General features: G+C 43.0%; 2 protein-coding genes across 3 annotated transcripts; both read right to left on the minus strand.

Annotated features, from left to right (window-relative positions):
- Positions 1-16,418: 16,418 nt before the first annotated feature.
- Positions 16,419-19,012, minus strand: ACTA1 (actin alpha 1, skeletal muscle). Its single transcript, XM_055811324.1, has 7 exons — positions 18,700-19,012; positions 18,483-18,623; positions 18,009-18,333; positions 17,705-17,866; positions 17,289-17,480; positions 16,984-17,165; positions 16,419-16,834 (listed from the first exon to the last, which is right to left on the minus strand). Exons 2-7 carry the CDS (start codon positions 18,609-18,611, stop codon positions 16,691-16,693), a joined length of 1,134 nt encoding a protein of 377 aa, XP_055667299.1. The 5' UTR covers positions 18,612-18,623; positions 18,700-19,012; the 3' UTR covers positions 16,419-16,690.
- A 3,778-nt stretch (positions 19,013-22,790) lies between these two features.
- On the minus strand, positions 22,791-60,494 carry NUP133 (nucleoporin 133). Of its 2 annotated transcripts, XM_055811322.1 has the most exons (27): positions 60,254-60,387; positions 59,230-59,293; positions 57,393-57,511; positions 56,501-56,604; positions 55,084-55,191; positions 53,205-53,336; positions 50,756-50,926; positions 50,001-50,156; positions 49,838-49,908; positions 49,121-49,268; positions 48,094-48,241; positions 47,218-47,375; positions 45,980-46,071; positions 43,486-43,649; positions 40,500-40,594; positions 40,143-40,367; positions 39,075-39,197; positions 38,546-38,645; positions 37,328-37,570; positions 35,975-36,108; positions 34,212-34,370; positions 32,134-32,269; positions 30,189-30,307; positions 28,607-28,687; positions 26,631-26,695; positions 24,160-24,248; positions 22,791-23,148 (listed from the first exon to the last, which is right to left on the minus strand). In XM_055811322.1, the coding sequence occupies exons 2-27, from the start codon at positions 59,265-59,267 to the stop codon at positions 23,012-23,014; spliced, it is 3,315 nt and encodes a 1,104-aa protein (XP_055667297.1). In that variant the 5' UTR covers positions 59,268-59,293; positions 60,254-60,387; the 3' UTR covers positions 22,791-23,011. The 2 variants fall into 2 exon arrangements, with proteins under 2 accessions (XP_055667297.1, XP_055667295.1); XM_055811320.1 differs by lacking the exon at positions 59,230-59,293 and having other exon boundaries at positions 60,254-60,494.
- Positions 60,495-64,099: the final 3,605 nt, after the last annotated feature.

A 64,099-nucleotide genomic window follows, 5' to 3' on the forward strand; every position in this document is an offset into this window, starting at 1 on the left:
GGGCCCAGGAGCAGGGAGAGACATCTGCTGCTGAGTGCCTTCTGGCTGCTGCAGCTCTGAGTCCTGCACTGGGCACCCAGCAAGGCTGGTGCTTCACCACGTGGTGCAAACACAGCTCAGCTCCCAGCTTAAAAACTGTTACCATAGGCAAAGAACAAGGTCCTTACTGGTGTCTGTCCTTTACTCCCCTTTCTTTTCTTCCTGGCTTCCACTCCTTAAGGTTGCGCAGCATTGCTGACAGGTCAAGGGGGTCCTAAGCAAGGGAACAGATCTTAAACCCAGCACTAGCAGGGTGCTTGTCAAGGCATTGCTCACTGCAGCACATTTGCAAGCTGTCTACTCAGTCTAAGAAAAATCCGAGTTTACATGCCAGCCAAGACAGAGGCAGGAGAATTGGAAGAGATTCCCTGCCTGCTTTCTTTTTATCTCCGGCTTGAGCAGCTCTAGCGACCAGCAGCCGGCTGACAAGCCTGGGTTGCTGCCTGGCTGCCACCCATCCCATAGCTGAGGTGAGGAACCAGCTCTCAGCTGTGCAGCAATCCATGGGCAGTGCAGGGGACTCCGCTCTCTGCTGCACACTTGAGCGTTTTCCATGATGGAGGTGAGCATGGCCCCTTATGAGCAGCAAAGCATGGGCGCTGGTGGAGGTGGCTGTGTGCTGGCAGCAGTGCTCACCCCGCACTGCCCCACCACAACCCTTCTTCCCAAGTGGCCAGTGAGTGGGGTGTAAATCGAGATTTCAGCTGCTCCCTGAAAATCCACATGTATTTGCTTGCCATCTCCAACCTAGGGCTCTTCTAAAGGCTTGGGGCCACCGCAGGAGCCTGCAGCCACCTCTCCTTCTCCATGCTCAAAGGGGATAGTTCAAAGAAACCCAGTCTGGAAATGTCTGGGCTCTGAATGTCTGTCAGAACTAACTTGTGTTATTTCTGAAGTTCCCCTGAAAGAAAGGATAAGCAGGGATCAAGGCAGTTCTGCATGCGGAGGGATCTCACTTCGATAAAAAAAGTCATCGAGGCAGAACTGGATCATGCTCCAAGTGGCAGATCCCAACATGTTCACTTGCAACGTGCAAGACATTAAGTTTGTGGTCTCATCCACCTGTAGGATGCCACCTCCATGAGCCAAGGCAGGAGGCAGTCTGTGTGCACCCATCTGGGGAGAGGCAGACAGTGGAGAAGCATCTGAGCCCACATACTTTCCTCCAACCTTACCTCAAGCTCATAATGCTGCACAAAGCTGTTCTCCCCTTACACTCCCTTCCCTCTGGAGCTCCGGGACAGCAATCCAGCCACTGGTCAGGTTTACTTTTGCTGTTGTTCCTGTTCATATTCCTTTTTCAATCCCAGGCACATCTTCCTCTCTTCTTGCCCCTGGACCACAGCACAGCACCCACAAGAGGCTGGTACAGCATTTGCCACAGGCACGGGGTTATAAATCTCCTGCATGGGCTGGCCACCGCCGAGTGCCAGTATGACACTGGGAGAACACAATTCTTTTTCTGAGAAATGGAGGTGCCTGTGCTGTAACCTGCTCCCCATCTCACAGCAGTAAGGGAGCGCTGCTGAAATGATGAGCTCCGAAAGATCAGTGCTTCAGACGATGGCAGCGTCAGCCTCTAGGTGATGGGGACAGAATCTGTTCCTACAGCTTCGGGCTGTTTTTTTTCAGCACGCCTCACTGTCCCCCACGTACAAACCTGGCACCTGCCTGTCATGTGGCCCAGTGCTGGTCCTGAATCTAACACCAGCCCATACAGTGGCAGGTCTCAGTTTCCTGAGCAGTAAACTGATGGGCAATAATAAATGCATTGGGGAAATTAATATAATGCTTGAAAAAACTTCACAGAATTTGCAATGAGAGGGCTAAGGAACAAGCGCAGCTCATATGCATATTCCTGAATCTGATTTTAAACGCCAGAAATTAGTGACAGCTCAGTGTTGACTCCTGGCTGATTTCACTGTTAGTCTGTGAAATCTTTGTAGCCTCATCTCGTTGTTCCTTCCCCCAGAAACAGGGGGTCTTCAACACAGAATAAACATCATCCCAATGTAAGCTCCATTTACAGACCTCAGTGGCATGGCTGTGTGCTTTGAGATCATCCGCTGAAGATTGCCACAGCCATCTACCTTTTCTCCAAAGTAGCTCCAGCACCAGTTCAGAAAAGCCTGGGTATTAAAAGCTCTTCCCCCGCACACCTAGAAAAGCATCCCCAAAGGACTTCCCGGCTCCAGCTGAGGATGAGATGTAGAGGAGGAGGATGCAATGGGGGGGGGGAGGGGTGCATGAGGAAGGCTCTGCAGGGAGCTCCCCAAGAGGGGTTTCCTTGCCCTCAGTGGTACCCAGCAGTGTGCAAGAGTCCCGGCCTCTCGACGGGGCAGTGCCGTGCCCTGCCAAGGTTCAGTCCCAAATAAAGCCAGTTGCATCAGGAGCTTGGCTCTGAACAGGGACAGGTTCAGCTGCTGAGCCGAGCTTCTAAATTGCTTCCAAAATTGCACACAGGCAGCAGAAAGAAACTGGGAAACGGTGTTTGGGAAGGGGAAGGCAGGCTTAGGAACCACCAGCAGTAGGCTGCGGTTGCTTCCCTCTCTGCTGGCACCTTGGCTTGTCCTCACTTTTACCGGTCCAGGAAGAGCACTGGCTTGGAGGATGAGCAGCCGGGCCCCATCCTCCCTGCCTCTCACCCAGAAGCCACAGCCTTCACTGCCTCTTTAAGTCAGGGTAGGGGGGACCTCGTGGGGAGCCTTCCTATGGGGAATGTGATGGGAGAATGCAGTCCAGACTCAGGGAACAGCATCCCTAATATGGTCTCAGCTGCGCTGACTGGCTGGGGGCTCCCAGGGGAGGAATAGAGCCCCCTATAAAAGCACCCAGGTCCTCCCACAAAGGCAAACCTCCCCGGGCTTTAGGAGAGCTAGAGAGAGGCTTGCTTGATATGGGAATTCTGTCTGCCTTTTGGAGATTATCCAAGCTTTCTTGGGTTTCACACAGTGCAAGGTGGTGGCCTGGGCTGTGCGTGACCCGGTGGATGCCAACAGAGAAAGCCCCTTTTCAAGTAGCACGTGGCTCCTGCCAGCATCACTCTGCAGAAGAAACCTGCTGGCACTCCCCTGCCATGGGTACCTCCCTGCCATGGGCACCCTGCCTTGCTCCCTGCTCCTGGCCACTGCAGCGGCAGCACACACCTCCAAGGGTGCAGACCAGTGCCACCACAGCAGCCCCCACCTTGTTGCTCCCCTCCGTGGCAGGACCCGCAGCAGCTCTGCTTTGGTTTTCCTTCTTCTATATCTGCCCAAGTGCCCATTCGTCTGCTACACCGATCACCTCATGCCATCCGCATCCTAAACAGCCTCCTTGGCTCCCAGAGCTGCATGTGGGAACCCCCACCCTGCAGTGCCAGCTACGGCTGGACCCTGCCCGTGCCAGTGCCGCAGTGTGCCCAGCACACACCGTTTCTCCCCTGCCTTACCGGTGGCAGGGAGGTAGCAGCCCCGGGGAACCAACCCTGGCAGCTCTGATGAGTCTGGGGAAGGCACCAGGCCCAGGATGGATCACCTGTGAGCTGGGGTGACTGGTGCACCCAGGTTCAGCCCCAGCTTTTCCCTATAGCGTGCACATGGCAGACGCTTGGAGGAATGCATGTGCTAGGTACCTGCTGGGATGTCGATCCCAAAAGTAGCACCAGTACCCCCCACATGGCCAACATGAACAAGTGGCAGAAAGGATGGTGCTCTTCTAACAAGTCTTCCCTGCCCCGGCTCATTAAAAAAAAAAAAAAAAAAAAAAAAAAAGGAAGAAAAAAGAAAGAAGGAAAACACTACTCCTTCAGAGAGCACCACAAACGTGTGGGCAGTCATGCTGTGGTGCCCGCTTAGAACAGGGCGGTGGGGGCTGAATGCAGCCCCGTGGAAACAGCGCCCGGGAGGGGGGCTAGCGCAGGCAGCCACCGCTGTGACAAACACAGAAAAGGGCCTTGAACAGAATGTCACTGTCATGAAGGCATTCTCTCAGGTCTCACAGAAGAGCTAGGATGGAAATGCATTAAAAGCATCTGCGGCAGGGGGGTGGGGTGGGAGGAGAGAGAGGTCTATTTTTAACCCCTTGGAAGTCTGCAGATGTGCGAAGCCCATGTGTGTGGGTCTCTGCAGCTAGCGAGAGGCGTGCGCTCAGCCGTTCTGCTATCCGACTGGGAAAGCCAGTGTAGTCAGGGTTCATTTAGCCCCCCGTGAGGAGGAAGATTAAAGTCTTACCGTGCCCCTTCGGCTCGGTAGCAGCCCCAGCCAGCAGCCTGCGCACACGCCTACATGCTGAGCACAACCAAGTGGAAACCAGCTTCGCAGTTTTCTTTTTGGAAAAAGCCACATGGGGTCTGGGTTTGTAACCTCGGCATCACCAGGCTCTGCCGGTGGGAGGGATGTGGCAGCAGTGCTGCTGCAAGGCCAGGCATCCTGGGGAGGGTGAGACACGTGCCAGTGACCCACCGGTAGCCGTGACCAGCAGGACAGCACTGTGGCAGAGGCTCAGCCCATCTGCCAGCACCACTGCGAAGCTGGCGGGCTGGACACCAGCCATCCTGGACTGTGATCTGCCATTGCCCTGCGCCCCACCGCCCCTTCTGCATGGGCGGCAGGCAACATGCACCTGCCAACCCAGGCCTCCTCCGTTTCTGTAATTAAACCACCAGCCTACCTTGGTGGTGGGGTAGGGGGTTTCTGCAGCCCCTCATGCTGTCCAGCACTTTGTAGAATCTCCCATCATGCCTTAAGGGCTTCCTCGTTGCTTCCTGGGAGAAAAGCTAGCTGTTCATCAAAACACAGTACTGATTTACAGTGCAGAACAGCAAACACTGCGGCCATTTCCCCAGGTCTCTCCGGATTAAAATTTTAATACATTTGTCTCCAGGCACCTCTTTGTCTGCTCTAGTGCTCTCCATCCTAAAATACCCCAGCAAAGCAAGCCTCCTCACAAGGATAGTCACCAAAATGGCCAGCCGCTCTCCAACAGCAGCTACAGACCTTGTGCTGTCCTTAGAAAAAGGATACCTCAAATCTGCCGTCACATGGCTTGGCCCTGGGATTTTGGTTCTCAGAGGACAGGGAGCAAGCGCAACCCATGCCCAGCAGAAGAAGCCCCAACTTGAAACACTGCATCTCCCCCAGGCACCAGAATTTATCACGAGAATGGTTTTGACAAATGGATACCCTTGAAAAAAACCTGTGCACCACTTGTGACAGCTTCCCTAGAGAGTGCTGACATCTGTGTATATTGTTTATAATGAATTATCTACTCGGCACAGGAAACCTGCTGGCTCTGGAGAGCGGTGTTAGGTGACTTTCATCTCCCCAGCTTGCTCGTGTGAATCCAGCCTGAGCCGCCAGTGAACCAGACCTCTCCCTGCACAGCCCACCGTGGTGCCCTGAGCCCTCAGTGGCACCAAGGCAGCTGGGGCTGGGACCCCCTTCTCCCCGCCACCCCACGCAAAATGAGCCATTGGTCTTCAGAAACACTGCTGTACGTGTCAGCTAGGCTGCAGGTGGAGCGTTGCGTGCCGGTTTCCCCTCTGAGGGGGCCAAGGGCGCTGTGGGGTGCTGGTTTCAGGACAGCAAAGGAGCTGGCTGTGCAGCTTGCAGACTCCTGCCCCAGCACTGACACTCACTCGCTGCCCCGACAAGAAAGAAACGATTCCTGCTGCACCCGCTGCTCACCCTGGATCAGGGGTGATGGACAACGTGAGGGAATTTGAGGGATACGGAACTAAAAAAGCTGTGCTGAGCCGAGCTCATCAGAAAAGCTCAGTACCAGTTCATGCCTGCTGAGAGGCAACACAAGAGTTATCGACGAGCAAACCTGAGCTCTGCATTTTGGTAGCAGTGACTGATGAGGCAGATGGCTTTACTCCTGAGGGAGAGGAGACTGGGAGATTGGGATGCTGGGTTGTGCTCCTGGCACTCCCACAACGTTGTGGGCATCCCTGCTGTCCCCACGCTCCGGCTTGCCCACCCGTGCAAAGGCAGAGCAGCATCTTCCTGTGGCTGTGAAATGCCAACTAATTTATTGCTGTACCACTGTCCGAACAGCCCTGCGTGACAGCTTTGGTACACTGTCCCCATGCTGCTCAGGCTGACCGCCTGCCCCGAGACCTCTGCGGAGGGAGGGGCTCAGCAAAGTCAAATAAATGCTATGGCATCCCAGCCTTGCGGAGCTGGGCAGGAAAGAAATTGCTTGCCTATGCCGTCCTTCAGAGTCAGACAATTTCCACCAGAAAGCGGTTAGGAGGCACACAGAAAGAGGCAAGCAGGAGCAAAACCAGTACCTTCAGTCACTGAAGTCTCAGAAATGGGCACCTCTGCAACCCCACCGATTAGCTTTCCAAGGAATATTATGAACGTGCTGGACATGCCTACCTCGATATTCATAATTTTACAGCTATCCCCTAAGGCTCCAAGGAAGACAGAGAAGTAGATCTCCTGTAGAAATAGCCCTCCGTCCCTCCTCTATCAAACTTCTCCATCGAGAGGAGCAAGGCCACATGAACCGGAGATTCTCCCTGGACGTTGCTCAGGGGACAAGCCTGGCCAAGAGATACAAGTAGAAAGAGGCTTCATTAAATATAGAAAATAATGAGCAATCTAATTTCCCAAGATACAGCAGCTGTGCCGGCACAGGGCTCCATGGCCAGCAGAGGCAGAAGGACACCGTGCCTGGCTACTTCAGCGTCACCAGACAGTGAAATAGAAAGGCCTCAGCCAATCTGGTTTCTTGAAGCGGACTTCTGATTACCTGGGGGTTTGCACAGTCATTCTAGACACCTTTGCCTGTCCCATTGAGCCTGAATACTGATTTACATGTAAGGAACTTTGTGTATGTCTGTGTATGCCACCAAACTGTGTTTTATGAAAGATCTTTGGGGCTACGGGCTGCTCCTGAAGCACCACCAACTGCACCACCCCGCCTTCTGTGAAGGCAGACATGACCCTTCGGCCCCAAGGTAGCTCCAAAGATGAGGATGAACGCGTGTCCCAGTCATTTGCAGACGACCACCACAGAAAAACGGCTGACAGGGAAAAAGATGATCGTGCATTCACCCAAACCACCCTTTAAAACCACTTTACATGTCTTTGTCCCTCTTTGCCTGTTGTCTGTGGGGAGGAGATGGGCAAAACAGGTCAGGACTCTTCCTTCTGCCTTTGGTGGCACTGCTGCTGGGCTCCCCAGTACAATTTCCACCGTGTACCCCATGTCCCTTTGCCTCCTCACCCCTGCCCTCCGCCTGCTCGATGGGGAGCTGTGCACCGCTCTGCACGAGTCACAGATCTGGGCATTTGAAGGAAACACCAAGCAGGACTCCCTGCGTGACCCAGCAGCTGTGCACGAGGGGTCTGGCTGGGTCCTTGTTGAGGTGGGGGGGGCCCATCTCTGCCCCACTCAAGGCAGTAGCAGCGGGGGCACAAGGAGCTTTTTCCTCCTTGTTGCAGGGAGCAACACAAGGGCAGAGACCATGTGCCGGAGGTGGAAACCGATGCAGTGTCCGGGAGGGCTTCGGCAGCCCAGCATCTGGTAACACCCCCTTTTCCCTGGCTTCAGCTGGAGCCCCGGGAAGGAGGACGCAGCTCTAGAGATGTGTCTGCTTGCCCTCCTGCGTGTCTAATCCCTGTCAGCACCGAGGCACCCCATGGCGGGCAGCCGGTCGGTGGGCAGCGACCCGGAAAGAGCTCTCGTGTGTGGCGTGGCCCTGGGCAGATGCCAGCGGGGACCCCCACTGAGACTCTGCTCCTCACCACCAGCAGGGGTATGGACCGGCTCCAGCAGCTCCACGGCCTCCCTCCAGGCACTGTGCATGGGGAGCGAACCGCCAGCGTGACTGCAGGTGGGTTGGTGGGCATGCTTCCCTGGGGAAACCTCACCCTGCTCCTCCACGCGGCCCAAAACACAGCTCGGCTCAGGCAAGCCCTCGCTCTGCTCACCGTTCCCCACCCTGTGCCCAGCAGACTGAAGTTGACCGCTGCCTCCCGGACTTTTTCACGGTGAAAAAGCCAAATGGCACATTAGCTCTGCTCTTCAGAAGGCGGCAGGCACGCGGAGATTTGCTGTGCCCTTTCTGACTTCCCTTACTCTTCTAAATTATTCCCTGCGTCCCATAATACGCCATCAGAATCCCCTCCGCAATTTGGAAGGCTTATTTAGCAAGTCAGATATAGCAAGGCATGACTTTATAAATAGAGTGGGGCATGGTTGGGGACTGTGCAACGTGACTCACAAGTCAAACTGGCAGTGAAGAACTTATCAGACATTTGCTTTAAATATTCATTTAGCAATACCAAACCCTGCTCACAGTTACTCTTACCATATAAAAATATTGTTCCCATATGCAGTTAGTGTATTTATGGTACTTTCTCCAAAATGACTCAGAAGCCACTTACCGCCTTGCTGGTCAGAGGTAAACCAGGGTTGGAAAGGAAAATACCTCCTCGGAGCTTAAGCCTGCCCTCACTTCCAGCTCTGCAGCTCAGCACTCTTTCCCAGCACAAAGCTGATGGGAAGACGGTTGGTTATATCATAAAACATTTTCTCCGTAAATGCTTCTTTTTCCACCCATGTATCTTATTTGTCAAAGCCACTACTCCTACAGAATACCCGTGGTCTAGACTTGGGACTTACTGCTTTTCAGTTTTCTTCTAAACCCTCATTTTCTCAACTGGTCCTTAATTCAGACTGATTCTTCCATAGAAAATGGAGAAAAATAGATAGGAATTATGAAATCAGCAATAAAGTCTGTACAGAACAGGCAATAAAGGCATACATCTTACGCGTTTCAGGAAAATAATTTTTTTTTTTAATCTTTTTCTTCCAGCTGATCATTTCATGGCCTTAAGCCATGCCAGGTTCTGGATGTACAACAATAAAATTAATGATTTCCTCTTCCTACCTTCGGCTTCCTCATCTGATTGCTTTTATTGCTGTGGCTTTGTTTCTTAATCTGGGACCTGATCATGCAAGCACTTAAACACTAACCAAACCCGTTGTCCTCTCAGCGGCAAGAGGATTACTCACATGAATCAAGTCCAGCACATTTGCAAATCATTAAATCAAGGGTTGGTCTAACCCAGCAGAGGGCATCTGAGACTGGTTAAATGGGCTGAAACTTTGCTGCAGTGCTGAAACAGGCCAAATCTGACCTGCAGAAATAATAAAAATTAATACTCAGTGTAATGTCAGTACAAGACCCCTGGGAGCCTCCTCCACCATTCCTGCGCTGCAGATCATCCCAGATGCCTTCTCCTTACGTGGTCGCAGCTCCACGTCCACAGCTCCCATCCTGTCCTTGCCCAGACCCCCCTGCCCAGGCATGAGCCCTCCCCATGCCGTCTGCTGACCCTGCAATATTTTCCGTGTTATTCTTTGCTCTCCCCTTTTTATTTTTAAACAATGATGCACGTGCAGCAGGTGTGCTCCCCGGGCTGCCCGGAGTCCTGCTGCAGCCTTTGCCACGGGAAGCTGCAGCTGATGGAGACACCAAGCACCTCCAGTCCGGGCAGAGCTACACCTGGTTTCTGGATCCCAGTCAAGATGTGACAGGAGTTACGTCAGTTAATTCTCCACACAGGAACATAGGCAGCAGACACTAAGAAAAAATAAAGCGAAGTGTCAGCAGAGGTTAAGCACCTCAAGCATTAAATGACACCCTTTTTAACTTGGACTGTGGATTTTAGCACCAAGTTCCACTTAATGCCATATTTTCCTGCCTAAGCAGGTCAATCTTTATCAACCTGTTTGGCATTTAACCCCTCACACGTGAACGAGGGCATTGTAACTCCTTGACCACGCAGCCCGGGGCGGGCTGGCTTCAGCGGGCTAACAAAAATAAAGGGAAGAGGGAGTAAATCTCAGAGTAGTAGGTCTGAAATCAATTGCCATGTTTTTTCCTAAAACATTTATCCCAAGAGAGATTTCTCATATTCTCTCCAAGTTGACCCGATTGAATACTGCAGTCGTCCTAAATTTGCCACTTTTGTTAGGTCTGAAGAACAATCTCATCCCACAGGGCTCTTGCAGGCCAAGCACGGAGGCATCACACCTAAAGCAGGGACAGAAGCTGCTGGTGTTTTGGGTTCTGGTGTGGACAGTTTGGGGGGGAAAGCTGCAGGTCCGGGCTGCCAGCAAGTCAATGGACTCTCCAGAGGCACCACCGGAGATCTCTGGCATCGCTGGCAGCTACTGCAGCCTCCGGCTTGTGGCCACAGCTGGAAAAGGTTCAGATTTCAAGACTTTCTCTGGTATTTGTGCCAGGAAACTGGGCTGCATGACTTTCAGAGCTAATTTTAGGATTGCAAGTATTTCACATTCCCCAAACACCTTCTATGACAACATCTCAAACCCCTTCATGAACATTAGCTATTCCTCCTTATCTTCCTTCGAGACAGAAAACAGAAAAGCTGCTTTGCTGGCAACAAACAGAACCACAAGTGTTGACTTGCTCATGATCGCAGAGGAAAGCCATGATGAGGTTGGTATGGGAAAGGAGAAAAGGGAAAGAAAACCAACCTCCCAATGTAAACTGCTCAGTTCCTGCAGTCACAGAGACACGGCATACCACCTGCAGCAGTGCTGCTGGGATCATGTAGGAGCACCACCATCACTGCTTCAAAATGGTTGTGGTTAGGGAGCTTTGGTAGCTCTCTGTTGGGTTTTTTTTGGGGGGGGATAAAGGTTTCCAGGACAAAAAAAAAAAAACTTTTGGAGGAAATATCCTGTTCTACAGCCTTTTGAAAATTGCCTCAATCCTCACACAACCACTCTGAATAACTCATGGCAAGAAAGCGGATGGCCTCAGCACCTGGACCACACTTCATTTTCAGCATGGGATGCTGTGCAGAGCACGCAGAGCTCCCTGCTGCACCCTTTGGCTGCACCCCACAAGCGATAGCCCAGTGACAGCGTTGTCCATCACCAGCACACTCAAACCGGTTTAGACCCTCATGTCTCTGTTATTGTAACCATTCTTTGTGATTATGGTTGCTAAAGGGAGTAAAAAAAAATTTCTTACAGAAGCAGGTACAGCTGCTCTGGGAAATCTTGTTGCCTTCTTTTGGGTTGATCTGCTTCAGACCTCCCCCGACTTGTGTGGCCTCCCACCCCATTCCTCCCCTCCCTCTGCAGACAGGCATCTCCCTGCAGCCACAGGGAGGTTTGGGAAGGGCAGGACTGTCCTGTCATTGCCTGCTCCCCCAGCACGGCTGGCAGCGCTGTGGGTCCTGCACCGTGCCAGTGACCAGCCCTTCCTGCGCTCTCTGGGCATCCCCTTCCCAGTGCTGACCTGGCCAACGCAACACCAGCAGCCTCAGCTCAGCACCGGCCACCGCTACTGGCAATGTAAACTCATTTTAGTTCGCACTCAGATAGATCAGGTCTGTGTCTGAGGGACCAGTAGGTGTGAGATGGAAGGGCCACTGTCTCCCGTAACCAGAGCAGAGGTGCCTGTGGGAGCACCCTTGTCCCTGCCTGCGTGTGCCAGGCACCGGGGCAGCTCTTCCCCTGGGAAAAGGAAAGACCTGCATCCATAGGGAGGTCCATTACACCCCTGGACCTGAACCCCTACTCACAGCGCTCCTGCTTTGGTGAAAGAGGACAACCTAACGAGCAGAGCTATGAGGCACAACCTCCTTGGCAAACAAGGCAGGTCCACACACCTGGGTGAGCTGGGGTCAAGGCCTGATGCCTGTAGCCAGTGGCTTGAGGCTGCTCATCTCTGAGCACATTTGGGAGCCCCTCTATAAGGTAGTCCTCCCCCTTTTCCCTCCAGCAGTGAGGTTTCTCAGCTTTAAAGCCTTGTTTTCCCTGGAAGGGAGAGAAGCTGCTGGAAGCCAAGTAGCGAGGGCACGGAGGGGCAGGGAGAGCATGTTTAGAGGGTATTGCGGATGGGAGGGATGTGCCAAGGAAGAGCGCTGCTTCCAGGGATCTATATATATGCAGGTCCCCGAGGTGGGGTTACCGAGAGGCTCATTCCCAGGCTGCCTGCGGCACTCCCTGAACAGCGGCGGCCAGAGCTGCCTCTGCACCACACGCTTTATTTTCAGAGCATGGCCTTGGGCGGCTGATTCCAGATGGGGTTCGGCTGTGGTCCCTGCAGGCACAAGAGGACAAGTTGCCCAGGGTGGCTGCAGCGCTGGAGGTTTGCACGCTGCTGGCCCCAGTTCTGCACTGGGCACTGTAGCTTCAAGGCTGACAGGATGCCCTGGGGGAGGGGGAAGAGGAGACCCCCTGGGCAGTAAAAGGTTTCTCCATCATCTGCTCATCTCCGTAACACATAGCGCATGTCCCCAGCGGGAGCCAGCAGCGCTCCCGGCTTTCCTGGCTGCACAGCAATCATCAGAAGCTGCTTTATTTTTCAGGCCCTAAGCAACTGAAAAACAGCCTTTGCCAGCTGCAATTGCAATCGGTTCCCCAGGCTTCAAGCTGGACCCTTTTGGTCCCCTCAAAGGCTGTTCTCCCCCTGAGGGACTGAAGAGGATCCCCAAAGCTGCCAGCAGTTCCCAGGAAAGAGCGTGAGGCCGGGGGATGCTCCGAAGGGCCCTGTCGCTAAAGCTGGCCACCTTGCCCGGCGTCTGTCCACGTGGGAGCCCTCCACACCAGCACTGCCTGCAGTTACCCATCAGCTGATCAACAGGCTACAGTCACCCTCATGTGCTCCTTTCTCCAGCCCCCAAAGGTGCACCATGGAAATCTATACATCTGAGCAGCTCTTTTAATCATCTTTTAAGGAAAAATACCTGTTCGGTTCAAAAAGAAAGAAAGAAACCCTAACAGGTAATGTCCCACTTGATTAATTTTTTTCTGTGGATTAATGAAAGAGAAACAGCAAAATTTATTTCTATAAAATAAAAGCACTGAAGTTTTGAAGGGCTGTGCTTTGAATGGCTTTGTTTTCCTGATTCACTTCCAAAAATAAAGGTTGCCACAGAATTTGTTGTTTAGGAGTTTCCTGTGAAAACTAATGGTAATTGTCAAGTGGCCTCTATTTTGTCATTTTACTAAATCACATTGAACAAATATTACTGGCCAAATGTCCATGGGAGATTCCCAGTCAGCCAGGTACACAGTGGTGCTGCAGTGGTGTCGGCACGGAGAGGGTGTTCGGGGCCTCTCAGCAAAGCCAAACCCAGTCAAAGTGCTTTTTGTTTCTGTGGTTTTGGAGCCCAAGGGGAGAAATGTGTCAGGGTGCCAGCTCCCTTTCCCAAACGGGGAGCAGAGCCATGACATTCTGTGGGAGGTAGCCCATGCTGGACCACATTCTGCTCCCTGTGCAATGCAGATTATCACGTTAGCAAAATCTCTATTGAAATGAAATTATGAAGTACCTTTGGTGCCCTCATCTGTAGTAGCATAGGGCTGTGGCGATGCAGAAGATCACGTGTTGTGACGGAAACGTAGGAACTAAGTAGAAAACCACCCACGAAGGGCTGGCTCTGCTACTAGCATCTAAGTGCCTGTGTCTTTCAATAAACTGCCATTTTGCCTTCCTCTCCATGAGAACCTGAGTGCTGATGGTCCCTCAGGTGCTGCGCTGAGGTTTGGACACGTCGTAAGCTGCTACACTCATCTTCTCCAGAATTCCCTTTGCTCTGCTCAGAGGCTCCCTCAAACCCGTCCCTCAGAATACAGGTTTTCCCTGTTACTTGGCTTCTTCAATAGTTTTGCTGATGGCACCTGCAGACCCTGAAGAAGCTGACACCAAAATCCAGTCATGACTGTGCCTCCCGAGCTCATTTAAGCAGCCCCACATATTTTTTGTCCCCTCGAGGATGCTTTCTTTCTCCATTTTTTCTATCCCTTGGTGATATTTGCATCCAGGGCAGCTCCTTGAGTTGCCTACTGGGTGTAGCTGTGGAGCCAGGCTTCGGTGGGCTGTCCTGCGCTGGTCCAGCCCCAGAGGATGCAGGCTGCGGAGCAAGCAGTGAGCTACAGCCCCAAAGGATGCTGCGGTGCAAGCCGGAGCCATTCTGCCATCGCTCTCCCTGCCACAGCACATGGGTGTCCTGCATCCCTATGTCTATTCCCTTTACTCCTCTGTGGTCATATTTATTCCTTTGCCTCTCTCAAAACAAAGGATGCTGGTCCTGGCAGTCCTTGCCTGCCACCAACAGCGCTGTTACAGGCACAGGGAGGATAATTACATTGTACAATGAAGACCAAACCCAGACTGCTATGACAAGTGAAATATCCTGGAACAGCTTCCCAATGCTGGAGCTTGTGAGCCATGTGGAAATCCAGCTCGCCTGTTTCTAAAAAATATGCGTCTTCGATTGCCGAAAATCCTAAACTCAAATAAAAGGCTGGTTTCAGATTAAAAAACAGTTTTTGGTTTAAAATTAAACCCTGAATAGGTTTGATTTCGTAGGCTTAAAAATTTGTTGCACCTCAGTTCATCGCACAACAAAACCAACAAAGCAGTCATTTTTTTCAGCTGTAAAAATGCACTTTTTCACACTTAACAGGATGAAATCGGCACTAAGACTACCGAGAATACCTGATGCTGTAGAGCAGGACGAGACAAAATGCTGCTGTTAGCAGACAACGAGATGCCAGTGGCAGCACCAGCCTCCTTGTGCGAGGCAGTGTCCATGTAACGCCCGGGCTGCTGGAGGACTGCCCTCTGCCCACAGCTGCACTCAGGAGTGGTCCGGAACCCAAGTCTGGCACTGCAAAACCTAGGTCTTCATTCAGAGGGAGCAAGCATCCCCTGCTCCCACTGATTTTGATCAGGCTGGAGAGTGGGGGTGTCTGGCTTAACATCACTTTCCCCAAAAATCAGCCCCTTCTGTTGTGGGTTCAGACCCTAACTTTAATCACGCAGGTGGAAAAGCTGAATCTGTGCTGGTACCCACAGTGAGTGTTGTCTGATCCACGAGGCTGCTTTTCTATCTTTACTTTTATCTGTGCTTTTTAATAAAATAACAGAAGCAGGTCCTAAAATCCATCTCATAACACCACTTAAGCCACAATTGAACCTGAGATCAGGGGTCAAGTACTGAGGGCTTAACGTTATGAAGCCTCATTCAGATGAAACACGTGCCACTACCCAACAACTTGCACAAACAGCAAGTAAAAGCTCGTGTTTTGTTTTTAAGAAGCAACAGTGTTCCTGCTTTCTGGTCCAACCCCAGTCACTCAAAGAGGGATCTTGGCTCAGGAGCTCCTTCCTAGGGCTGCCTCAAGGCCTCCCTGCCCCCAGATACCAGGGAAGGATCAGGCCAGCTCTTCCCGCAGGCTCTTCCTTTGGGATGGGGCTAAAAAAAATTGTACTCACTTACAGGTCTCGCTTTAATGCAGGTAAACCCAGCCAAAATGTGAAGCAAGTGCACCCTCAGCATAGTCACAGCAGAGCAAAAAAGCTTCCTGGGCTGGAAGTTTAGCTGAAAATCATCATCTTTTTTACCCAGCACTGCTCCCACAGCAAAGGGACACCCCAAAACTCAAGCGCTGCTTTCCTGCCAGCACCCTTTGCTCCAGGAGTCCTCCTCCAAAGGCTGCCGGCTCCTGCATGTGTGCCCTCCCCCAGGGAGATGTGCCAAGGCTAGCAAGGCTTTAGGGTGGCTCCTCAAGGGACCTAAGTACCTGGTGGGGGTGGGGGGACAGTAGAAGCAAAGGGGGGGCCCCAGAGCCCCCTGCCCCAGTAAGAGAGAAATGAGACAGGCAGGCAGGGGCAGCTTCCCCACTGCCCGCCCTGCTCTGCCTCCTCTAGGCAGCCGTGCAGGGGGAAGCCCCTGGGGTTTTCCTTCGGGTTCCCAGGGAGTCCCTGTGTGAAGGATCTGGCCCTGGGAGGGTGGAGAAGAGGGTTGTCCCTTTGCAGGCAGCCCCTCGTGTGTGACCACTGCAAAGGGCAAACGTTGTCAGGCAGGGTGAGGAAGTGGCCCCGGCTGCCCTCGGCACACCAGGGACAGCATGGTGGCAGGAGGGTTTCCCATAAGCGGAGTGGAAAGCTCTTTATTTAACCTGCACATGCCACCTGCCCTCAGCCCCAGCCATGCCTCCATCCATCATGCCTTGGAGCTGCACAAGCATGCCAGGGCTACTTTTTTGGCAAGTGGAACCAAATAAAATCTTTTGCAAGCCAAGACTCCAGGTAACCCTTTCCCACCCTGGGTCTAGGGGGAAGCACGTTACAGAGCAGCGGGCACCCACCTTGTAGCGGCATGATGCAAGGCACAGCCACCACCAGGCTGCTCTCAGCCCCGCTGGGCTCTCTGCAACCCAAGCAAGTCCCACAGAGCTGGCTCCTGTAGCTGGGGTCCCCTCCCCTCCACAGCCCTCCTCCCGCCTAGGGAGGTCCAGCCCCACCACCCCCTGCCCTCACCATTAGATGACACGCTACGTCAGCGAGTGATGGAAGAACCCCCACAAATGAAGACATGAACCACATGAGGGGTGTGACAGAATGACTGATGATTTAATGCTTCTTGAAGTTTTTTGTTTCCTTCCACAGGGCGTTGGTTTTAAAAACAAACAAAACGAGGTAAAATAAATTAATTTATGTACACTTTACATACACTGTGTCACGTGGAGCTTTGCAGCAACAGTAACCAGAAATCGTTACAAAATAGAAAGTTACATGGCTGTTGCAGGTCCTCGGCAACCTGCAACCTAGAAGGTTGTCATCCTGAGCGTGGCTGGCAAAGTGATCATGTAAACATGTTTAGAAGCATTTACGGTGGACAATGGATGGGCCAGCCTCATCGTATTCCTGCTTTGTGATCCACATCTGCTGGAAGGTGGACAGGGAGGCCAGGATAGAGCCACCGATCCAGACAGAGTACTTACGCTCAGGTGGGGCGATGATCTAGAAAAAGCCAAGAATACAGAGATCAGGAAACAAGCAACCGCTGTGGGTGGCCCGCACGGGGGCACGCACAGGTAACCCGCTTGCTGTTTGCGGGAGGGCAAGAGAAGGCTGCTCCTGCGCCTGGGTCCTTCGTGGTCCAGCCTTACCTTGATCTTCATTGTGCTGGGGGCCAGGGCCGTGATCTCCTTTTGCATGCGGTCAGCAATACCTGGGTACATGGTGGTACCCCCAGACATGACATTGTTGGCGTACAGGTCCTTCCTGATGTCAATGTCGCACTTCATGATGCTGTTGTAGGTGGTCTCATGGATCCCTGCAGACTCCATACCTGGGGGCAGAGAAGGAGAGAAACGCAGGCACAAGTTCAGCGCAAAGCGAGAGCTCTACAGGAGGACTCTGGAGAAAAGGGAGAGCTGGTAGGGGAGGAGAGAGGGAGAGGGGGCACACGCACCAATGAAGGAAGGCTGGAAGAGTGTTTCTGGGCAGCGGAAACGTTCATTGCCGATGGTGATGACCTGCCCATCAGGCAGCTCGTAGCTCTTTTCAAGGGAGGAGGAAGAGGCAGCGGTGGCCATCTCGTTCTCAAAGTCCAGCGCCACGTAGCACAGCTTCTCCTTGATGTCACGGACAATCTCACGCTCAGCTGTTGGGGGGAAGCAAAGGCATCAGTGCTTGCAAAGGAGGAACAGTGAAGGCTTGCATCTCCTCCACAGGTCCGCCAGGACTCTGTACCCCCAAGCACAGACAAGCTCCCGACAGGGAGGGAGCGCTCACAGGACTTGCAACGGGACATGAGGCTATGGCATCCCTGGAGCTGCAAGGGCTAGAAGCAACGGGGGATGTTTTACAGGAGGGAATAGTGCTTACCTGTGGTGACGAAGGAATAGCCACGCTCAGTCAAGATCTTCATCAGGTAGTCGGTGAGGTCCCGGCCGGCCAGATCCAAGCGCATGATGGCATGGGGCAGGGCGTACCCTTCATAGATGGGGACATTGTGTGTCACACCATCACCGGAGTCCAGCACGATACCTGAGGGAACAAAAAGCAGCCACCTGAGATGTAGCCCACAGAGGGTCCTGCCCTGGGGGGGCTGAGCACTTGCCAGCTGTAGGGGACCAGTGCCGGGCACCCTCGCTCGGGGAAGGGGGGCCGGCGGGACACTCGCACTCACCAGTGGTACGGCCAGAGGCGTACAGGGACAGCACAGCCTGGATGGCCACATACATGGCAGGGACGTTGAAGGTCTCAAACATGATCTGGGTCATCTTTTCACGGTTGGCTTTGGGGTTAAGGGGGGCCTCAGTGAGCAGGGTGGGGTGCTCCTCAGGGGCGACGCGCAGCTCGTTGTAGAAGGTGTGGTGCCAGATCTTCTCCATGTCGTCCCAGTTTGTGATGATGCCGTGTTCAATGGGGTACTTCAGGGTCAGGATGCCTCTCTTGCTCTGGGCTTCATCTCCTACGTAGGAGTCTTTCTGACCCATACCCACCATGACGCCCTGTGGGGGAGGAAAGGGGGGGGCTCGGCGACCTGTCCACGGGCGGCAGCGCGGGGCTCCCTGGCGGGCCGGGCGTCCTCCCTGCAGGCCGAGGGCTGGGAGGCGGTGGCGGGGCCCGGCGGGGGGCTCGGAGGGGGACGTCGCCATACCTGGTGGCGGGGGCGGCCCACGATGGAGGGGAACACGGCCCTGGGGGCATCATCCCCGGCGAAGCCGGCCTTCACCAGGCCGGAGCCGTTGTCGCACACGAGCGCGGTGGTCTCGTCCTCGTCGCACATGGCGTCGGCTGTCTGCGGGGCACAGGGTGCGGGCTGAGCCTGGCGGCCGGCGGCGGCCGCACACGGGGGCGGCGGGGCCGGGGCTTACCTGGGCTGGCTGCGGGCTCCGCGCGTCGGGCCGCTGGCAGAGAGGCCTCCCGCTCCTCGCCGGGCAGCTCGTGGGCCGCGCCGGCCGCCGGCCTTTTATCGCGGCGGGCGGCGGCCCCGGCCGGCCCCCAGGAATGCGGCCCCGGCCGTCGCCATATTTGGGCGTCGGGCCCGGCGCGGCCCCGGCCCGGCGCTGCCCAAAGAAGGCGCTGCTGGCGGCGGCCCAGGTGAGCCGGGCCCGGCCGTATAAGGCGCGTCTGCCGGGCCCCCCCCGCCGCGGCCGAAATAATCCCGCGGCACCGCCGGGCCCGCTAAGGGCAGAGCAGGTGGGGGCCGGCGCGGCGGCGCCGCCGGGGCAGGGCGGGGGAGCGGGCCCGGGCCCGCCGGGGCGTGAGGGCGGAGCGGGCCGCGGCCCTGCCCGCGGCTGCGGGGGCCGGGGGAGGCCGGGGCAGGCCGGGCCTTCGGGGGCCGCGGAGGGGCCTTCCCCGCCGGTGAGGTGGGGACGGGGAGCTGCGGGGGCCGGCGAAGCGACGAGGCAGAGCCGGGTCTGCACATCGTGCCACGGTGGGTGCAAAAGCCACGGCGTTACGCGCCGAGCTAAGCCGCGCCATTCTTCCTTTGCGGTGGTTTACAAATGGAAAATAAATGCGTGGGGTAGCATCTGTCAGACAAACGCCTGCAGCGAAGCCTGGCGAAGCGTTAATCCTGGTGACCAGCTGATCCCAGAGCTCTGCCTGACGCGGCCGTGAATGCTGGTGCCGTCACCGAGTGGCGGCTGCGAGGCAGGAGCCCACCAGCCATCGCTGCGGCTCACCCTCTCCGACCAGAGTGTGGGCTCATGGGCAAGGCATCTCTGACGAGCTGAGGGTGCTATGCAAGGAGGAGGAACAGCTCGTCTCCTTCAGCTATGGATACCAAAGCAGAGGGTCCACCTGGGACGCTTGGAAGACGTTAGACATTCTGGTTACCGATAAAAAGAAGACGCAGTCACACGAGCAGCCCTGCCAATGAGCCGACGCAAATCAACCTTCAAGACCTGTGAGGGCACAACTGGCCCAAGGGTAAATCCTTTTAAAACTTAGGGAGTCGGGAGAGGAGGAAGAAGAAACAGTAAGCCAGAAGTACTCAAGCTGCAAGGAGTCTCCCGCAAGTGAAGGCATTTCTGCAGCTGATTTCCTCTGCTGCAAGGCAGAGCAGACGGGTCAACAGAGAAGCAGGCTTTTCTCCTCCTTTATTTGATTTCTGCATCTTCCAGCTTGGCAGCATTTCTCTTTACCTCTGGCAGCGCTCTATTTCATTCTCCTATAGATTTTCAGTTCTTGTCAAGTTATTGTATTGAAGTACGCGAGGGATAAAACATGCTATTCTCTCATACTGCTCTGCAACTTGTCATGTTATTCTTCAGTTCTGTCATCGACAACTGGTAGTACAAAAATCGGAAGTCTGAAAGCACTTAAAGGCATCACGGCCATTGAATCTATTTACAGAACTGTAATGCTCCATCACAGTTTCCAAAATACAGTCAGTTGTGTTGAATCAGAAATCAAGTAACGGAAAGCCCAACGTCACTGAAAGATAAACATTCTTAATCCTACAATGAAACCCGATGCAAGCATAAACCCCACTTCATCCCTTCTGTTTCCCTTAATTTTCTCTCCACCCCAATCTAGTTTACAACAAAATGCCCAATGGCAGTGTTAACATTCTTACAGTTCTGCATAAAAGATCATTTTCCATGGGTAGGTCAGATACTTAACTGGACTCTAAGTAAATTTGGCTTTGGTGCCAAGTCAGAAAACGTTTGAAGTTAGTTTCCAGAACAGAGCTGGGCACAAAGAAGATCACTATCCACAATGTGTAGCTTCTGAAATTGATCACAAATGACAACAGACAAGCTTTCCTGCTGCTCTGGTGACAACAGAAGATAGAAGCATGGACATTCTGTGCCGTGTATTTTCTGTTTCTGAGAAAACTATTTAAGAAGCAACATATACTTCCTTACTCAAAAGGAGTTACCCATACTCCTTAAGCCATTTTAACCAAAACAGGAATCTCTCTGTCCCAAGTTTGTATTTATTATGCTTGGAAACAACCTAGAGCTCTGGCATGACCTTTGATGTGCAGTGGTAAACGAAGGCATCTTCCCCATACAGTAATCTGAGACAGGAGTTCTGCACCAGAACAGCTTATTACATAATGAAATGGAGGGCAGAGAAGAGAAAGAGCCCCAGATCCCAGCCTCTTGAAGCTTTCCAACAGAATAGCGAACCAGCTCAACGTTCCTTATACAAGACCATTAAACTTCAGTTTAGACGTGGAAGTTATTTTAACGAGGCTTTATTTAACTGATCTCCTTGCCCATAGGCTTCTGTTTTGGCAATAGTCAAATGGAAAGCTGTTGCACAAATGCCAAACACCTCTCAACCCAGCAGCGGAATAAACATTAGTTGTGAAGCCTACATGGCTAATAAGTTTCCCGAGACCCTGGAGAACGCTTTTGCACCAACTGGACTAAACCCATCCCAGTGGGGAAGCCAGGCACCTTGGAACAGATGGATAGCGAAAGATGAACAGGAACGCCTGCTTCTGGAGCAAGCTTTCTGGGGCTCACCCTGCTGCTCCTGACAGAATACAGCAGACAGTCTGGGAAGATATGAGATATCCCTGCAGTGTTTTATGGTGGATGACAGTCAATTAAAAGAGATTTCAAGCAAGATTTAACAGTCCAGTAAAAGTTCAGGTAGAACACATTTCAGCAGGGGGTGGCAATCATTTGTTTGATTATTCCCTTCCTCCTAAAACACCGAGTTTATCAATGATGTGAAATCACCTTTAAAGTGACATTTAAGCAAGCACGGGGAATTCTTCTAAGGCATTAAATGACCCACTCCTTTGAAGCTGCAGCTGGGAGTCATACCCGCTCCTTTGTCTCTCAGCCATGCAAGGCTGCAGAAGAGCAAAGTTCGCTTCTTCAAACAATCTTAGAAGATGACTGCTAGTGCATTTCTTTTCCATATTAGTTAGAACCTCTCTAGATAAATCTATTCTTCCAAACATGTTCAGACTCTCAGCCCAGCTTACTGTATTAGTACAGAGAGGAGGGGAAGCCATGGAAGGGGAGTTGTGCTTTTAAAACTAGAAACTGGATTCTCTTCAACCAATTTAACTTCTGACCTTCTCAGCTGTTGGATCAAGTTGTAGCAGCAGGCATGGAGCCAGACAAGTAAAACATAAGGGCATGCAAGTTGCTCTGCATTCACTCTGGCTGCCGAGCTACTTGCAAAAGAAAGGTGAAACACATCAGATTGAAGTAACTTTTATTTAAAGATGAAAATCTGCTGCCAGTCAGAATAATTAAAATTGAAAAGTTAAATGGATTTTTTTTATTCCTGTGTCAGAGGCAACTAACTGGGGCAGTTTTTTTTAAAAAAAAAAAAAAAAAAAAAGAAGAAAATTTAGCATCAACCAGTAGAGAACAAGTCAACGCATAAGGAAGATCATGCTGGACCTCCCACACTTTCATAACTGCTTTCTAGGTTTCTTCTGAGCCTAGGTTCAAGCAGTTGCTGTGAATGACGGCATGGTGAGCTGTTAATCTCATTTTTACATGTATTCTAGAAATCAGGATATAGCTTAAATGAAAGTTAGATAAAATATTAACACGTTTTTAAAAAGTTTAATCTTACAGACATAAACTGAAAGAATGGTATATTTACTGGACCAGAAGACTCTGAGAACTGTGCTTTATTCCTTTCTGTCACAGAAATGCTAAGTGACGACTGAGAAGCCAGTTTGTGCCAGTAATCTTTAAAGCAAAAATTGAAATTACCTAGTTTCTACAGCAAAAAGTGTTGTACAAAGAGAGAGTAGGGTTATCTTACAGAATAATTATTTGTTTCTTGGGTAAGCTACATAGTCTCCCAGCATTAATGTTTTCACTATGTTTCTGAATTGAAGTCACATCCCCAACAAAGTGAGAACAAAAGTTTCCCCACCTTCTGCAGTGGGTCCCACATTTCACCCTGTGTGTCTGTGTATCTTTGAGCCTCAGGCAGGACTCATACTGATGAAGATATAAAATGAAACCACAAGTTTATGAAAGGCACAGAAAATGAAAACTTTATTCTTCTTTTGCCTGAAAACACAACTCTGCCTCTCCTGACTAAAGCGCCAATGTCTATAAATTTAAAACCAAGTATATTACTCATATTGATTTTATTACAAAGTTTTAGCAAAAAAACAAACAGAACATAAAAAAGTATCCATTAATTTAACAGGTCTTTAGAAAAAATATTTAAAAAAAATAGAGAGAATCATACTTGTCCCTGAACGTAGAGTTCATAGTTTGCCTTTAACACAAATTCGAAGTAAGCACTAGTTCTCAAGTTGCCAAGTTCATCTGCTTGCAGCAAGTCCTTCACCTCTGGTAAATATTCACTTAATTGAACTCCTGCAACACAAAACCTTTTATTACAGCACTGATAAAAGTACTTTGCATTAGCAGTTAAGATAATTTTTAAGTAAACATCTGTACCTGCCTCAGAGTTAAATTACTCTTTTGAATTGAGATACATCAAGACATGCAATAACGCTTAAGTAGCCTGTAAAACTGAGTTAAAAAAAATAGTCCTACCCAAACAGGGCTTCTTCTTGAATTCATGATTAAACCTAAAATCCTTAAACCTAAAATTCAAGTATTTACTTTTTCTTTTTTCTTGGTGAAATGTTAAAAGTAAGATCAGTCATCTGATAAATACGTCTATGATCAGTCACAACATTTCAGTCTCCGGTGTGAGAGTCTTACAAAAGGAAAGAAATTGACAGGACTGAACACAGAAAACCAGAACTGTTCTGAAGAACATAACTTCTGTATTTTTGACGTGGAGCCTTCTCTGTTCTGGAAAACGTGCAGATGCAGTAATATTTAAAATGGACTTTGACTCTAAATTGTTTCCCTCCTCTCCCTCCCCCCTCCAGCTGTAACTTCGATGGCCATAACTTCCCATGGTCAGTTTTAACCCTGTGTGTGTGTGATTGTATTTTTGCTTTTGGAGTGGGAAGACAAAAGCAAAAAACAGTTTAAGCTAAAACAGATTAAGCTCCTCTGAGTGACAGTCAATTAGTTATTAATCCTGAATCTTACAGAAGATGTAAGTATTTAACTCCACAAGACATACTTTGCAGTAAGAAACTGCTAAAAATCTGATGGCTGCCCTACTGAGCAAGTAATCTGAGGGTACTAAGATTATAACCAAGAAATCTGCTCATCTCACCCCCCCTACATTTTACAGAGATAGAATTAGCTCCATATGATTATAATTATCTAGTGGAATGCATATGGAAGTTTTTATTACTCTGAGAATTTATGAACACTACTTCTTACATGTTAGTGTTCATCTTAAGCAAGTTTTGAAACAACTAAACATTTCAAGAAGTTCAATAATGTTTAAGTTCACTTTACCTTCTTTCAATAGTTTTTGTAGTATTTTCACAAATATACTGTCTTTAGATGCTTCAATTGGATCATCTTTACCCTCTGAACCGGACCATCTGCAAACGAAAGAATAATTTGTGGAAAGAATTGCACAGATGAAATGAAAATTAACAAGAAACAATAAGCAGAATAATTTCATAAGTTATCAAAAGTGGCTAATACATGTTCACACAGAAGCGTTATCTGATCGGCTATAGCTCAAAGCAAACGGATTTTTTTCTATCTTCTGTTAATTATTATTTATGCCGAGTAAAACTATAATAAATTACACTACTGTAACGTAGTCTAGTTAGAAGGACAACAGAAATGCTTCCTGTCTTCTAAACTGTAAAAGAAAAATTATGTCTTTGATAAAATAAAAAATATTATTTATCAAGACAAGACCTACCTATTCTCAGTAATTATATTTTACAATTGAGATGATGAAACTATAGATTTATTTTTTGGTAGAATGAAGCAAGAGCAGTGATTTTCTAACATATGAAAAAAATGAAACAAAACAAAAAAGCAAACACCAAGAAACAGAAGAAGGAGGAAGAAACTGTAGAATTTAAGTTGCTGGCCGGTAACAGCACACACAGGTACAAAACAAATACACGTTTCATCACAAATGAGACAACCTGAAGGCGAAGACTCGTGAATGCAAGTCTCATCTGCGATAAAAAAAATCCAAACAGGTTTTTCTTAGAGAAAGATTATTTAAAATGACAATTTATCATCTTTGCAGGGCTTTATATGTAGCAGTTTTAAGTCAACACCAACCTAATTTGTTTTGCTGTGGTTCTAACCTTTCAGTTGTTAAAATTTCCTGTTCCGTATGTTAAATGGCCAGACAAAACCCAGTTCTCCTACCACTCCCTAAACTAACGTGCACCTCCTCGGGCCAATGCAACAGATCTGGACCAGGCTCCCAGAAGATAGTACTGACAAATCCTCTGTACTTCACTGAAGCCCTGGATGTCACACAAACGCCCAAACGTCTAGGATTTCATCTTTAATTCTACTGGGAAGAATGTGAAGGAAGGGGGTAGAGGGATTTCCTCCTCTTGAGCACAGAGGAAGACAGTGAGAACCCTACCAGAACATCAGGAGCACGCCCAGCAAGGTTCTCCATTCTACCCGAAAACCTTTCCACCATCTGTAGCTATTGAGCCAGAAAACAGTCACCTTCCTTAAAAGTAGGTACTGTAACACATCAAATGCATATTTTTGCACACAGATGAAAGTTAACACTACCTCTTTTTGAAATAGTAATCAACCTCTTTGTGAGCCTTGCTGGACTGGAAACTCAACAGGGACATCAGGTTTTCTAAACGCACTATTCAGTAAAGTGATCTCAAATGGCATCTGGTTAGCTAGCAGGAGTGGGCAAAATCTTGTCAGCATTACATACGAATTGAATGGTTTAAGTATTATGTCCAGAACTCTGTTCTTGGCCCAGGGTAGGCAGGTCATAAACCAATCACTGGACTAGTCCTATGTAGGAATTGTGGATTCTTCCGTCTTGAAAATAATAGGCAGGGAAGAAAACACTTGGAATAGTGTGAACCTGTTTCTGCATATTATTTGCATCATATGTGACAATAACTTATTAGTCATGCAACTAGGAATTTATTTTCTGCAGACCACTGCCCTTTGGAATCTATCCTATGCATAAGCATGAATCCAAACGCTGCCTACTTCCTTTTTAAATCACAAACGGCACAGTGCATTTGGAATGTATTCTTTCCTCTTTTCTTCCTTAGGTCCTCTTGGAACATACATGGGAGCTAGAAAAGCTGGATAACTTCTGAAAATTAGAAAGGAAAAGGAGTATATGCCATTTGAGTTATGTGACCTGGGAGAGAAAAGTAGCACTGTTTAATGAGAAGATTCTTCAGATCAACTGGATTCAGATTGTATTTGGTGTTGCAATTCTGTAAAAGTGGCTCTCTTAAGCAGTATTTAAGGATTTGATCTCTTGCAGTCAAGAATGCAGCTTTAACTCAAAAAGGTCATGAACTTGTCAATGTGGTTCAGTGGCCAAAAATAAGTGAAATAAAAGTTGGCTGGAGTGACCTCTGCATGCATTGCTCTTAAAAAGCTTCTATTTGAAACGCTTCAAAGGAAAGAAAAAAAAAGTTTTGGCATCAGTCATTTCTTTTACCTTAGCAAAGAGTTCAAGAATGAGAGCCGCATGGGTACATTTCTGTCTCAGGTGCTGAGAATGCACAGTAGGTGGCCAGTGAGCTAAGCCAACAAAGTAATACCGATTTTTTTGGCTGGAGTTTCACTTTATAAATAAAAAGGCATATTCTGGACAGATACTTTATACTTTACTAACCTTATACTGCGAAATTCAACCTTTTCAGTGAGCTAGAGAATAGTATACTAAAATGTAATACTGGAAAAGCTATGTCACAAATACTCTCAGTAATTTATATTCATATTGGACTTACCCATCTCTCTGGAGAGCCTTACAGAGAATTTTAAGTTTAAGATCATTTACATCCACTTCCTCTTCCTTCAATTCACATAAGGAGAAAAGACAGGTAGGTTAAAATTTTAATTTATTTTTTTAAATTAAAAAAATAACACCTGCTGAAACACCAAAGACTATTAATTTCCATTTGAAAACATGGCTCAGACTTTCTACATCACCACACGACTGCTGAAGACCAACTACATCAATTTGAAAAAGGGTGTTTTAAAGGAAATTGAACAAATACGAATTTATAAAATACTGTATTCTAAGCAAGTTTTATTTTAACACACTAAATGGTGACTAAAGTCAAGGCTCTTTTTTCAGCGTGGCCAAGCTAACTAGCATGCATTAGGGTCCACATCAGGCTGTATGTTTTATGAATATATTAGTAAATCTCTTCAAAGAAACACATTTGCCTTGGAAAGGGCAATCTCTTCGCTGCACAGAAACGCTGAGGTAATTGGTGTCAGAGCCCCTTTTAAAATATAATGTCAGAAAAAAGACCATATATTTTTTTCCACCTCTCAATATCCTGAAACATCACACCTACTTTAAATTCCCCTCATATGAGATAACAGAAACCATGAATACTTGAATTTAGAAGCCTGAAAGCAAGATGATGTGTCTTGACTTTACACTGCTTCTGCAAGAGAAAATCAGGGAAAACTAGGGAACAGCTAGTTTTTAAACTCTGGTCTTGACCACCATCTCTAATTTGTGCTGAATGTTCTACGTAAGTTGTTAGAGACTCAAATATCTGAGAAAAAAATAATTTTGAAATCTCATGGGTTTAGTGTGGTATTTATTTTATTTAGATGTAAAGGAATAATAAAGTTGTCTCAGTGTTCATGAATTGTCTTGACAAAATTTAAGAGGAAAACTAACTTGAGAGAACCAAATGAGTTTGCTCATTTATTTTACTGCAAAATATTGTAATTTGGACTATGTTGTAAAAACGAAGGGGGCGAGTTAGAAAAAAAGGCACTGAATTTTCTTTTTAAGCTACAGAGAAATAACTCAGAGTAACATGCTACTCTTAGTAGTAACACTCTCCCCTCAGTACACAAAATGTAATACAGTACTAAACACAGGACAAGCAAACATATTCATATATAAAGCAAAAAAATACTAGTTAACAACAGTAAAGTTACTCAAAAGAAAAATTGATACAAGAAATTCAATTAAAACCAATTTAAAATAAATTTTAAGAACAATTTAAATGTATTTATAATTATCAAACGAAAGTTATTGAAGACCAACAAAATGGCACAATGGTGTTTACAAAGCACTACTACAGAAAAGATTTTAACTTGGAGCCCTACCCAGACTACAGGGACTAGGATAATCAGAAAAGAGCTCTCATTTTCAATTGGTAAGGAATACTTTTGCTAAAAATAATACAACTTCAGGTTTTTAGGAAAGACTGTTGTTAATTCAGGTTTGATGCTCCTCAAAAGTTGATCTGTTTGTGGTTCCTGGAAAATTACTCTGACAAGATACTTGATCATGCAAGATGCAGTGAGAAAGCAGATAGCAAATCTGTGGTTCAATGCTCTTTACATGTTAAAAAGCTGGCACCTATCCCACATTATCTCATAACAACCAGAGAAACTGCCAATAGGGAAGATGTAAGAACTAAACTACTGAAAACAGATGATCTTTGTCCTGTTTGGAGAAAGCCTGTAAGGAAGGCAAGGCTCTAAAAAAGAAACTATAGACTATAAATGGGAAGTGAAGATGAGGAGTGTCATTTTTTTAAAATGATCTAAACCATATTTGGCATGAAGTCTCCAGTGAATTAAAAACAAACTGAAGAAAACACATCAGGGTTTTTTTTAATTACCATACACTAAGCTAATACGTTAACCCACATGCACCATCCTAGCTTAAATAATAATAGATAAAAAAAATAAGACTCTGGGTTAGAAATCCTTAAAAAACTTTTCCTACCTCATCAATATATTCCAGAAGATCAAGTGCTTTCTTGAAGTCATACTCATTGGCCCTTCTGTTCTCATCACATATGTACATCTACGATATGAGAGAATAACGTAGAGAATTATTTTTAGCCTACAAACTAATGTAACTGATATCAAGGACAACTCATTGTGGGAAGACCACCATGTATTTTCCACTTACATGACCTTCTCACGAAAATATGTCTTGATTCAACTGCAAGTATTTTTATAGTAATGAATATACTTAAGGTTTTAAAGCAGCATTCCACCTACATGACAATGGTCCGTGGACAAATGATACTGGATATAAGGCTGCTAGGTTTCAAATTTAAATGCCATTTAAGGCTGTAACATTCCTGGACTACTGTAGCCAGAGCTCAGCTCCACAAATAAGCTCTAGGAATTATTTCGGTAATTAAGCTCAAAGCAGTAGTTAAGCACACGTTGGTTTTAAAAGGTAAAAGGCAGTACAAGTTTGCTATCGCTCTTTCATCCCCCCTCTGCAACAAAATTCTAAATTAGTACTTCAAAGGAAAATCAACATTAATGCTCCTTTTATTGACGCTTTTCAAATTTCATTCTCACATCACGAGCAGCAAATACGAACATTGGTTTGACGATAGAGAGAACTCAGAAGGAAAACTGTCACGATACCAGCACTTGCCAAGTCATGAGTGACACTTCTTACCCTTCTCTATCCCACACATAGAGTCACTTAAAAGATACAGGTAATAACTTCAGAATCTGCTATTAGCATTGTTCTAAGAAAATGAGAAGAATGTAAACAAGCATGCTATCAGCTTTTGATTTTCCACAGGATTACAGAAAAGTAAGGAGTTCCAAAACTGACACCCAGAAAGGGCCCCATTCGTTTTACAAGGTGTTGTTGTTACTAATGGTGTATTTTTTGTGTGTGTCACTGGATGGTAAAAATATGCTGACAACAGGCAGAAACCATAAGGCTACTGGTTCCTGGCTACCACCAGAAATGGGTGTGGGAAAAGGAGTCAGAGTTAGTAGCAATCCCAGTACTGGAGCAGTTCATGGTTTTGTTTCTCTATGGGCTGGGGTTTTGTTTGGTTTTGAAAAAGAAAAAAAGAAAGTAGAAAGACTTTGGGTGCCTCTTTGCAACAGGTGAACAAAAACCTTTTCCTGCAGAAGCCCCTTCCTTCTATACATTGCAGCATCTTTCTCCACTAAGGTGGATTTCTTTGTTCCTTCTGCCTTTTAAGTTCTGCCCCACTGAGAATGTAACAGAAGGTAAAAATTGTCTCATATCCAAAAACTGGCTTAGACCAGTAAATCAACTTCTGAAACTGATTTGATTTTTCTTCTAGCAGCACTCTAAAGCACACATTCAACAAGAAGAAATTTGAACTAAAACCAGCATTCTGAAGTTTGGTGCGGGCGTAAACTAAGCAAAGATAAACCAAATCATGTATCTGATCTTTGGGTGCTTAGCAAGCCATATAAGGGATAAAGACTGCTGGGATCTTCTCCTTTATTTGATCACACAGAGGCAGAAAACATACTGGAACTTTACCTGTGTAACCAAGTAAACATGAAATACTTACATCAATGAGCTGAGATACAGACAACACTGGCATATCATTGAGGTTCAACTGTTTCTCTGCCAGTAACTGTTCAGGAAGGGTCTCCTGATGCAACAGAAAGCGTTCCTGTTCTGCTATTTCTGTATTTAAGGAAATGAATATGTCACGTTACTAAAATGTAATAATAAATTCTATGGCACAGTAATAACTGGCAAGTCACAATATTACTCAGGTCTACAAGTATTTGTTACGAAGCATTTATTTGGACACTCATCTCTATGTTCCTGAAGCACAGAAATACGTCCACTTCAATGTTGTCATCCTGGTGACCTAGTTCTTACTTTCCACTCAGGTTCCCAGCATAATGCAGACTGGTAACTCTTCTTTATTTCCTCAAACCCACAAAATGAATACATAGGATTGGAGGGAAGCTTTTGCACTGTGCAGGACAGTAAGCTGTCTGCAATTTTTAGGAGCTACCTTTTGGCTGAAGACCTGTGCCATGGATGTGCTCCACCTCATGAATTACTCATTTTTTGATTGTTTTATTTTCCAGTATGATCTGCCTCAGGGTCAGAAACTTATTAGGCTGAAACAATCAAAATGGAATAGTTTCAGCCGTACTGTGAACCCTGCCCTTCCTGCCCAGTTCCATCGCATGGTAGAAAAAGGAAACTAATTTTAAGGAGCATTTTATCAGTTTAAATGAATAAGCAAAATGTGGCAAAAATAATTATTTTCTTTATCAATAGGAAACTGATACACGAAGAGTGTAAATTTTAAAAGCTGTATCATATAAAAATGTGTAGCAGAGTAAAGTCCAGACCAAATTTTAAGAGTCCATTAGTCCACTGAAATACAGCTTTGGTTTCCTCAGTTTTCTACGGTTTTCCTATTTAAAGATGAGAGTCTTCACATCAACATAGGTTTGTTGGTTTTTTTCCAGAGCAGTAAGAAAAACAAATTTAAAATTTAAGATTTCATTAAAAGGTCTATAATTTAAAAAGCAGATAATGTAGTATTATTACAAGCTAAAACGAATTTGTAAAGGCTACTTAGTTATCATAATTATCCCCGGGCCTTCAGGATTCTTTTTTTAAGAACTGTACATCATATACATGGATAAAGATGCAGATAAACAGAAGCAAGCTTGAGTAGTAACCTCGAGTAGTGTTTCCACACTTCCCCTGGCGGCCAGTATCAGCTTAACGATAACTCACAGCACCGTGTGCTGCACAAACAGCATCGGGAACAGGGTATTTTCCAAAGTGAAAGGAATGGCAGAGCAGTGGAATCTTTGCATTTGATAATGAAGCAGAACAGGTATTCCTGGTTTTCCTGTTAGCATCTTTTCAGTTACGAGTATAATGAAACACTGTCACTGTAACCTTTCCAGATACAGAAAGAGTAAGGTGCTGAGAAAGCGCTGCTTGATCACAAATGTATGTATTTCCAGGTACGTTATTACAATACAACACAGTCACTGGATTGCCTTGTATAGCCTAAGAGTCTCAGGATTTGAGAAGAATTCCAAATTGAGAGCCATTCAATGAACAGGCCTTAAGAAATTAAATAATTTTTACCTTGCATCTGGTAATACAAAATGGAGCGTCATGAAAACACATTCACTGTGAATGGTTCACAAGTTTCAGCCACTTCAGAACTAATGACTTCTCAAGATACTGTGCAGCTTGTTATTTACACCAGTATTTTGTGTGTTATTAGAACAAGTGAAACGGTACACATTTCCCATGCTCATAGGCCTAACTCGGAGGTGAAACCGAATACTGAGGTTACTGCCTCATTCTGTCTTACTTATCCTTCCTGCAATGAGCATGATCACCAGTCCATTCATCCTTACCACACTGAGTTAGAGCCCTCGATTATCAATCTGCAAAATTAACGTGATTCTAATCCAATAACTTCATTAGTCTACTCTTCACTTTGCTCTGGTTTTATTTCTAACCTTCTATTTTTTCTTGAAGTATGTCTTCCGAGAAGTCAGACGCCAGTGCAGCTAATTTGCTCAAGCCAAGAAGTGTTTTCTTCTTTGCAAAATACCGTGTCTCCATATTTGCTAAAGTCTGCAATGTTCTGTGAGCCTGAAATTAATGAAGACGTTAGAAATCAGTTTTATAAGTTAGCACCAGAAGGTTAGCTGATAAGGATTTGCTCTTAAGTCTCATAGCTGTTTATCATTTGTAATACTATAATCCTTATTTTAAGAAGTCATACAACTTGCACATTAAAACTCTGCACTACACCCTTCAGAAAGGGACACAGGTCTCTACTGCAATTTATATCAAAAAATCTTTTCAGTACTAACCAGGGAAAAACTATCTTATGATTAAAGGACAAATTGCGACTTCACATATTATACCTCTAGGATCTTATTCAAGGCTGTGGCAGAAAAGCCAGACAAATATGATTTGACAGAACAATTTTGCATGTAGATTGATTTACTTGTTCATTCAGGAATTTGAAAAAACAAAATTACAAACTGCTAAAGTAACCAAATATATAGGCAAGATTTTGTCTATCCAACAATGGAACAGCACGTTTCTGAGCACTTACTCAGAAATAAACCGAACTACTTGTCCATTTTAGAATCCTTGCCCCCTCTTCATAGCGTTATCCCAAACCTGTGTTCTTCGCTTGGTGTGCAAGAGCCGAGTCCAGATACTTGTTTAATGCATGTCTGCACAGAGGTGGGTGCTAGGTAGTTATCCACGAAGCTAGCGTACATCTTAACACGTGGTAAAACACTTTATACACTTTGAAGAATTGTTTACAATTAAGTTTAGTCACACTTCATTCTCACCGGTTCCTACAGCCTTGTCTCCATTTAAAGGTACAGCATCCTTTTTTTTTCACATGCATATCCAGTGGGAAGACAGCTTTGTTAGCATGGAGCTTTCTTTAATCGAGAGTGGATTGTGATTTTCTGTTTAGTCTCGTTAACCATTTGGTTCTCCTTGAGCTTATTTTATGCCCCAGCCTGACATATTTATGGTGTCTATTCCTTCTCCCAAGGCCATGTTTAGTTAACTGTAAGGATTAACTAACATCCTCCGTTTTTCAAGTTCTTGTTTTTCACTAGATATTCACATTTTTTCCCTCTTTTTATTTTTTTAAAGTAAATAATTCTTGTATCAATAGTGCTTTGCTATAACAGGAAAAATCTCAGCTGACACCAATGGAATATTACAATATTCTCAGGGTGAGTTTTTTTGTTTTATTTTGTTTGGGATTTTGTTTTTGGTTTGGTTTTGGGTGGGTTGGTTTGTTTGGGGTTTTTTTAAGGGCATATAGTATTATCAGCCTATAATTTGCAGTAGGATAAACATTGCCATGCTCTGCACACAGTTAAATAATGTGCATGTGGATTGAAAGAAGCCATTTTTGTTTAGAAACAGTTTATTTCTAATGTGAAATACATTCACAAGTCTAGCAGAAGGAAGGAAAGACTGACCAGCAGGAAGCAGGGAGAGAATAACTGGGCAGCCTACAAGGCAACAATGGATCAAGTTTAAAAACAATGTCACATAAATCTATCCACATGCACATTTGCTACTTTAAAAAAAGGTGTTTATTACTTTAATCTCTTACATGCATAGTTTAAAAGTTCTGTGGGTTTTTTTTTTCTTTTGTGATACCTCCAAATTTCTTTGCTTCAAAGTCTTGAAAGACAAGCTTCAGTTTCTCCTTTGCTGGATAATCTGATAATGCTACTGATATTCACTGTAAGCCCCCAATTCCATCAAAGTAGTGATCACACAGCCAAACAAAACTTCCTTGATAAAACGTATCAGTCACCAACCAGGGATGAAAAGCAGCCCTAACTTCCATTACATGGTGCAGATGCTGCCTGGAGGGAAGATTCTGGTACTCCATTAATAATCTGTGTCATCTCTCCCCTAACTCATTTAGATAACTGGTCTTTTGATGATGAAGAGTCATAACTAGATAATTTGCCTACCTGAATATATACTTGACCTTTTTAATATGTGCTATTTCAGCTTGGTTGTATTTAAGAAATCCTACCTTTTGCAGATCCTGACTGTTGATTTCATGTAACCAGCTCAGATGCTCATGAGCTTGCAAGAAACTGGCCAGCTGTCCGTGCTGAGCAATAGGCTGAGATAACAGCTTCCCTCGCTTTCCTTTTTCTAGATACCACCGAAACAGGAAATCTGAGAAATTCTGAAGATAACAGGAATACAAACACATTTTAAAAGTCACATTTAAATATCTTTTTTCTTCTAAGGCAAAATGCTTCATAGAACACAGTTGGTAAGAACATGGTAAGAACCTGCTTAACAAAACAAGAACACACACACACAAAAATACGATGTTGATGAAAAAGAGTCCTGATAGAAACAGCGTTTAAAGAATTTATGAGCTACTCTGCAACAGATGTTGATACACAGGGCACCCTTCAATGAGAGTGAACCTTCAATGGCAGTGAAGGAAGCGCCAGATAAAAATTCTTCATGTTAACACATAAGAATGGAAACAGATTATCACATAAATCACAATTCTACTTCAGTTTTTTACCTGTTCCTTTGCCCCTCTCAGAACTCTGTGCTTACTGTTTCCTTTCACATGTAAGTTTACTTCTGCTGTCACTATTTTTGAAACATTCCCTCCTATCTCCAAGTGAACCTACAACTTAACTTCTCTCAGTCATCGTTAAAAAGTGGCCTTTTTTTAAAAAAAAAAACCCACACTATTTTATCCTCAGAAACTTCAATGTGAAATAACTAATCAGGATTTATGTTTGAGACAGTCTTTTCAGAGTAATTTTAGAACTATGCTAAATCTTAATTACATTAATAATTTAAAAAAATTAAATTTGAAGAGGCCATCAGTCTGATACTCTATCCATTACACTTGATCTATTCAGCTCTACATTTGCCACAGTGACTTCTCTTCAGAAAGTCTTTTTTTCCTTTAAAACAAAGGACTCCAAGAGAAAAGAAATAGAGAATGCATCCCCTTCTTTGGAAGTGTGAGTATTTAAGCCTCAATATTAAAAATGTTCACTATAATTTCTGTCCATTACTGATATTTTTGCTTTTTCTTACTATAACAACCTTTCTGTACCCTCTTTATAGTGTAGACTGCAGGATTTCTCTTTCTATGGTTCATGTGGAAAGCTAAACAAATTGATCTCACCAACTCTCCAATTAGGAAAATTTTGTCCCAGTCTCCCTCACTTCAAGTAGTCTCTACTGCCTTTTCCTTAAACTTCCCAGTTTTTCAGCGCACCTTGAAGTTTTTACACCAGATCTTAACAGACACTGGAAAAAATGTCCAACAAGTACTCAGCAGGACAATAAAATAAGACTACAGCAACACCCATACATTCCTACTGTTAACTACTTCTCTACTTACATGTTTAACAATGGCACCTTCTCTTTTGGAAATTATGATTATATTTATTATTACATTAGTTTAATAAAACAATAGTACACTGACCACAGCACCTCAGTGAATAAGTCACAAAATGCTGAAAGACCTTAAGAGTGAGACAAAACCCAAAGTTCCATGAAAAGCCGCTGCCCATACAGCTAGCACCCATATTTCTGCTGACTTGCTTTACAGCCTCAGGGTAAAATACTCCACCGAGTTCTGCACAGTGAACATTGACTTCAATTTTCCACATTTCCCCTGTATGTATATGTAAATACAGATACATAAAACCCCAAACCAAAACAAAATCCCAAAGTAATAATAGCTTCCGCAACATCTCAGGTGCAAACTTATTATAAAACACTATCTAAAGGAAATAAAGAAAGAGTTACCTGATCTGCAAACTGGCTCATGTAACGTTGCAATCTGGCCTGGTTGTCTGTTTGCTCACACATCTGCACCAGGATATCAAAGTCACAGTACCTCTCTGCTAAAGCAGCTGCCATCTGATACTGCCCCAGGGAAACTAAGTAACCAAGAAAAAGAAGTTACATCAAACAAGCTCATCTTTGACCGTAAGAAGGTGACCAAGGACGGAGATCAGAAAAAATAAAACATTTCAAATGTTTGGGTCATGGAGATTACTTATATACAGCAAGAGAGACATTAACCGACTGCGCACACACCCTGTGCACGTACAAGCTCACATACCTACTATCTCTGTCCCCCACTACAAGAGGGAAGAAGAGAAGTTTAGAATACTAAATGGCCTGTAAATATCCTATTTTCGCTGAAAGTTAGCATCATCTGCTATTTGTGCTGGAGGGCAGGGGGGAAAATTCAACCCCTGACTTAGTATCTGTACTAAAAGCCACTTAATGACACAAAGTGAAAAAGCAGAAGGCAAATGCTTTTGATATAAAACAAAACATGTAAAGAGAATGGGTTTTTACTAAAAATATATTAAACTCTTTCTTTTTGGTTCAGTTAATCCGTGACAGTTAGAATACTCAATTTTGTTTGTAAGGAAATATGAGCTTTAGATTTAACATAATGATATAAAATGTATTTACAAACTAGCAGAGCCCACAAACGTCAGTAAAACTGAGAATGACAGTTTAAAGAGATTTTTCTTAATGGTTAAGAATGTTAGGAGGCAGTGATTAGATTATTCTATCTATACTAGTTATTTTCAGTCTAAAAAATTTAAATTTTATTAAGTAACTAAAATGTATTTACTCCAAGTTACTTCCACTTAAGGGGACTTTACTGTCAATTACTCATTGAAGACTGGACCACATGTGACATGTTAAACAACAGGTTTGATTATTAAACAGTCCAGATTCAAAAAGTAACTTTTTCCTGATACACACTAAGAAAGCTTTCAGGCATATAAGTTTGTCAACTTGCAACAATATAAACGTTCAGGAATCCATTTATAGACTATTTTCAGCCAAGTAGCACAAGATAAATTCCTGCCAGAAAAATGTAACAAGCAGAAGAAAAACATTGAAGCAGCAATGTGTCTTCTTAGCGGCATGGAAGCAGTCATGGATGCGATTCTCTATCTGTTTTTACTTTGAAAGTATCTCATTAAATCATAAAACCAATCATTTATACTCTGAAGGCAAACATGTAGAACAAATAGAATTCACACACAGATGCCATTTACTCGATCAGATACGTGTAATTTCCTCATCAAATGGAACATCTAGCCCTTGCATTAAGGAAAACAGACTACTTACGGAGAGGAGACAAGAGTTCTGATCTTTTCTGCACATACTCCATTTCCAGACTGCTGTATCGCTCTTGATCAGCAGGACGGTCCACAGATTTCAGCTGAGAAACATAGCCATCTAGAAAACAATCCAGCAGTGCCACCAACTGTTCAGCCACAATGCTGCGGAGGTTGCTGTCCACCTGGGGATACACCATCTTCAGAATGATTCCATGCTGACGTATTACCGTTGCACGAAGGACACTAGATGCTTGGGAAAACAATACAGTGAACATTAAAACAATAATCCTATCGTGACAGGAACCTATGCTGATGTATAACGTTACTACATACAATTAAAAAAATTAGAAGAAAGCAAGTAAATATTTTAATTTTAAAAATCAAAGCAATACTATTAAAAAACAAGCAAACAAAAACCCCAAAACCCAAACACATACTCCCATCCACCTTTACATATTTAATTTGGCCAAAATGTAGTTAACTGAAAGGACCAGAAACAAAACCATCCCCCGAACTACACAGATGTACACAGTCAACTATCAATATCAGCTGTTTTTCAGAAGAAAAGAATCACTTGCACAATCTGTAAGCAAAGTAGAGAATATACAAAAGGAAAAGGCAACTTATGTTAACCTGATTGAAATACTTGGATGTAGTCATCAAGATGATTTAAGACACCAAAACAGCTTGCATGGGTCCTGCTTTTCAAAAGATTTTTATCTTGGGAGTACGAAACAAGTGTGGCCTTTGTGGCCATAAAGGCCACAAGAAGCTTAAACACCAACTGGAAAGTGCTTGCTTCTGCAAACGTTTGTTCTGATAGTTTTTCACGTTATTAAATCATCAAAGCAGAACACACTTAAAGAAGCAGAGAATCATCAGTCCTTTTAAAACATTCATAGATCGATCATATTTTATGATTCATTTTAATGTTATGTACCCAACAGGTCTGCTAACCAGAACCAGTGCATACAAAAAAAAATAATCTGCAATGCCAGTTGTAAAGATTTATCATCAATACTGGACAAAATCAGTGTTCATTGATTAATTCCATTTCACTCCCCAAATGAAGCTTTTAGCTTCTCCTATTCCTACTGACAAACCTTGTAGCAGCTTTTAACAGGAATTTTAACATTCAGATGGAAATTCACGTGTTCTGAAACTCATGAAAAGTACTTTTTGTTTAGGACAGATAATTAATAAAGTAGTAATGATAAGTTCTCACCTGTCCATGGAATATATTCAGGTTCTCTTTCTGGAAGCTCTCCTGTTTTATATAAAGAGGCTCTAGATTGACGATACTGACAGGCAGCTTGCAGCACGTCCTATTTAAAGGCAAGGATGTAAGTATTTTAAAGTCCACTTGCATACACACAGACCGTAAAAGATGTTGTCTTTCATAATTCTGAAATGTTCTTTTAATATCCCCCCTTCTTTCTACACCACTTTCCCTGTTGTACAGAAGAGCATACACTGACTGAGCAAGAAACCTCAGTGGTCAAGAACAGGTTTTTCACAACTGCCAACAATGCAGCAACTTCTCAAACTCTCTTCAGCAGTGGCTCAGGAAGAAAAGGAACATCCCTAATTCTGCACAAGACCACCTCTTCCTTCCTAATGTGTTTGGACATGTGAAAATTGCATTCACTTTTCTTCTCATGTCAGTAACTCAGATCTGCTGCATTCAACATGTTCAGTGCTCTTTGGTATTTACCTTCCCCTCCACAAACATCTTAGTTAATGCAGTTCTCTACCTTAATGATGTTGTTCACATTGACAACTATCTGGGCCCACTCAATTGATTCGATAGGCGTATCTTTCAGGATTTGTTCCTCTTCTTCTAGTAAGCATTCAAAGATGGAATCTATCTGGGACACCTTCAAGATACAAAGAAAAACTGCACTGAACACAAACATATCCACTACCAGCTGATACCTGAAAACCAAGTTATGAGCTGTACAGAAAAACAAATATTAGTAGAAACCCACATCAACAGCCAAAAATATTAAAAGATATCGACTCAAACGGATAATGAAATCACCAGCTTGTATTTCATACAATACTCAGAATACTATTGCTTTCTTTCTGGATGGGAAAAAAAAAAAAAAAAAAAAAAAAGAATCCTCTTTTCTTGAAGGCAACTCCATAACGTTTCATTAAGGATATTCCTCCATCTTCTGAAGCAATTGGTCAGTAGAATCTTCATTAGAAAAAGTATAGTGGATAACATATTTGCTTTAAAATAGCTGACAATTGTTTATTTTTCTCCATTAGCAACTACTGTCCTCTACAGGAAAAAACTTCCTAAGAATATGTTTTGTGTACAGCTCTTCTCAAAAAGAAAGACAGACTGGGTGCTTGACTGGAAAGCGGCACAAACTGAGAACTAGCTTAGATTTACTAATGTTCGAAAAACCAAAAAATTATGAGACTGAATTGATAAAATTCCATCCAGGACAGCTCAAAGCAGTTCCCCTATCTGGAAAGTTTCATACCCTTCAGTTCACCCCTTAAAAGTGCCAATTTAGCACACATCTTCTGATGGGCCAGAGAATTTCACTTGTCTTTTTCATTGCTTATCCATGTTGGTTAGTTGGAAACCGTAACAGCTTTACTTCTGCTACATGAGATTTCTCAGAATTCACGTTCCAGCTGCAGACATAAAGAAATATGTACACTAAAGAGTGGAAAATACTACCATACCACCCCTATTTAAAGGGAAATTCTGTAAAGTCAAATTATTTTCAAAGAATATATTAAAGCATTGCAACTTTTACTATATGTGAGGCTACACAATAATTCAGAAATAACAGGTTTCTTACCTCTCGAAAGAACACATCTGCAGGGGTAAGACTCGGTGGAATATCACACTCCCTTTTGTTTAACGCGATGAGTATAGCAGCATTCACCAGATCAGGCAGCCTGGAGTGGTGATTCTTGAGCACAATAGCTGCTGCTAGTTTCTCTGCGTGCTCACAGAGCAACAATCGAGTTGCCATCGGCACCCCTCGGACTGGAAAACTGCCCAGGCGTTCAAATACACCAACCTTTTACAAAAAAAAACCAAAAAACAAAACAGAACATCACCACATGCACTGTAAACACTGTTCTAGAAGAATTACTTGAAGGCAATATAATCTACGGTGTATGCTGATACCAAAGGAACAGTAGAATTTTACCTGATGAAGAAACTCAATGAAGAAGGAATGTGCTTTTGTCTTATCCTCTAGCTGATGAAGAAGAATGAGAGATGTGTTGCTGAAACCTGCTGCTTCTAAAAACAGAAATATCTTAAAGTTATCAAGGGCTCTGATCTATTTCTGGGTAACCAATTTTTTGCCGCCGAGGTAAACATATTTCTATAAATTTCTGCAGTGTTCCTGCACTGGTACTTTTGTAAAATATATGTACACACATTTATATATTGCTTACCAACTATTTTTAATGTGGGTTTTGAACTCTTCCATATCTGAAGTAAAGCATTTAGAAGAAATCGAGTATCTTTAGTTCAGTACAACTATTCTGAAGTGGTCAATTATTTTGCTGCTAAAATAGCAGCTCACCAGCTTATTCAAGTCGTAGTAAGATTCAGATTCAAATTTTTATCTTCATTGTGGACTAGCTATTGCTAAATCTATTATACTCTAGACCACACCTACTACAGAATAAGGCGTTAACACACATTCAGACCTAATTGATTCTGCGCTGTCTGCACAAAACTGGTTGCCCAGCATGGCCCTATTTTTTGTCTTTCTCAAACGAGCTTGCATCTGAAAAACCAGCCAACATTTCTGTCCAGGCAATCGGGACCTTAAAGGTGTCAGTAAGGATGGTGGAAGCTTCCTCATGAAGCACACGATTGGGAAAAACCAGCATGGATTCACCAAGGGCAAATCATGCTTGACAAACTTGACTGCCTTCTGTGACAAAGTAACCTGCTCAGTTGATGTGGGGCAAGCAACGGACATTGTCTACCTGGATTTCTCCAAGGCTTTTGATATGGTTTCTCACAGCCTCCTCCTAGAGAAACTGATGCTTTGTGATCTAAAAAGTGGCCCGAGTGGGGAGCTGGCCGACAGGCTGCACTCAGAGGGTGGTGGCAAATAGCTTCTTTTCAAACTGGCAACCTGACAGAAGTGGGGTCCCCCAGGGATCAGTATTGGGCCCAACACTTCAATATCTTCATAAGTGATCTGGATGATGGGATCAAGTGTGCCCTGATGAAGTTTGCCAATAATGCCAAACTGAGTGGGGAAGTGGATGCTTCGGAAGGGAGAGCTACCCTGCAGGAAGACCTGGATGGCCTGGAAGAACAGGCTAATAAAAACCTCATGAAGTTCAACAAGGACAAGGGTAAGGTCTTGCACCTGGGAAAACATAATCCAGGAGCGCAGCACAGCCTGGGATCCACCTGTCTGGGGAGCAGCTCTGTGGACAGGGACCTGGGGGTCCTGGTGGACAGCAAGCTCAATATGAGCAAGCAGTGCGCTGCTGCGGCAAAGCAAGCCGTCAGGACGCTGGGCTGCAGCACCAAGGGCATCACCAGCAGAGAGAAAGAAGCCATTATCCCACTCTACTCGGCACTCGTCAGCCACACCTGGAATACTGTGTTCAGTTTTGGTCCCCGCTATGCAAAACAGATGTGGACAGGCTGCACCGAGTCCAGAGGAGAGCCACAAAGATGGCCAAAGGCCTGGGAAGCCTGCCGTGAGAGGAAAGGCTGACAGAACGGGGTTCGTTCAGCCTTGAGAAAAGGCGGCTCAGGGGAGCCCTTATCCCCGTGTTCCAGTATTTAAAGGGTGGCTACAAAGAAGATGGAGACCCCCTTCTCACAAGGAGTCCCATGGAAAAGACGAGGGGTAATGGGTACAAGTCTTCCTGGGGAGATTCCAATTGGACACAAGAGGAAAACTTTTCACAATGAGAGCAATCAGCCTTTGGAATGAATCTCCCCAGGGAAGCGGTGGATTCCCCAACACTGGACACTTCTAAGATCTGGCTGGACAGGGTGCTGGGCCATCTTGTCTAGACCGTGCTTTTGCCAAGAAAGGTTGGACCAGGTGATCCTTGAGGTCCCTTCCAACCTGGTATTCTATGATTTCATGAGTATTCTCAAAAGTATTTCACCTCAGCAGAGTTCTCCAGAGCCCAAGTTATCTTCCTATTCCAGAATTTTTGTATATTCTGTGCACTTTAAACCAAAAGACTACCAAGACACAAAAACTCAGAACTATCACTATGAGCAAAATTAGCAAGACTATTTCCAAGAAGCTACCAATTTTCACTTCTTGCTTTCGCCAAGAACAAATGCAGATAAGCTGCTGAATTAAAAATAAAGTTGATTCAGAAAATACTAAGGATCTGAATTTTCACTTCTTGCTTTAGCCAAGAACAAATGCAGATAAGCTGCCAAATTAAAAATAAAGTTGATTCAGAAAATACTAAGGATCTGATGCCTGACAGTTTCTAACTGTCTGCCACGCAGAAACAGCAGCAGAAAGCATCATCCAACTATTTATTACATGAACTTTCAAATTAAGTCTCTGCTCAGTAACTAGCAACTGCTGCCTAGAGGTCCTGGATACAGTTTCAAATTAACACTGCTCGTAAGAGACAGGGAAGCATGGACAAAAGTTTCTTGCTGAAAACATGTCTGCTTTAATCCTTTACATACAAGTACTCCAAAATAAATGTCTCTAGTCCTTTTTTAGGCAGACATAAATAACAATGCCCCACCAGGATCCAAGTCTACCAAGAAGCTGTGCAGCTGCTGACAAAGAGCTAAGCATGAGCAAATAAATTCTTTCTCTTAACATATCTATTTGTGGAAAATAATTGAGAACTATCCAAGGAATCATGGAAACACCAAAGTGACACCATCTGTTCCTTGCACAATGTACCCTTCTCAGAAGTATGTTTTCCTTGCTGTTAGTGTTCACTATATGAAGTCAAGAATAACTGCAGTAGACTGCAAATTTATCTGGTAGTCTCGTAAGATGCTCCTTTTAGCCTTTCTCAAAATGTATCTAGTGGTGGTGAAGGACGGGGACACCTATGCCTTCCTTGCAAGCTTAAATTATAATTTTATCTAGAGTAATACAGACAGTTTTTCACAAAAAAAACCCAAAACAAAACAAAACTTTACAAACAACACGTTATGTTTACCTTCAGGTACAGATTCAGCCCATCTTGGATCAGATGCAGGGTAATCATCCATTAAGTCCACACTGATCTGAGTCACTGCCCTATCCAGTTCAGCATCAGGATCCAGATCTGCATTACTTGGGAAGAGCTCAACTACCATGCTTTGTGCATTGACTATATCTTTCCTGTATAAAAGAAACACAAAGTTTACGAAATAAAAACAATAGATAGGATTATAGGAAGAAGAACCACTCAATTAATAGGATTTTCTGATATGCTTTTTGTGAAGTGCTTCAGATTATAAACATCAAGCATTGTTTGGACTCTCTTTAAACTAATTATGGATAAAAGGTATCCCAATTCATTTAAAGCAAGAAGACTGCACAATTTATAAAACAAAAAAAAGCACAAGCCAGGAAGTGTTTCAAGTCACTATTTATTTTATTACCCCTATCATCATTATTATTATTATTCAAAAGAAAAGATCCATCATATAGAACTAAGTCTGGATGCCTCTGCCAAGTCACCAAATTTCTATTGCTTGCTTTAAAATCCTCTCAAGAAATGTAATCGCTCCCATAAATGGTAACAAAGTGAAAATTTTCAGGAAAATGCTTCAGCAAATATAATGTATTATTCTTATTTGCTATAACTTCAAAGAATCCTGTTCTATTCAGGTCAGTAAGTAAATGAGCAAGAAGCATCCAAATACTCAAAGCTCCAAGGTATGAAGTTATACTAAAGAATTCTATTTAAGAAGCATGCAATATTCACAAAAAGCACTGATTTGACTTTGTGACTAAAAAGTTACAGTATTCTGACTGAGAATGGATACTGTGATTCCAATATATTATCTGATTTTGGAAATGCTTGTATTTTTCATGAAGCTTTCAGTCTGAATATTTACATGACCAAGATGTCTTGAAATAAAAACCAACAGTGCACCCAGAAATTGCACAAAGGTTTACTAATGCAAAGAATACTTTTAAAAACTGGAATATACTGAATCTCGTATTAAACAAGAAAGTCTTCATCTTTACTACTCTGCAGGACATGTGTTTCTAAGGGATTTATATAGGACTTTCTTACCTCCTTCAACCCATTAGTCACTACATCAAAAAGGGTCCACTCTATCTTTCCCCAGAACACCCCATCCCCTGTACAGATCACCAGGTCTGTAAAGCTGACTGTGCTCACTGCACAGCCGGTGGACTTTGGATTTCCACTGGCTACGCAACCTTCCATTATTTGCTCTGCATCAACTGCTTGTCCATCTGGACAGGCCATTGCTGCATCTGTTCTGTGGAAGACTGCTCCAGTCATTTTAGCATACCATTTCCTGGAAAAAATCTGAATCAATACTAAACACACCAAATTATTAGTTTCTTCTAGTTTCATAAATACAACCCAACTTTTAATGAAAATAACATTAAGCTTCCATACTTTTTCACATTTTTTCCTTACTACCTCCTACTTTCATCTGACCCTGTTTCCAACCCCCTTGTCCACATCCTCTGTGATACCAACTTCCATACGTTATTTGCGCTGTCAGGCCTTAGCTATTCCAGTCACCTCGGGAGTACAGCCATCTTCAGCAGCAGTTCTGTTTACTGACCTGTCCGCTTCTGAATACATACAGATTTTCTTTCTAAATCCTGTGCATGTTTACAGATCTTCTCTTGATATCCTTTACTGTATGTGCCTAATACCCTTTACAATCTTCTGTCTCACACGCAGCTCTATGTCAAAAGCACTCCTACTTCCTGCTACCTTAAATCTGTTCTTTCCAAGCTTTAACTCTTTAAGGAGATTAGGACTAAGAGGGTTTGTGGCTTGATTTTTTAATAAATATACATCAAAAACAATCCCCTCTAAATATAATTAATGTAGGCTTAGATTATCTCCTCTTCCTCCTTTGTTTACATCATCCATCTCAACATCAAACCTTCCAGAGGCATTGCACGCCTCCTAAAGCCAAGTTACTTGAATCAGGAGTTTGATGAACAATGTATTTTTCCACTCCCATTCCCCCATATCAGTCAATCTAAAAAAGAAAGCATCCTTCCACAAAATCTGCCACGCTAGTTATCTTCATGGCCGCATAAACAGTAATTAAACATATTTGAAAGTATTACTGAAAACAGCTATGCAAATAAAAATGAGGAAAAGAATGCTTCTTAACAACAAAACACTACTTACTAAAGAATAAAGACAAAATAACAAAGTTCAAATTTGTTCCACTGGCAGTAATGTAACCATATTTACAGAATTTAAACAGAATTTACACAGAATAAGCAAAGAGTCATTGAGATTATAGAAGTCCACTCCTTTCTAGCACTTCTTAACTAGCCCAAGACATATCTAATGCTCTCCTAATATTTGCATATGTCATTAAAATAGCTTTAATTAAAACAGCACAAGAGTATCTTTACCAAGACAACCTCTTCCTCAAATATCAGTGTGCCTTCAAGAAGGGCAAACAAACAAATCCTCAAAAATAAAGTGCAATTTCTACCTGCAGAACTGCAGAAAAGCAGCTTTCAGTAATTTAGTCTTATCTTCTTGAGCTATAATTTCCAGCTTGCTGGTTGCGTCAAACACAGGACTCTGAAAATGCGAAGTAAAAAGTTCAGCTGACAAATACCAGCTTTCATTATGAAATGAGAACCATTTTCCTAAGTAGCAAGAACATAGATTTAAAACAAAAATACCACCTGGAAGCAGTTGTGTTTATTAAGTCAAACATAAGCCCATAAGATTCATTACAGTGAAAGTCTCACAGTCGTTTGACCCCAAGCATTTTAATAAAACTGACACAATCTGCAAAGGAACTTATGCCAACTTATTTCACTAAAGTTTTTATGATAATTATTTTAACATTCAAACCCGACATTTTTGACAGAATTTAAAAGGTATTCGTGAGGACTACCACAAAAACAATCAGAGCGCAGACAAATCTAACTAGATAGTAGTTTAATGAGAAAAATACAGTTCCACCTGAGTATCACCAGAAAGGTCTTCCACTAGAATGCCAGTTAATAATAACTGATTTTAAAGGTGATTTAATTGGAATAAGGATTGAAACTCACTATTACCCCATTGAAATATTGTCTAATTTATATTGTAACAACTTTTCTATTCTTTCCTTCTACTCCAGGGACATCTTAGCAATAAATTCCACATACATTTTAAACAAAATATGTTTGGTGTAAGTAAGAGCTTAATAAACGCACACCGTACAAAGTATTAACAAAAATACTTTCACATACTTCTAATGAGATTATATTAAAATATATAATAGGGCAGAAACAATATTCAGCCACTATATAGCCCTTCTCAGCCTAGCCTCCAGGCTTTTCACAGCTGATTAAAAAGTGTCTCATATACATAGGAACAGACACAAAAGACTGAAAAAACCATCCTGATCAAAAACAAAGTCTGGGTGTCTGCAGTAGTGTTACATCAGGCCTAGTGATACATAGTAATACACCTATGTGGAAAAAAAATTTCATAGAAATCTCAACTTCAAAAAAAAGAAAAACAAAAAAGTTACTCAAACTAGCAGATGCTGCAAGATTTTTTAGATTTTGAAACCTGCCTTCATTACAAGTCTTTGAGTCGCTATTTAAAAAAATAAACAACCACTTTTAAAATTCAAACAAGCCAGGATTTCCACAGTGAAAATTCAAAACTGCCAGAAAAACATTTTACTTCTACTGTCAGTTTTCAACCAGTAAAGCAAACAACGATTACCTCACTTCTTGGTCCAGCAACAGAAGAGGACAGGGAATCTTCAAGGTCTTCAGGAAGCACAGAAATGTTTTCCCTGGACAAGATGGTGATAAGTCCACTTTTTTTGGCAAAGAAGATGGGAAGGCTAGTACAGGAACCTGCTCCTAAAATGCTGTCTCCTAAGATGAGGAGAAAAAAGCAAAAAGCACATAAATGCCACTTTAAGAACAAACGTGAACAGTTTTGGACAATTATTAAATTGTCATGAACCTATGAACAGTAACTGACAACTGCACCTGACTTACAGAAACTGTGGATACTATTTTACTATTTGCTACTCAAGATGCAGATTTCCAGTTTAAAAAGAAAAGAAAAGAAAAAAATGGGTGTGTGTGTGGAATCAAGGTTCCAGTGGTTCAAATTCTACCTAATGACCAATGTGCGCATCCTCCTTGAGAACACTTCTGAAGGTCAAGGATGACATACTTGAGAGATATCTGACACAGGCACCTAGTATGAATTTTAGGCTGAGCCTCAACACAAAGTTAACTTCAAGAAAAAAGAAAAGTCCACAGTGAATGCTGGAGTGGGGGGGGGGAAAAAAAAAAAAAAAAAAAAAAAAAAAGGCAACATCTCCTTCAAAACACCACCCCCATGCTTTCATACATCAAGAGCAGGGATCTACTCCATCTTCATTTGAAACATTGTAGAGTAAGTAAAAATACTGGACGTCACATCAGTGGTTTCTCTATACATTCATGAGAAACTCCCAATTTGAAAGACTTAAAGAGAAAAAGGAGCGTAAATACGATTATCTCTGAGAACTCTAAATACTGTAAAAACATTCAATTAGAAGTATCAACAAAATGTGATTTATTTTTATTTCCTGCCTGTTACCTTGTATGCCAAATACGATTTTCTCCTGTGGTAAAGAAATTCTTCCAGTTCCAGTGGAACAAGCAAATACTTCATCTTCCTTATAAAGGTAAGCAGCATGGCTAAAGTAATCTGGGACTACCAGACAGCACAACACCTCCTCTTCTGACTGAAAGCATTACACATGAACATTATCACATATATAATCAAAACTTGAAACAAACATTTCAAAGGCTGATTTGAGTTGCTTGAATTTGTTTTAATTTTTAACAAGAAAACATGGATATAACTTCATAAGCATTTTTAATTTGCCCTGAAACTTAAGATCCTGGGGTTTTTTTCTTCCATATATATTAAATTCTTTCTAATTTCACATGGAGAGGTAAGTAAACAGATCGATTATTCTACAGTTTTCACACTCTCCTTCCATCTTAAGATTCAATTTTAAGATACTATTACAGGCAGCAGGGAAAGAGAGAAGAGTCAAAGAAGTTTACCAAAGAAAGTTAATGCCCAAATTTCTGCTTCCAGAAGAGATAGCACGAACAAGGTACACCAAGGACAACCAATGTGTCCTCCCCTCCCAGCGAGCCAGTTGTCCAGCAAGGACCAAAATACACGTCTTATAATTCCTTGTCCTGCTACAAGAGTCTCAACAGAGTCTGATATCTGTTCTAAATGGGTTGCATGAGTTAAGAGTTACACCATAGAATTACACTGTAGGATCTTTCACAAGGATCTTTCACAGACAGGACAAAAACTAAAAGGTATCAGTAATAATTAGATATTTAGAGTTCTATTCATGAGTCTTTTTTACCTTACACTTTAAAACGTAAAGCATGATCTTTACATACAGTTACTATTAAAAGATGTTAGTATGCACTTTCTTCAGAATACTACGAACACATATTCCAAGAACAACCTTAAGACAGAGAACCTGATTTTCCTTTAGACAAGAATCTGACAGCTGATTTGTGTCCAGAATATTCAGGATTATTCTGAAACATGGTGCTTCCTTCACTCTGTTTCAGACCCTTCATTTGCATACCTGAAAAGACGGATTATACTGTGTGACTTCCACAACAACGTCATCAGACATGTGGTAGCCTTTATCTTCTACTGTTATCAGGGTATAGTAGACAAGACATGGACGATCTCCAGGATGCCATGCTGCAGCAAGTATCACCAGTCCATCACTATCAGATATTTGAGATTATTGAGATACGATTATTACATATTTTACTTGCTCAAAATCTACCACTCACAAAAACACATACCTAAGTACAATCACAAATAAATATTTTCCAATATTAGTTATTTTTGTTTGTTTTTTTTAAAGAAAGGCTATACTATTTCTTCTTTCAAGCTGTTTTATTAACAGTATTCGTACTGCAGTACAAAACTGAACCCAGACAGTTGTGATTTTATATAAATTGAATACAGAGATACTGAATTCTCTGCATTTACTGGAGCAAGTTACAATTGCTTACTTGCTGTCTTTGTAATATAAAGACAAATAACCAAACCTGATAAAATGACACTAAAAAAGTGAAAGGAATTATTCTTAAAGAATTTGTAATGCTACAGATAATGATAGCATGAAGAATAGGATAACCCAGTTGTCTAATACAACATGCTTATTTTATCAACAGTGGCACTCAAGTAAAATTAAATTACTATTACTTACATAAAGTATTTGCAAGAAAACAGAACACATTTCCCTCATTGACGTTAAGTCTTACCAGATTCAAGTGTACTTCCTTACCAATTCTGCTGCAAATCCATGTATTGTATATTTACTCCTCCTTTAATATCTTCATAGTTACTCTCAGAACCCTGAAACAGAATACAACTGACTTATAACTGTATACAAATAGGCCATTAAACAAACAAACACACAAAGCCTTTCCAGGCGAGCTCGCTCTTACCCAAATCGCATCTGTAATATGTTCTTTCAGGATCCTGTTGATATCCCAGCTGAGAATATAACGTTCTGATGAATCATCAACCTCCCATTTGTTTAGATTTGAACTTGTTAGCATGTAAAAGCTTGATCTTTCTTTATCCCAAAGAACACTAGAAATCTGCATTAAAAAAAAAAAAAGTAGAAAGGTTAAAGCACAGCCTTAATATTTGAATACAACAATCTACAACACACTCAGTCCACAAAAAAATCATTCCCTTGGGCAACCTACACAAGTTACATTACAAGAAGAGAGTTTTATAATAATTTCCAAGAGAAGTCTCACTTTATAGATATAACATCTACAATAAATGATTCTCATACTTTCTTCCAGTTTCTGTGGAGTTCAATGACAAAGCTCAAGCCAATCCCCAACCCTTGACAACCCTAATTTAGGAAAGTAAAAGTAGAGGTTACTGTTAGTTTCTTCAAGCAGTAATGAGGCCATCACTAGAATGAGGCAGGACTTTGAATCACTGCATATTTTCCTTTTATTTGGATCTAAAGAGCAAGTCAGCATTCTCCTTTACAAAGCATACAGATTTATTTGGTTTCTTTCTCTCACATTTCAAAGAAATATAAGTAACATAAATGAGTTGAGTCTTGCCTTTTTTTGTCATTATATATCAGCACAGTCTTTTCTTTTTCCTTAAACACTGAAGCTAGAAATAACAGAAAGAAACTAAAGCAGATTACTATATGAATATTTTTCAAGCTTACCACAGCATCATTTCCAGGAGACAATATACCCAGAAGAGAAGAAACCTTTCTACCAATTCCAGAAAACATGCCCTGACCCTGTGGCAGGGCATGCTGATGAATCTTGCCAGAACTATCTGGTATCAATCGAACTAGCTGGCCTCTGGAAGATGATAAAATGAAGCTTCCTCCCTAACAAAAAGAAAAAGCAGCTATGTTAAAAAAATTAAAATCACATCGCTGAAGCAAGTCTATTGTCAGATAAAATTCTTTATGTCATTTCATAGAAGTAAATGTTAAACAAGAACAAGACACAAGGCAGCCATAGTACCTGAGCACTAGCAAAAATAAAAAAGAAAGCATTTATCACATAAAAGGATTGCTCATAAACAAATTTTCCACATTATTATCTATGCTTGAATCAGTGCAGCATACAGCTATCAGTATACTTTTTCTAATTTAAAACCATATTTTTGAAAAATATGAAAATATATTGTATCAATTTCTACAGGCACTACTACATTTAACATTCTTATGTTGAATTAAAAATTAAGTAACATTCAGCTTCCATGTGTGCATTTAAAACTTGATGTGCTATTAAACACACTAACTCATTTTTCCTTCAAGTAGCACCCTATCCTACAGGACACTAATCTAAACAAACTGCATAATAAATCTTCCATCCAGTTACGTCAAAAAAAAAGTCAAAATCTGACTGGTACTTAGCACTGACAGACTCATTTTCTTGGCATTGCATGACATTTTTATCCATGAAACTCCGTTTCAGTTTAACAAGAGAACTAACATATGATGTAATGCTTGGAATCTGATGAAAAACAACATTACATTTGCACTAGGAAAATGTGAAGAGTCTTGTGCATTATGTACAATGTGCACTCTGTTGTAGGTGCTTATATACCTCTTTTAGGAAGCAGAGACTGAAAGTGCATCTTTTGCCTGTCCTAACAGCTGCATCCACATCAGCACTTCAATTAGCATCAGGAGTCTAAGTGACCTTTTTTGAGTCCCCGCATACTACATGCTGGATCATATCACAGAGCACTCTCAGTGTACCAGCTGTACACCCTTTGAAAGAAACTAAATTGAAAGATAGGCTCTGACCGTAGCAGATGTTCATGTCATGCAGCTAGGCTGAACTAGTTTAAAATAACAACCCTCACTCCAAAATAACCTGTGTAGATCGTGGTAATCTTTTTACTTTACAGATTCTCAACTATTGCCTTTCACTACTTGCTAACTTAGAAACAGCCTTCATTCCCCTACCACCAAGGCATAAAATGAAAAAGGTGCCTTCAATTCAAAACCGACCAAAGTTTGTATGTTACAGGGAACGAACAAAGCCTGTAGATGTACAACAGTTTTCCAGAAAATTAATGTTAAGGGCCTGGAGGTTGCTGAACGAATGAACTGTTTACCTGTACAAGCAGTGTTCACAGAACAACATTAAAAAGAAAATTTAAAAAATCTTGGCATAAATTTTCATCATCATACCATACAAAAATTATGTTAAAGGTGAGATCTGCCCAGTGACAGGATGACTCATTAAGTACAGTTGTCATATACATAATAACACAGCTTTAGAACACTAATAAGAGGATGCTGCTCAAAAAAAAAAAAGTTCCTCTATCTCTAAATTCACATGGACACCAGTGTTTCAACTACAGGTGTGATAAGACCTTGCTTCCCTCATCTCGATGTCTGAAACTTGCGCACAATTCAGTTCTAGGAGGGCAGATACATATTAGTGTTTCTTAACACTCTTGAGAAATCCATCATTAAGATTGCTGTCTTCTGATGAGTTTTACAAATGTTCGTGACATGCTGATGTCCTAAAATAGTATTTATAATACAGGACATGAACAGTAGATGTTGAAGAAGTCATGAGAAAAGATGTAATTTAATTTATAATAACTGGTTTTGAAGATAACACATACCGTAACACATTAGATTTTTGGATATATTCCATTTTGAGAGTTTTCCCCCTATAGGCACATCAACAGCAGAAAATGGAATTTCTAAGAATAATTCATAATATACTTGTTCATTACCCTCACGCAGAAGTTTCTCCAATTCAGTCGCTAGTGAGCTATACCACAAGACACTGAGTGTGTGGTTTGCAGATTCAGATGAAGTAGTTCTCTGTGATAGCAGGTTTTCTACTACTGGAAGTAATCACAGTAGTAATACTGACATGCCTGAAGTACCAAACCGGTCCTGTTAACCTTGTGGTTGAATTCTACATGCTTCCCCGACTTTAATGTTACTATTTATGGCTATTTTGTTGATCATCACAGTCATCAATAATCTCTGAAATTACTCCCCAAGAATGTTTGGCAGTTTGCTTTGCAATATTTATTGGAGATTTAGGACTGATAGTGTGGAGCATTCTTTTTTATTTTTAAATTAGGAATTAAAGCAGTATTTTAATATAAATCATACTGTACTGTACCTTTACTGATGTTAAGAAACTGCACAGAGAGCCTCCAAAGTCTGTAAAAGTCTCCACATAGGAACCTTCATGTGCAAGATTGGGCCAGTAGCGCACAGTTCCTTCACTGGTAGCAACCATTATTGCCAGAGACTTGAAATGAGAAAAAAATTAACAGATGAGAAAATAATTAACAGAGCATGAAACATCATAATAATTAGACTGCAGCTTTAACTGAAATGTGTTGTTTTACGTACCAAGATTGTGCATGACAAATGCACAAATAAATAGTAAATAAATATGGATGCACACTGACAAATCTGGAACTGAATTGCAAAATTATTCTGTAGCATAACACAGTATGTGCAGGGAATATTATACTCTCTTATTTTGCTAACCATAGTATTTTCTACTGGATCTTGATTCCGATAATTCAGGGTCTGCTATTGAAATGAAACAAAACTTACAGTGGAAACACAGAGAAAAGCCTGTAGAGAACTCCAGATCCCGAGTTATAAGCTACTATGGAAGACTTAAAATGTAGACTATAATTAAACAAAAACTGCTCTAGTGTCATTAAGTATCAAGTCACACAGTGGTTCTTCTCTTCACAGAGACATAAGCCCACAGTGTGCTGGCATTAAGGGCTTCTGACTCGGGAAACCACCCAAATACCAAATCCAAAGCATGTAGCAAGAGACTGTGTTCGAGTAGAGATTCAGACAGAAAGCATTATACCCAATATACTGGTTGTTGAAAAAAAGTATCAGAATAATAGAACTGTATCTGAAAATTATTATTGAGCTCCTTAGAGTTTTCTGATTTTTGACTAGACAGACCTTCACAAAGGAAAGCAGTTGGCTAATGAACATTGTAACAATTTAAATGCCCCCCCAGAATCTGTTGTCCTTTGGGATTCCTGCCCACTATTTAATAATTTTCATTTTAGTGAAATATTTTCTATGACTAATATTTCTATATCACTCTATAAAATCATAGTACACATATGTAACTCACAAGCTGAAGAACGATGAAATTAAATAATTAACAATCATGGTTTAGGTGTATTACTTCCTCTTAAACTTCTTTGTGTATGATTGTCATAAAGCATTTAAAGTTTTATGAGCCAATCACAAGATATTAAGATTGCTTTCCATCATCTGGAAGCGTAACAACAAGTCAAAAGAAAAGATCCTATTACATATTCTGTGCTGCTTCTTCCTTCCAAAGACAATTTCTTATCCAGTTTTGTTAGAGCACCACATACATTAACTGAAAACTACACCCAAGCTGAAAATAAGAACCCTTTTTCTCACGAATGACAGTAACAGACACATTAACACACTTTCAAAAAACTTAACTGATCTTCAGCCCTCATCCTCTAGCACAGTATGTTACAAGAAGGCACTTAGGAAAGTAATCAGTCAAGACAGATTAAATCACCTGTCCTCCCAGTGCCAGCTTCCTCATAAAGACCAGCCAAGGGAGGGTGCTGGTGTTTGCTTCTCATCCCTGTGCGCTCAAAATTAAATTACTGCTGAGCAACTTTTTCAGCCAGAATGCATTTAAATTGCACTTGCTTAGACTGAATATTTGATTGCCCTAGTGTTTGCTGACACAGTACTTCTTAATTTACTGTATGCTTGTTTGGTTATGAAAACATGCCAAATAATTCATATGAAAACTATTATTTAATCTGATTCTATAACATGTAAACAGTGTAATCTGAAAAGACAGCAGAATTTTTTTTATTTCAAACATACTTATTGCGAACTATCAGTCCTGACCTTTTGAATACATAGTACACCACCAAATGCAGTTTTCAAAGAAGTACTTGATAAAATAGGATGTATTCAGTTACTCAAAGTATTTTAAACACTAAAATTTAAATGTTTATCACCTGCAGAGAAGATGCTTCACCCGAAGAACTGAGACAAGATATAGCTGCTAAATTAGAACTCCACTGGAAGTCACTGGGTGGCAGCTGTAGTTCCTTGCACAGAGATAACTGTAAGAAAGAATGAGATGCCATAATAAATATAAGACTGGAAGAACATACTCCTCTGTGACAAAGTCTATAGACTTTCTGACTCTGCTAAAAATTAATTTTCAACTAGTCCAGACACTGTGTAAGAGAACCAAAAGAATGTCAACAAGACATTTTCAGCAAAGTTGTTACAACCAGCAAACAGCTAAAAAACACCTACTTGTTAATTTTCAAACATCACTGTTATTTCTGAGTGTTTCTCACAACATTGCAATCTTGAATTATTTCTTTCAGAGGTGCAATTATCTGACCATTCCTTAATTCAATATACTAACAAGGCAGCAAAATAAAACTAATCTTTAAGTGTTTGAGAAAGCTCACTATGTACTAAAGAGAGGGGACACGCTCCCTCCCTCCCTCCTCCACGTGCCACCAAAGTTAAACAATCAGAAAAATGACAATCTCTTGAAAAATCTCTGCGAGTACTAGAACACATATACCTGACACTCCACTGTTAAGTGCAGAATCTGTATAATTAACATATATTGCACTGAAGATACTGATTTTGTAACTACAGGTTTCCTCCAACCATACTTGCTATTCACTGAAATGATGCTGAAAGAAATGCTGCCCAGAGCTAAAAAAAAAATAAAATATTGACATAAGAAACCTAGATGAAATATATTTAGCATAGCTGAAACTAACCCTTTTTTTCTGACAAGTTGAAAATCAGTCCCAGAATAATCTAAACCAATCTGTAACAAAACAACTAGTTTTTAACTATCAAAATAAGCTTTATGAAGACTAACTAACATAACAAACACACCTGTTAAAATGCTGTGGAAAAATTACTTTGGCAGGGAATTAGAAAAAACTGGGACCTAATAGAAGCACAGTATTACAGGAAGCTTTTTAGGGTAAAATACAGTTATCATTTTCAGGATGGCTGTTGACATGCGCGAAATCTACTTTACCATGGCTCCTTAAACGATGCCCCCTACCATCTTAGCATACGCTGACAGAAGTAATGGAGGATGGAGCCAAGAAACTGAAGCCAGGCTGTGTTGTACTCCCTGCAGTAATGGGAACTTGATGGTGCCACACAGCTGATAAAATGAGATGTCCACTGCCGAGCCAACAATTGTGGCAAAATTGCTTTCCTCAGATGAGATGATCTCATTGTAATACTAATGCACACCTCCATCCCAAAGTTACCCACCCCCAAGGTACTACCACACCTCACTGGGCATGTGATAACAACCAGTAACAAAAATAGATGCGGCTAGAGTCACTCAAGCTCCACCTTTCTGCATCTTGAGCTTTCAGTTACCTTAGCTACTGGAGACTGACCAATCTTCCAAATAATCAGCCTCTCTTTATGGACTAGCCAGGCCCATCCACTGTCATCCACTTGAACGCTTAGCTGGTCATCAGCTACATAAAAAGTAATTTTTTTAAAGCATTCAGATTTTTAAACACTGCAGAATAATCTTACATAAACTTTCATTCTCATAATTTTCTACTAAATTAAATTTCATGTTAGAATTTCCATGTATTTGAGCAAGATACCAAACTACTAGTTTACAAATTCATTTGATAAACGCTCAACTTTTGAGAGAGAAAAGCAAGACAATCCTAGAAGCTATTTCCATCAATTTACAGCAGATTACAATAGCTTCATAAATTGCTCAGCAATTTTTAAGATTATTTTTAAGATACACATTTTTTTGTTTTGTTTATATCTACTATAAAAAGAAAAGTTATGCACAGGGAAAAATTGCTTAGGACACCTATTTCTTGAGCTTAGGAAAAGGTTTGTATCGCTGGCACTTTTAGAAATTACCACAAACGGGGATTAAAAATAAAGTAAAAAATAAAAGAGAGCATCCACTCTAGGACACAACAGAATCAAAACAAATGAAAAAGGTGAGGGAGGACCAATAAGGAAGTTACTAAAAAAATATTATTGGCTTTCTTTATAACCTTGGATTTTACAATATATTGGTTAGGCCAGCACCTGAAGGATATTTACATGCATCCATACCCACACAGGTGTTACTACAATTATAGCTACATAGTTAACCAAGCTGGATTAAAACCAAGGTACATATATTTCAGCTTCCACTGTAAAAGGCAGTATTCAAATGGCATCAACAATGTGTTAACACTTCTCTCACCTTTCAATCATCATCAGAAAAATAACAGATAAAATCAATTCTTACCATCAGCCTTCTTCAGGGCTTCCATAACCTTAACAGGCAGAGAGGATCCAAACCCCTTAACATCATAGTTAATAGTCTCACTTGCTGACGGATGCTGGATAACTCTGGTAGGAGTTGCACTTAAACAAGACAAAAAGTTATAGTTCAGTTTTTTATTGTTTCCTCGTCAGTTTCAACAGACATTTACTTCATCAGTATCTGTTTAGAAATAGATGTGATGAAACACTTTATGCAAAATACACATGCTCCCTCTTGGAGTACCATCTAAAGCAGTAATTTGGTGGCCTGCTTGCAAGCTGTTAGCTGTCATCAAATTCCTCTATTTTTTTTAAGAACTGATTTTGAATATGCATTCCTTCACCAGCAAGAAAATCACCATTCAGCTTCTCTACATTCCGGTTATCTACAGAATAAAGCTCTTCACAATGCCAGGAGAAGCTCACCAGAAGTTATTCCCTGACTGCAGGGTCTATTTTCATCCCTAGTTCCGACACTGCTGGGCTGTACATGCTGTGCAACACTGAACACCTGTGGCAGCTTGTATCTGCTAGCACTTCTACTGCTCTTGTTTTACTGTGGAGGCTGCAGCTCTTACCCGTTTCAGTCTTGATTTGTTTCACAATATATAATTTATAAAAGCTGCCTTGCATCTTTCCCAGCCTTCTCTCTCTGGAACAGCATAGGTCTGTCTTGTCTTTTGAACATGATTAAATGGGTAAATTTCTCTGCTTTTGGGAACTTCCCAGTGTGAAATGCCAGAAGTTGATGGTAACACTGCTATTAGACAGCCTGACACTGGGTTGGAAAAATGCCATATTAAACAGACCTGAAGTAGAAGTTCTCCAAAACTGAACCAAGGCAATCTTGTTTATCTCAACAACAAACAGCTCCTCCTGAGAAAAGAGATTCTAAATCCCTGAAACTGATCTGGGGCTCTTGTTAAATCTCAGTTTTGATTCATATGGAAGGGAGAAGGGGGAAAGGTGGCAGGGGGAGGAGGAGAATGCCTAAACTTTGACTATTTTATCTTGTTTTTAAATACAGAGGTTCTTACTATTTTCGTATTTTTCCTATACCAGGGATACACCTGAGGAGCCCTCAAATTCAAATGCTAATAAGAGATATTTATAATACTGAACGTGCAGTATTGTATATTTAAAGTTTTAATGTAAAATGCTACTTTTAAAGAACCTTAGAACTATTCAGCTATAAACGTTTTCAGTCAGAATTTGTTATCGTGAGAAGAGTATATCAAATATCCTACAAAGAATCTGAGAACACCTGAGAAACCACACACTAATGAAGTCTTGCTACTTCTGTAGGCAACTAAATGAGCAAAAAACAAGTAAACATGGACTAGTAACTCTCATACTTTTTTTTTTTCTTTCTTTCCTCTTCATACAGAAAAGTCATGCCCAACAGTTCTATCAGAATTTTCGGGAAAAAATGTCAGAGAATACAATCTAGGCAATATTAAGTACTTAAGATTTCCTAAAGTCTTTCAAAAAGATCCCTTATCAAAGATTCCTAAAGAAATCAAGCTAGGAGATACGGGGGAAAGTCTCACTGTAGACCAGACTCTGTATAAATGAAAGCAATAAGCAAAAATAATAGATGAATGAAGGGCTAATTTATACACTGCAGGGAAGTTTCCATTCTATCAATCTGTACAGGTGTTGAAAAGCTTCAGCACAGCTGTAAAATAAACCAACTACCAGAGTGACAATGTCTTGACAGTACAGTATCATTTAAGACAGTCAAACAGCAAAAAGAATATCTGAGTGACCAGATACAGAATAAAAGGCACAACAGGAAACATCATGACAACTCCACATACAGCTTCTTCAGTACTAGGATGACCTGGCATGCACACATCTCGAAGGGATACCGCAGAAAAGTTACTGAAAAGCGATTTAAGGATGATCAGGGATATTGAGTATCTTACAATTCCATCAGAACATCAAATGGTAAAACGGCACATGTGAAACAGCCATGTTGTAACCTACAATGTTAGCTTATGTAAACCTAACATTTTAGAGCATGTAACAATGAGGCAGGGTTTGCAAAGAGAGATGAAATATTTTGTTGAACCTTCTTGTATAGACAGTTGAAAGCAAGAGCTTTCCAGCTGAGCCCTGCCATTAGGCTCATTTAGAAGTATGCCTCCATCCACTTACTGATGCACAGGACCAATATAATCTAATTGCCAACTATTACACATGGCCAAACAACACCATTTCCCCTTCTTTTACGCTGTAAGGTCGTATGATTTTACCTAATGAAAAGCCTCTGTGTCTGCATTTGGGTTTGGGGTTTGTTTGTAAGGATCAAGGAAGGGATTCAGATGGCAAGCACTTGGATTACTTGGCTTTTTTTCTTTAATTATGATACTTTTCATTTTTTTAATCAACAGCCCAACTTCCTATTAGCGCTCTCAACAGTTACTGCTACTTTAGCCAGCAGAGCGCAGGTCTGTTCGGCCCTCAGCCATCGTAACCCGCCTGCGTCCCCCCCGGGCTCCCTCCTCACAGCACAGCCCCGAGCCCCCCGAACCGGGAGGCCGGTGACAGAACCGCAGCCCACCCCCGCCACGCTCCTGCGGCCAGAGGTAGCGCCGGCTCCGCCGCGGCGGGGGGGCGGCAGCGGGAGGCCCCGGCGGCGGGAGCTGCCGCCCCTTCCCCTCAGCGGGCCGGGAGGCGGCGGCGCTGCGGGCAGCGGAAGGCGCGGGGTTTATTCCAGACACGGAAAGGAGGCGAGAGGGGAAGACCGAGGCAGCCGGGAGCCGGCCGGAGGCGGCAGCCCGGCGGGAAAAGGCGGGTGGCGCCCCCTCGCCTCGCCCCGCCCCCAGCGGAGGCACTCACCGGGCCGAGAGGGAGCCGCTCCTCCACGCCACCGGGGAAAACAGCACCGGGGAGCTGGCTGCCGCCACGATAGCCAAGTTCTTCCTGCCGCCCGGGCGGGAGAGGGGGCTGGGGACGGCGCTGCCGAGGTTCCTGCGGGCAGAGCCGCCGGGGGTCCGCGGGGAGGCGGGAGCCGAAGGGAACATGGCTGGGGCGAGCGGCGCAGCCCCGAGCCTGCGCTCCCGCCGGGCGCCGGCTGACTACGTCACGGCGGGGCGGGGTGCGGCAGCCCCTGCGGGGGGGCGGGGGCGGCCCCGCGGTGGCTGGGGGCTCAGGTGCGGCCGGGCGGCGGGAAAGCGGCCTGCCGGGGCGCCCGGCTTCTCACAGGCCCAGCGCTAACGCGGAGGCGTCCCCGCCGGTACCTTGGCGGCCCCCGGCTCTCGCTGCGCCTCAGAAGTGGGTTGTGCTTCCCCGGAGGGGGAGAACAGAGCGGCTTCGGGCCCGCCGTGCCCGTCGGAGGGTGGCCGAGCTGCCGTGGGCTCGGAGCCCCAGCGGCCGCTGCCCTCCCTCGGCACCTGAGGCTGCCAGCTGCATCGGGCCGCCTCGGCCCCTCGTTCTTGCTGAACAAGGCGGAATATGCTCGGTCCATCAGGACGCTCCCGGAGGGATTCACAAGGCTGGGTTTGGGCTCGATTTGGGAACCATTTTTCACTGAATTCAGTACAGGTCTAGGACTAACCAGCTCAAGCAGAGAAAGGTGGCTGGATGTGCCAGAAAAACCTGCTGTTGAAAGATGCCTGCAAACCGCTGTCTGGCATCTTTGGAAAGGCATGTTTTCCACTAATAGTTGCCTGATCTTTAACATAGTGCTGTAACTTCTGTTTGTCTCCACATTTCTAATAGAAACTAAAAAAAAAACCCACAAAAAAAATATTCCATGCAAATCTTGGTATGTTTCACATCTCTGGTAGATAACGATCATGAACTACAGCTATTCAATGATAGAGAATCAGACTTCAGTCTTAACGGGGGAACTAAATTTTCTTACTGAAAGAAAACACTCTATTGGTTTGTACTAAAAAGCTTTCAGAAGGTACCATCCACTTGTGGAAGAAGTTAAATTGTATATTATCAATGAAGCTAATAAGATAAAATTAACTAAGAATAAAGTATTCAAAATTTTCCCATCATTTTCCAAAAATACCTTCTTTGATTAAAAAGAGCTATGGCTGTTAAGCTTTCTATGTGCAACGCAGATGAGAAACTTGAGACGGTTCATCTGGCAGTACTGAAGTACGAGGCACCTGTCTGTTTCAGTGCTTTGCCTTTTAACTTCACTCCATCTGCTTTTGCTTTCATTTTATGGGAAAAGCAAAATATGAACATTTAGTGGAACTTCACTATACTGCTACATTAAGGTAATGCCCTTCTATATAGTCACCTCTATTAGACTCCATGCAGCGATGCTGGATCATGTTAGTGTTGTTTCATCAAGAAAAACAAAACAAACCGGAAAATACACACACAAAGAAGCAAATGGGGAAAACCTGAGTAAAATTCAAGCTGCCATCTCCGTTTCCCAATATCCATGAACAGTGACATTCAAATTAATTTAAAAACTGAAAGGTCCTCTTAACATCTCATTCTACAATATTTAAGCTGATGCAGTGCAAACAGTCAGTTTTTGCCAAATTAATACTGTATACACTTTGCTACACTTCCTCAGGGAATTACTTCGCTTCCTTTTGCTCTCCCAGCCTTGTGCTAAGAGATCCATCTTAAGAAGAGAGGACACAACTCAACCTTTACATTTCATTTTCAATACAGAAATAGTTTATGCTGACACCAGTTAGAGACTTCACCAGTTCTTGAGCTGGGACTCACGTAGTGTTTGTTTTTCACATAAAAAGCTGAATGTCCAGCAAGCAATTCCGACAATAGTGACCTAGTGGGGGCTTGAACTAGGAGAATGGAAATAGTGGACTTATACTAGAGCCACAACTTCAAAATACATGGAATTGCTAATCTCTTTACTTCTTGTGTTTGGTTTTTTTTATTTATTGATTGATGGATTGAAAAACAGTGCAGAAAATACTGCTTGGGTAGACTAGCTGCAGATAGCTGCCTACCTACTTAGGAAGAAAATTAGTTTGAAAGGATAGCAGCAAACCCCATCATCTGCAGAGCAAACAAATTTCTCATGAATTGGTTAACTGAATATGCCTTATGGGACTATGTGGATGTTTAAACAAAGATGTGTATAGAAGTTCAGGAGCATTTTCTTCTTCATAAGATACCTAATGCCTTGCTCATCAGAATACAGTCTCCTCACAGGTCAGAGTATTAATGTCTTGGATCACTGCATCATGAGTTTAAGACCCCTTAAGCAACTGGAAACAATCCTCCCCATTCAAGAGAGCTGAAAATGTCAAGCAGTGGAAATGTGGAGACAGAATTGGTGGAGATCACAAAGGCAGGATATTCTCCTCTGTTACCCCCCTAACTGAAATCCACTCCCTTTTTCAAAGGTTAAAGTACTGACAGAAAAGAGGCTCTCTGTATCAGAAGATCAGAGCAAAAAGTTGCATTAACTACTTGAAACCCAAGCTGAAAGAACTTGAACTCTTTCAGAGATACCATTCACTTGCAGCGATGATGCTGTGATCAGTACTCTTATTTAAACATTAAATAGTTTAGTAAGTAGTTGAAGTAATAAAATTACTCAAGACCCTTTATTTTCAGTGTCTGACCTCTCAGGAAAACATTCATGCTGTCAAGAATCAGAAAACTAATTGGGAATATGGTAAAAGGATTAAGTGTACATTGAGAGGTGACCCTTCATTATCTTTCCAAATACTCAGTCCTAACTCATACATTCAGTTTAGCAAGGTAGTCTTGAAAGCAATTACATACAGTATTTTAAGCCCCAAAAGGCATGACTGAGTAGCAAGAGTTAAGGAAAGAAATAGTTCTGGCCTCTGAGGCAAGGGTGAAAAAGATAGTATTAATAAAAGACTTCAAAATAATATCCACAGATACTAACCAAAATATGGCAACTAGTCATAGAAACTGCAAAATGTTTATATTATGTATTTGATATACATGTCTGCATGTCAAATTAATTGGATTTATTTTTGAGTGTCTGGGAAATCATCTTTACTACTTTTCTACACAGAGAAGATATGTTTAGGCCAAAGCTGAACACTGTGTGCAGCACAGAAGAGAGATGGTCTTATATAATGTGCTGCACCAGGGCTAAAGGGACACTTTGAAACTTCTACCAATTCTGAGTAGGGTCTGGACTTTCCTTCATGAAACATTGGGTAAGTTTAATTTAACTTAAATTTTATTTGCCTGCAATTAAAAGCATTTCCAAGTACCTTTTGGCCTTTGGAATACACTAGGAGTAGCACAGCTGTGTTTTGAGCTGTTAATACCATCCCTCATGGAACCGAACCTCCTCCTGCTAACAGCAGCTTAAATAAAACAAACAGGAGATGTACAGTATTACTAAAAAACCGAAGGGGCAATGATGGAAAATACAGTCAGTGAGCATAATAACGTGTGGTTTGCACTCACAGTCAGTCACTCTCGCGTTAAGTTTTTTCTACATTGTGTGGCCCCTTTCTGTCCTATGGGCCATGCTACACGAGGCAGCAGCACAAAACAGTGATCCTTAGTGGGAGATGCCTGTCATGATTGTTAGAAATACACCAACAGTTTCCACCTTAGGCAGGAAGGTCTTCAACACTTGTAACAAAAAGAATGCAATACTTCAATATTTCTCTTTCTCACACCTTTTTCCTCATTAAGCTCCTAGGGCTCCTGCAATTCAAAATGCAGCCATATCCAGCGCTGACCTGTGGA

This window comes from Falco peregrinus, chromosome 7, assembly GCF_023634155.1.
Source record: "Falco peregrinus isolate bFalPer1 chromosome 7, bFalPer1.pri, whole genome shotgun sequence".
In the NCBI taxonomy this organism is placed as follows: domain Eukaryota; kingdom Metazoa; phylum Chordata; class Aves; order Falconiformes; family Falconidae; genus Falco; species Falco peregrinus.

Bases quoted from the DNA above. Each gene is read 5' to 3' on its own strand.
- NUP133 (XM_055811320.1), bottom strand. From the start codon at position 60,438: ATGTTCCCTTCGGCTCCCGCCTCCCCGCGGACCCCCGGCGGCTCTGCC. The intron at 40,368-40,499 runs GTAAAATTCTAC...TTTTTGTAAAAG, and splicing joins TCATTGAGTTTCTTCATCAG to GTTGGTGTATTTGAACGCCT. The intron at 28,688-30,188 runs GTAAGTATTTCA...CTCATATCGTAG, and splicing joins CTGTATCTCAGCTCATTGAT to ATGTACATATGTGATGAGAA.
- ACTA1 (XM_055811324.1), bottom strand. From the start codon at position 18,611: ATGTGCGACGAGGACGAGACCACCGCGCTCGTGTGCGACAACGGCTCC. The intron at 17,481-17,704 runs GTAAGCACTATT...TCCCCCCAACAG, and splicing joins CTATTCCTTCGTCACCACAG to CTGAGCGTGAGATTGTCCGT. The intron at 16,835-16,983 runs GTAAGGCTGGAC...GGCTTTTTCTAG, and splicing joins CCAGCACAATGAAGATCAAG to ATCATCGCCCCACCTGAGCG.